Raw genomic sequence first — 70,337 nt, 5'->3', positions numbered from 1 at the left:
GGACAAAGAGGCCTTCAGAAGTGGCCACGCTGCTAGGCACCCAGGGAGGCCCCAGGAAGTCAGCTCTCGCTGGCCGCCCACCCAGCATCCTCCCAACGCCCCCCACTGCCGCATCATGGGGGCCAGCTGGGCCCCAGCCACCCGCAGCCTGGGCAGCTGGGCCGGGAGTTAATGAAAGCCAAGGGAAAGTCTTGCTCTGGGCAGGGGCCCTAGGAGACCCAGAGGAGCCCAGCCGAGGAGGGGGGAGGGGGAGGGGAATGATTACCTTCTCTGTCCCCAGGACAGCGGGAAGAGGTGTCTCTCAGGGCCAGGTTGAGAGAAGCCTCAGGCCTGGGTGAAGGGTGGTTCCGAAGTAGGACCCTCACCCTAGGGGCGTGGTAACGCAGAATGCACCCCAAATTGCCACACCTCCAGAGAGCCAGGGAGACTGGGTTCTGCAGCTCTGACTCTGTGACCTCAACCAGCTTCATGACCCCACGGAGAGCCGGGTGTGGTGGTGTACGTCTGTAATCCCAGCTACGCTAGAGGTGGAGATTGGGAGAATCAGGGTTGAAAGTCAGCCCGGGCAAAAAGTTAGCAAGACCCCCCCAACTCAACCAATAAGCCTGGCATGTAGCATGCCTAGCATCCCTGCTATATGGGAGGCATAAATAAGAGGACTGTGGTGCAGGCTGACTCAAGCAAAAAAAAAAAAAAAAAACCAGAAAGATCGTATTTGAAAAATAATGAAAACGTTATTAAAAATAATAACGGGGCGTGGCTCCCGTTGCACCTGCCTCATAAGTGTGAGGCTCTGAATTCAAACCCCAGCAGCGGAAAAACAAACAGAACCTCAGAACCCCATGTACTAAAGTTTTGTCATCTCTAAAGTGAGCCTGTAGAACCAAGGTGCCGTGGCACACACCTGTAGTCTCAGCTAGTCAGGAGGCTGAAGCTCAGGGCTTAAGGCCATCCCGGGAAACCCAACACCCCCTGTCGAGCATAATGAATTTGTGGGATGAGGCGTGTGTCAGGTGAGCGGGAGGACAGAGCTCCTGGCATATGCGATCCCCTCCTGAAGTGCCAACTATGTATCTTAGGCCCTGTTTGAATGTGGAATGATTTAATTCTAGCGGGTGCTCCACCTTTCATTTTAAATTAGTCGTGCCTGATGCCAGTGCCCACATCTGTAATCCCAGCTATGCAGGAGGCAGAGATCAGGAGGATCATGGTTCAAAGCCAGCCCAGGTAAATAGTTCTCTTTGAGACCCTATCTCAAAAAAACCCATCACAAAAAAGGGCTGGTGGAGTGGCTCAAGGTGTGGGCCTCGAGTTCAAATCCCAGTACTGCAAAAATAAATAAAATAAAATAAATAAATTAGTTGTGTCTGAAAGCAGCCTGAGCCCAAGGCTTCCAGTGATCTGCTAAAGAAACAAAGCAGCTGGGCTGGAGGAGTGGCTCAAATGGTAAGAGCACCTGCCTAGCAAGCATGAGGTTCTGAGTTCAAACCCCAGTGCTGCCAAAAAAGCCAAATGGAACAATAACAACTTGTTTTACAGTCTCTACCTGTTCTTTTATTTTGGGATAACTTTGCATTTATAGATAAGCTGCTGACCATACAGAGTTCCTATGTCCCCCTCACCCCGTCTCCCCACCTAACCTAGGTGCCTGACAGAACCACGGTTCATTTGTCATAACAAGAAGTTAACATCTGTACAATTCTATGAACTAAACTCCAGATTTGCTGTTTTGGCTTTGTTGTTTCAGATGGGGTCTCACTATGTTTGGATTCCTGGGCTTAAGTGATTCTCCTACCTCAGCCTCCTGAGTAGCAGGGACTATAGATGTGCATTGCCACACCTGTCAAGATGTCATTGGATTTTACCAGCTTTTCCATGAACATCTTTTGTTCTGGGAGCCAGTCCACAGTGTCACATGGCATTTAGCTCCCTGTTTTGTTTTGTTTTCCTTGTGAACTAATTTGCACAGGCGGACTGTGAATCTTGGTTCTCCCGAGTAGCTGGGATTACAGGCGTGAGCCACAGGTGCCTGGTCTTGTTTTTTTAATTAGCATGTATTAACTGTACAAGGGAGTTTCATTGTTATAGTTCCATGTGTGTATATAATGTACTTTTTCTTAACCCTTCTCCCCCTTTTAAAAACAATTGTAACAGGTTTCATTATCCCATTTTCACAGATGCAAAATTACCCCCCCCATCACCCTGTCTTTTTGTCCTCCTCCCCGTAGGTTCCCCACTCAAACAGTCACCATTTTACACATCATTCTTCTTTTTTTTTTTTTTTTGCAGTACTGGGACTTGAACTCAGGGCCTTCACCTTGAGCCATTCCACCAGCCCTATTTTTTGTGATGGTTTTTTGAGATAGTGTCTCAGGAACTGTTTGCCCAGATTGGCTTTAAACCTCAATCTTCCTGATCTCCACTTCCTGAGTAGCTGGGATTACAGAGGTGAGCCACTGCGCCTGGCTCTATTGTATACTGATGTACATTCCTTTGAATACATGCCCAGGGGTGGTATAGCAGGATCATATGGGAGTTTTATTTTCAATTTTTTGAGGCCCCTCCATACTGACTCCCATAGTGGATGAACTAACTTACATTCCCAGCAGCAATGTACAAGGGTCCCCTATCCTCGCCAGCCTTTGCTGCTTGTGTTCTTGATGACTGGGGCCACTGAGATGGAATCACAGTGTCATTTTGATTTGCACTTCCTTTACTGCCTCCTGTTTATTAGTGGGTGAAAGGACAGAAGCAGGGTTCTCAGCTTTATTTGCTCCCGGAAGCACTGGACAAAGCTTGTTTCCACAGGGGACCGGGACCTACACACCTTCCACCCTTCAGTGCCACCCTGCCCCACAGGACATGGTTTCCTAAGCTCACCTGTGCACTGGGAGCTCTGAACTCCACACATAGCTCTGGACTAATGAAGGATTTCTGTGACATCTTGCTAGCTTGGGGTTCTGCGGGACCACACAGATGGGAGCTGGGACCCCCAAAGCGTCAGAGAGACCCTGTGTCCCTGCTTCCTTGTACACAGGTGCATGGCGTGCGCGCACACACACGCTGCCCAGGCCGGGCTTTCCTGCAGCTCACACATGACTCTGAATCCTGGCCGTTCTTCCCCCCCACTCTCCCCAAAACCCTTGCGTGAGCATGAGGTGAGTCCACACCGCCTCTCTTCCCACACAATTGGGTCCTGGTGTCTGGCTGTGAGTCCCAGCCCACCCTGGAAGCAAGGAGTCAGCCAGGCCCCCCAAGATCCATTGGTCCCAGAGGGACAGGACAATACTCCCTTCTCTGGGCAGCTGGCAGAGCTGCCAGGCCCTGGGTGTCTGAAGGCCCCTGGAGCCAGACACTGCAGTCTGTGTCCAGGGCGCCTGTGCCAACACCCGCCCCAACCCAGGAGAAGGGTTCTTTCCTCCCTGCTGGCCAAAGCCAAGGCTCCCAAAAGAGCATCAGTGGGAATGGGGACAGACCCATGTTCAGGGAGCGGGATTTCCTGCCCACTCAGCCTGGGAATCCCAGAGCTGGGAGAGAAGTGTGTCCAGGGGCCTCCCTCTCCATTGTGAGCTGGGCCTGCTGCACCCGCCAGGCTCAGCGGGCGGGATGCCCACCCCACTCGTCCATGGTGCTGAACGCCAAAGGCCTTGGAAGGGGCTTCCTTTGAATTCTGCTTTGGGGTACGTGGGGAGGGATTCCAACTGGAGTCTGTGCCTACTTTGAAGGTAGCAGAATTGGGGTCCATCAGTGCCTGATGAGCCCAGGGGTTGGGTCTCCAGGTGCCATGTGGCTTGCAGGTCACTTGCAGTAGGATTCGTGACCCAGCTCTGTGTAAGGGCGTGGACCAAGAAGAGGCCTTGGTCACTGCCAGGCTATTTGCTATCTACACCCACCAGCCTGATTGATGAAGTGCAGGAAGACATGTTGGGGATGCTAGGTTTTGAGGTGTCTTTTCCTACCAGGCCAGCCCTGGGAAATCCCTGGCCTGCAAACTAGGGGCAGTGACCCCACCCCTGCACTCCCAGGCTGGACAGGGGGGACCGGGTGGAGACGGTCACTGTGTGCTCCCACACCCACTGTAGGCTTGTGCAGAAACGTGCAGACTCAAGCCCCCAGGCAAACAGGACAAGCACACAGCGATGGTAAGTGCTGCCACCCTTGTCATGGGTGCTGGGAGAGGTGCACACTCCTAATAGCTCATTTAGTGTTCATATAACATTACACGCAAGTTACACACGTGTTAGATAAATCCCTCACTGACTCCGACACAAAAACAGGACGAACCAACCCTGAACCCACAAAGATAAACAGGCCAGTGTTGTCCCAGAGGCCAGGAGGTAGGACAGAACTCACCTGGGGGTAAACATGGGTAAAACAATGATAAAAAGCTGGGTATAGTGGTGTATGTTTTTAATCCCAGAACTTGGGAGGGAGAGGCAGGAGGATCGAGAAATTCAAGGCTGCTCTGGGCTACACAGTGAGATCCTGTCTCAGAAATAATAATGGTAGTTGGGTTTGGTGGTGCTCACCTGTAATCCCAGTTACTCTAGAGGTGGAGATCTGGAAGATATTGGTTCAAGGCCAGTTGGGGCAAAAAGTTAGCAAGACCCTCATCTTAATAAGTTGAGAGTGATGGTAAGAGCCTATAGTCCCAGCTACACGGTGGTAGGGGGTGAAGGTAGGAGAATTTTGGTTCATTGCCAGCCCCAGGCAAAAACTCGGGACCCCATCTGAAAAACAGCTAAAGTGAGGAGGACTGGGGATATGGCTCAAATAGCTCTTGCGTGAGTTCCTGGGTTCAAACCACAGGACCACAAATAACAATAATAATAATAATAATAGCAAAACCCATCTTCAACTATTTCTTTCTCACCTTGCACTGGTTATTTTTTAACCATGTCAGTGAAAAGCTACTCCTCTTCCCTTCCCAAATTATTCTGTTAATTCTAACCTCCTGAGTTTTTCAGAACTTTTTATTGAGGTAAAATATGTATAACATAAAATTTACCATTCTAACCATTTTCCCTCTTACTGTGATATTTTAACTTGTGTGTGTGTGGCTTGGGGTTGGACTCAACCCCTGAGCTACACCCTAGCTCCTATTTTAACCATTTATTTTTATTTATTTACTAATTTTTTAGCGGTGTTGGGGTTTGAATTCAGGGCTTCACGCTTGCAATGCAGGCACTGCACCACTTGAGCCACTTCACCAGCCCTTTTTTAAAAGTGTTGAATATTTTTGAGATAGGGTCTCATGAACTATTTGCCTAAGCTGGCCTTGAACCACGATCCTCCTGATCTCTGCCTCCTGAGTAGCTGGGATTACAGACAGGAGCCACCAGCACCTGGCAGAACTTTGTTTTATGACCCCAGACAACACACTTCTTAAACACCTCTCTGTTGCCCCTCACCTAACCCTGGGTAGCCTGCTTTCTACATCTTTTGAGAGATACACATATGAATGTGTGTTCTTCTGTATCTTAACCTGTTCACTTTAATAATAAATGTGGAGGCTTCATGTAAGCATATGTTTTATTTTGTACCCTTTAATTGAGTGGAGTTAATTGCAAGATTGCAAGAACTCCCAGCTCAGCATTTGACCCCGTACAGGTCCTGATGGTTGGAACATATGGAGTCCTTTCAGATACAGCTGTATCTCAAGCCCAGCTCTGAATCAGTGACGCTGTAGAAACAAAACTTGCATCGCTTCATTTTATTTGCGATTATATTTTTAAATGGGGAGGAGCGCTGGAGGTGTGGCTCAGTGGTAGAGCACCTGCTTAGCAAGCCTGAGGCCCTGGGTTCAATCCCCAGCACCACATTAAAAAAATTAAAGTGGGGGCTGGAGATGTAGCTAGCGATAGAGTATATGAGAGACCCTGGTTTCAATCCCTGGCGCCCCAGAAAACTTAAGAGGGGATCAGAGAGTGAGTGGTGATGCGCTAATGGTTTTTGTTTGCAAAATGCAAATTTTAGATAATACAGGAAATATTTTACTGTATTTGAAGAATATGTTTGAAACAGCAGTTTATTTTCAAATTGTATTTTGTTCTTATTAAATTGCAGTGTAACTGGGCACCAGTGGTTCACGCCTGTTATCTTAGCTACTTGGGAGGCAGATATCCGGAGGATCACGGTTTGAGGCCAGCCCAGGAAAATAGTTCTTGACACTCCATCTCCCAAAGAACCAGACAACAGTGGAGTGGAGGTGTGGCTCGAGTGGTAGAACGCCGGCTTTGCAAGTGTAAGGCCCTGAGTTCAAACCCCAGCCTCCCCCCACCAACACACACAAAATGGAATGTCCTGTTGTTCAATACCGGGCCAAGCCGTGAATCCATGCTCCTCCCTCTTTAAATCGTAATCTGAAATACCGCGTTTTCCTTTTTTATACTAAAGCAAGCTAGGAAGTTAGTGTTTGAAATGGCATGAGCTTCTACACAAAGGCGGTGAGGACTGTCAGCTGCCACCGTTTGTAACTGTGACACTCATGATTATCCGTGTCAATAATTTTGCCTCCTGGAGGACTGGGGCAGGGTCACCTTGGACACCAAGTGCCCAGAGCCATGGCTGGGTCTCCCCAGAGGGCCGGCAGGCAAGGTGGGGTCTGAGGAGGATGGACAGGAGGAAGAGGACTGCCTGGGTGCTGGCCATGCGGACCAGGAGATGCCTGCAGCAGGTGGACCAGCCGGCGGTCACCCCGCCCCTCGCCCCACGGTCCCATCCCGGTGCACTTCCGAGGCCGACCGCGAGGTGTCGCTATGGCAAAGCGCTCCGGCCCGAGGGCCCTTTGGACAGGCCACGTGCCCAGTCCAGGTGTGGTCTCTGTCCCCAGCCCCGCACAGGCCCCCCGGGGTGACAACCTGGAGAACTGGACTCGGGGAGAGGCTATCAGGGAGCGGGGCCACAGAGCCTTCACACCCAGCCTGAAGACTGGGCCAGGAACCACACATAGGTCTAGCTGGATGCATGCTTAGGAAGTATGGTTTGGGCCAGGTGTGGTAGCACACATCTGTAATCCTAGCACTCAAGAGGCTGAGGCAGGAGGATCTCGAGTGAAAGTCCAGGCTGGGCCATGTCTCAACAAAAAAGCAAAGCAAACAAAACAAAACAAAAAAACCCCTCAGCTTAGGAGCTTTTCTGGGGCTACAAAATAAGGAATTTGAAAACCAAAGCATGAACTCTAATTTTTTTAAAGAAACCTGAAATGCTGGAGGCATGCCTCAAGCAGTAGAGCACCTTCCTAGCAAACCAAAGCCCTCAGTTCAAATCCCAGTACCACCAAAAAAGAATCTTCTTGGATTTCTCCATGCCTACACAATTTAGCCTGGACTCCTGACCTGTCACTGCCTACCTGACTGGCCTCACCTCCTACCAGTAATGCAAAAAAAAAAAAAAAAATAGAGTTTCTTTGGGCTGGGCATGATAACATGTGTTTGTATCCCAACTACTCAGAAGCAAAGGCAGTTCAAGGCCAGCCTGGGCAAAAGTTAGTAAGACTCTATCAAAAATATAAAAATAAATAAACAAACAAGGCAGCTGCTGGTGGCTCATGCCTGTACTTGGGAGGCTGAGATCAAGAGGATCAAGGTTTGAGGCTAGTGCAGGCAAATAGTACATGAGACTTCATCTCCAAAATAACTAGAGCAAAATGGCCTAGAGGTGTGGCTCAAAAGGTAGAGTTCAACTGGGAAGCCCTGAGTTCAAACTCCTGTCTCACTAAAAAACAAGGAAGGAAGGAGGAAGGAGGAAGGAAGGAAGGAAGGAAGGAAGGAAGGAAGGAAGGAAGGACGGACTTCAGTGGCTCTACTTGGCTTTACAGATGCCCTGAACTCCAGGGACCCCTCTGCCTTCCACAGACAGATCTGCCTCCTGAAACACTGTGGGTGAGATTTAGGTTGTCTAGGCCCAGGTCCTGGAAGAGCTGTGCCTCCTGGGGAAGGGAGATGAGGGAGGGGAGAGCAGGTCTTGGTTTGGCCCCTGGACATTTGCCAAGGCTCCAAGAATCCACCCACATCACAAGCCCTGAACTGGCCAGCCCACCCCACAGTTTCTTCCTTCACATCCACACGTGAGAACCTCCAGCTTGTCCAGCTCCACAATCCTGCTGGAGTATGGATTTTCATAAAAATTTTAAACTTACGTGAAGAAAAATAACAACCTTATATGAAGTTATGAAAAGTGATCTATGGAAGAAAATGTTTATGATATAAATAAAAGAGGAATTCCTATAATACATAAGACAGACTTCCTACAAGATGTCCTCCAAATAAGGAAAAGGATGAAGAGCCCCACAGGAGGGAAGGTACAGTAAGGGACTAGACGGAAAGGGCATTCATGTGGCCCAAGTGTCAGTGTCCTGGGAAAAGTTAGAGGAGGGGGCTTGTTTTCTCCTGGGACACAGAACCAGCCCACCCCAGCTCTGCCTCTGCTGGAGGCTGAGTGTGAAGGGACCCCCACCTCCCCCAGAGCTCTTTCAGGGTCAGCACGATGGGATCTACAGCCCCTGACCCCTCTCAGGGCCAGGACCACTTCTCGTTCGTACCCAGACTCCAGGCTGCTGCTGTGTGTGCAGTCATCAGAAAAAAGGACTTGAAAACTTACCCATGTCTTTAAGGGGCCAAGTCCAAGATGTACTATGAAATAAAAGAAAATTGAGTCAGGTGCTGGTGGCTCATGCCTGTAATCCTAGCTACTCTGCAGGCAGAGATCAGGAGGATCATAGTTCAAAGCCAGCCTGGACAAATAGTTCACGAGACCCTATCTCGAAAAACCCTTCACAGAAAAGGGCTGCTGGAGTGGTTCAAGGTGTAGGACCTGAGTTCAAGACCTAGTACCGCAAAAAAAAAAAAAGAAAGAAAGAAAGAAAAGAAAAAAGAAAATCGAGGAGGAAGGGGGTTAGGGGAGTGTAATAGAGAGGTGAGTCTGGTCAAAGTACATCTATAGGAATGTCACAACATAACCTTTGTGCAATTAATTATGTCAATAAAAAGTTGAAAGTGGAGCTGGGCTGTAGAGTCTTTGCTTGCCATATGTGAGGGCTTGGCTTTGATCCCCAGCACTGCAAAATAATATAATAATAATAAATAATAATAATAATAATGAGGAGGAGGAGAAGAGGAAAGGAGGAGGAAGAGGAGGAGAAAAACTTCATTTAAATAATTTTTGGTGACATTTGGGATTGAATCCAGGGCCTCACACAAGCTAGGCAATCAGTCTAGTGCTGCCATACACTCCAGCCTCTAAAGTTTTATCAAAACTTCACAAGACAGAATGTGCATAAGAAATTTAAACAATGCGATGAGCAAATGTCGTTTTCGTAAGCTCGTAGCACTTACGCTTCTGAAATTATTAAAGCTTAAAACTGCAAAAAAAAAAAATCAGGACACAGAACAGGGCAAACTGTGTCCTAACTTTGTTGTATAAATGGGAAAACTTGCACTTGGACCCCCCCAGACCATCTCTGGACAGATACAAAAGGAAATGAAGTTAACAGTTGGCTCCTGCAGGAGGAAACGAAGGGGCTGGAGGACCTGGGCAGGGAACTTGCCTTTCTGTTTGTCCTTTGTACAGTTGCAATATTTTATAGTGGAATTTTTTTTAGGTCAGGAAGAAGTTATGATATCTCGTTAATTGACATGATAAGTTCGGGTCATGATGTAACCCCTCTTTTTGTAGAGAAAGATATATGATACATCTTGATAGAGGGGAAACTGAGGCAAGAGGGCTATTTTAACTGTGTTTTCTTTAATCTTCTTCTAATAAAAACGCTAACAGTGGAAAGGGAGTAAAGGAAAAAGAACACATCCTCCTTCTTTGCCCCTTGTAGCCTAGGTTCAGTTACCACACTGGAAATGGTAACTTAAGTCATTATGGTTTGGTGGGGGGGGGGGAATAGACGGCTGCAGGAGATATTTTCTTTTTGTGCCTTTCTGAGATTTAACTAAGCATTTATTACAATGGAGAGACAAAAAACACATTTTAAAGTGCTCTGAATAGACAAAGGCTTTGAGCCTCCACCCCTCAGCTGGGAAGAAACAGGCCTGATGTGCCTCCCTTCCCCATTTCCATCCATACCATCCCCCCCGGACCCCTCTCGGTTTGGGAAGCAGCATTTTTGGTGGGTGGGGCAGGGCCTGAGCCCCAGGACCTCATACTCGGCTCTACCACTTGAGCCACCCCTCCAGCCCTCTTCCTTCTCATTTATTTTTCAGAGGGGATCGCACATTTTTCCCTGGGACTAGCCTCGGACCTCCATCCTCCTGCCTCTGCCTCTTGCCTAGTTGAGAATATAGGCATGCCCCAACACACTGGCTGTTTTTTTTGTTTGTTTTTTTGGAGGTTGAGTCTTGTTAACTGTCCTCAAATTCTCGATCCTCTTACCTCTGCCTCCTGAGTAATTGCTCCTACAGATGTGCACCACCATACCTAGTCCAGAAGCAACAACCTCTAAATTCCAGAAAAGGCCTCCAGTTCCATTTTGAACAAAATCCCCCTGTCCCAGCATCTGTTCTAGCCTCAGGGCCTTCATACTCCTTCTGAAGCCTCTGCCTCCCAGCCTCCTTTCAGAGTGCACAGAGAAACCTGTTGCCTTTCTGGTGCTCAGAGGTACCAAACCCAGGAATCCCCCGTCTCCTTCAGCAGGGACTGTCTGGAAATGGATCTGACATACGGTAAAAGGAGGAAAACTCCCTCCTTCACATGGCTCTTAGGTTAAAAACGACTGGCCTGGTTAAAACTGCACCTTAATGAAGCTCCTTTCTGGCCTAATTGTCACCATGGCAATGACCCCTGGTGGCCATCTTTAATTAACTTGGAATCAGAGTTGCCAAATGAGCTCCTCCAAGAAATTGCTCATGAGCCCAGGCAGTCACGCAGCCCCTCCTCTGTCCTCTGCCCTCTCTCATCTGCAGAATGGATGATAGGGCAGGAAATTCTCAACCCTGGCTTCCTCTCTTCCTGCTGGATTTGCCTGGCATGGCCCGGGAGGGGCTCCGAGCTGTCATGGTAATAATAATAATTAATAATCATAATAATAATGGCAGCTATGATGCCTAGTGCGTGGTAAGCATTACCTCATTTAGTTAGTTTTCACAGTAATTCTAGGAGGGGCGAACTCTTACAGCCCATCATCGTTGCAGATAAGGAAACTGAGGCTAAGGCTGATCACTAAGTGCAGAGCTGGGGTTTAATCCCAGGCAGTCAGAGACAGTGTCTCTGGACTCTTCTGGAGGGGAAGTGCACAGGGTCCTCTGCCCCTTTTAAGCACAGTGAAAACCTGGACTTCTTTTCTATATCTGCTGCTTTCCAGCTGTGTGACCTTGGGCCATTTTCTTCACATGTCTGTACCTATCTCTACAACTGGAACAGGGATGGTGACATGAGCCAGGGCGTGGGTAAGGGACCCGAGCAGTCACGTCAATTCTGTTTAATATGATCCTTAATCTAGGCACAGCGCTTCACACCTGTAATCCCAGCCATCCTAGGCTACATAGTGAGACCCTTCCTCAAAAACGAAACAAAAGATCCTTAAGTCCACAAGAATGTTCCCATTGTCTTCACCCTGGTACAGTTTAAGAAGCAAGATGACATGGACTGGAGGTGTGGCTCAAGCAGTAGAACACCTGTTTTGAGAGCATGAGGTCCTGAGTTCGAAGCCCAGTCCCACCAGAAATAAAATTAATTCGATTTTTAAAATTTAAATGTGATCACACATTCTTTCAGGAGCTCAAACCAAAACGCCAGTCATTCTGGCTCTACTCTTCCCACACTCTCCTTCAATTGCTCGGCAAATCTTAGCAACTCTGTCGTCAAAATATGTCAGAAACAGGCCAGTTCTCACCTGTTACTCTGTCCTGACAGGTGTTTATGGTGGGAGACGTAGACAACCACTAGATTATTGAGGGAGAGAGTGGGACTCTTGGTTGTAGCAAGAACTTTACGTTTTATTCTGGGTGACACAGGAAAATACAGGAAGACTTTAAGGATGGTCAAATTTACCTCCTGAAAAGACCACGCTAGGGCTGGGAGGCAGCTCAGTGGAAGAGCGCTTGCCTTGCATGCAGGAGGCCCTGGGATGGATCTCTAGTTCTGAGAAGAGCTGAAGACAGAAAGAAAAGAAAAAGTAAAGACTGCTCGAGTGCTGAGGGGAGCATGGGTGGAGGGACCCGACTGGAAAAGATGAGATGGTTTAGGCTGCTGTTGAGGTTTGAGGGCAGATAATAATGATCCCTTGGGCTATAGAAGTTGCCCGTCTCCCAGGCAGAAGGACCCAGGTCTGTGGCTGAGCCAGACAGCTCCCATCGGTGGCCCCCGACATCCGGGCCGCGTTTCAGCACCGCTGCATGGACAGCTCTCACTGGCCTCCGAGCACAAGCCCAGTGCCTCTGCAGCAAGGCCAGAGCCCAGTGGTTCCTCGGGGTTCAACCACTACCCAGCGCCCCACAGAGGCTGGCAGCTTGGGGAAGGAGCTGAACTCCTTGCTTTGGATGTACTATTGCTTTGAAAACCTTTTGCCACCCTCAAAAGGGGAGCTCAATGCTGGGCACAGCCTCAAAAGACCACTGTGAGCGCTGAGGAGACAGAAACCTCAGACACGGGGACATCCAGGTTCCTGTGGCACTGTGCCAAGCCCTCTGCTGGCAAAACTCAGGGCCAAGCTGCTTCCCTGGGGAGTTGAACGGTGTGACTCATGCCAGACCCTGGCCGATGTCCTCCACCTGATAGTGCTTCTCTGGGGTGGGGTGGGAGAGCCCTGCACTTGGTCTTAACCTTTGTCACTGTCCAGGTCCACATGGCTACTGTGGCACCTAGTGCCCTCCCTTTCCTTTCCCAGGAGCCTCCTGGCACTGGGCTGGGTCCTGGTCCCTAGGCTGGCTTTTTGCTTGAAATGTCCCTGAAATTCCCAACCCCTCCTCCTCCCCCACAGACACCCTATTAAGGGATGGGGGCGGGGGATACACAAGGGAGGGAGTGCCTGGGACGAGGTTTCTTGGTGTGACAGCAAGGCAAGACCTCCACTCAAACCTCAGCTTTCTTTCTTTCCTCATTTACTTGGTGACCTGTGTAAGTCACGTGCACTTCGATGCTCTCTACCTCAGTTTCTCCACCTGTGTAATGGAAGAAAAGGTGGTTCCTCCCCAGGACCTGTTGGCAGGAGTTGCTGAAACTAAAAAAATGGACCTCTGATCAGAGCCCTAGAGAAGCTGTTAGTGGGAAGAGAGATACCTGAGGATCCATCCCAGAATTAAAGAACACTTCCCAGCCCCAACCAACCAGCCCATTTCCTGGTATCGCTCTAAACCCCTGCAACCTCCATTGAAGACTGATCAAATGTTTTCCCATCTGTAAATGGGCAAACCAGGCAGGCGCCAGTGGCTCACGCCTATAATCCTAGATATTCAGGAGGCAGAGATCAGGATTGCAGTTCAAAGCCAGCCTAGGCAAATAGTTCGTGGGACCCTAACTTGGAAAAACCCTTCACAAAGAAGGACTGGTGGAGTGGCTCAAGGTGTAGACCCTGAGTTCAAACCCCAGTACTGAAAAAAAAGGCAAGCCCATTTTTTTTTTGTCAATACTGGAGACTAAACTCAGGTCTTTGACCATGCTAGGCAAATGCTCTACCACTTGAGCCATGCTCCAGCCTGCAAACCCATTTGCAGATGGGAAAGTGAGGCCTGGAAGTCACTCTGCGCTGCCTGTGCTCCCACTTGAGTTCCTCAGACCAAGACCCCAGATGAAGGGGACCTCGGCCCTCAGCCAGTTAGGGTAGGTGCCTCTCCTCCCTCCCAGGGCTCTAGTACTCTGTTTCAGGAACTTCTAAAGGGACCTGGGGAACAACAGATGGCTTCCATCCAGCTGCCCCAGAAACAAGAGCGCACATCTCCCTTCATCAAGACTCTGGCCTCTTCATCTTTAAAGCAAGGAGAAGGAGAGTCCAGAGTAGTGAGAGAATTAAATGAGACAAAAATCCAGCAATGCCTGCATCACCCGGTCCAGGCAATCTTCTCCCAGGGGAGGCATCCTGCTGAGGAGCAGGTATTTGGGCTGCAGTGAGTCAGAAAACAGGCTCCTGAGCCTTCTGGGGCAAAGGTGGGGAGCAGGCAGGGCCTGGTGGGGGAAACCACACCGTGCCTGGAGCAGTTGGCTCCAGTCCTACTCTTTGCACCCCTCAGGCACATAGGGAACCAAGCAGAGGAGACCCTGGCTGAGTCCATCCCGTCTAGATCCTGCTGCCTGGCCCTCAACCGTGGAGTAAACGCGACAGCTCTGGGGGGAGGGGGGAGGGGGGAGGGGAATGTCCGGATCTGCTCTTCATTTTGGCATTTTTAAAACCCAGAGAGTTTGGGCTTTTTTGTTGTTGTTGTTCTGGGGCTTGAACTCAGGGTCTACCCCTTGAACCATTCCGCCAGCCCTTTTTTGTGATGAGGTTTTTTGAGAGAGGTTCTCACAAACTATTTGCCCAAGCCGACTTGGAACCGCGATCCTCCTGATCTCCGCCTCCGAGTAGCTAGGATTACAGGCGTGAGGCACCGATGCCCGGTGCAACTGAATTTTAATTAGCCACAATGACGGACTGCTGGGAGCTCTGATGGTTAAAAATATCTGTGAAAACAACTCACCCACATACCTAGTGCACGTATGCACACATATGTACAAACCACGCCTCCAGACAGAGCTGCCCACCTGCCACCACCGGGTAGATAGAGGTCAACAAGGCCCAACAAGGCTGGAATCAGGAACGCCAGTCACGGTCACTTCCCACGTGACCCTGCTCCGTGCCTCGGTGGGGTTGGGACTTCACCGATGCCTTGTGTGCAGGGTCAGGTGAGGGTCATGAATGGGCCCCTTGTGCTCACCCCCTGCGGGGACAGCTTTACTTCACTGGGTGACCAGCAGACACTGGGTGACCAGCAGACACTGGGTGACCAGCAGACGACACTGGGTGTCTGCTCCGAGCCTTGAGCTGAGGTGCAGCTGGAAAGCAGAGCTCTGGGCGGTCCTCCTCCGGAGCAGGTCCCCACCGTAGCCTGGGACAGTCCTCCCTCTGAACTTCCAGCTGCCCAGGAAGTCTGGCTTCCACGTCTGCATCCCTCCCCAGGGTGCCTCACTGCACCTCCCAGCCACCTGGCAATGCGGCGCCTCAGCTACCTGGTGGGTGCACTGCACACAGTAGGGTCTCTCTGGGGTCTGGGCTTTCCCTCTCTGCCTGGTCCCCCGTCTTCCATCATGTGGGCTCCCCCTGCTGGCGCCCCGCAGTAGCGACCTGAGCCTGCATCTGCTCAGAAAGTTTATTTTATGTATTTATTTTTTGCGGTCCTTGGGAGTCCAACAGAGAGCCTTGCACATGCCAGGCAAATTACACCGCATCCCAGAAAACATACTTTTTCAAACTTTTTCAAGGGAATCCTCACTTGGGCCTCCCAGCCTATCCCCTGTATCCAGCCAAAGTAACCCACAAATTCATCCTGAATGCAAACAAAACAAAACAAAAAATGCTTTCATTTACCCAACAAAGCTTAATGAGCCCTCTTAATATTAATATACTGTTAATACTGACTGACCACTTGCTGTATGCAAGCATGGGGCTCTTTTATAGGTCTGAGTGTATTTAACCCTCACTATAATCCCTGCAGGGTGGTACTGTGAACTATCCCCACTATATAGCTGAAGCCACCCAAGTCCAAAGAGTTGTGCCCAAGGTCGCAGAAAACTGGAAAGAAATCAGTTGTGGTGGCTTACACCTATAATCCCAGCTACAAGTAGGAGAATTTCAGAGACTGACAAAAACTTGAGACTCTATCTCAAAAATAATCTAAACCAAAAAGGGCTGGGGATGTGGTTGAGGTAGCAGAGCACTTGCACAGGGAAAAACCCTGAGCTCAAACCCCAGAACCAGGGGGAAAAAACCTGGGCGCTGGCAGAGTGGCTCAATTGGTAGAGTGCCTGTCTAGCAAGCTTGAGGTCCTGAGTTCAAGCTCCAGTACCACCAAAAAAAAAACAAACACCCAAAAAACAAAAAACACCAACAAAAAAATCTGGGAAAAGGCTTTGCACTAAGGAAAATGATGATAAAAACAAAAACAAACTGAAAACATGACGTGGGCAGTGACTTCAAAGAATCCCTTGTTCTCTGATTAACCTTGGGTACTTACTTTCTAGAAAAAGAAACAGATAAGTGTTTCACTTAGAGAGAGAGGCGGGAGATGTCAGGTTTTCTTTCCTGGGTGCCAGTGATTACAAGTGTAAGATGACTCCCCACATTTCCAAGGGAAGCATGCAAGCCCCTTCAAAGTTGTACCTCCTGGCTGGCAGCGGGGCTTGGTGGAGGCACCGGCCAAGCGTGGTCCAGGCCCTGGGTTAGATTTGCAGCTCTGCCAATGACAATAATAAAATTATAAAGCACTTCCAGAAGAAGAGCAAATGAATGAGGAGTAAGAGATTCACTGGACTGCTCTGCACCCCAAGAAGTCAAGGCCCACCTCTCTCACACCCTCTCCTTTGCTCCTAGGGATCTGAATGGACCCCAGCCACTGCCCTCCCCATGGGCCTGGGCAAAGCTCTGGTGTGGGCCATAAGTGCCGTGGCAAATGTCCTTTGTGCAATGTGAGTTAGGCAAGGGTGTCACCCCATGGAGACAGCCAAGGACACACATCGGGAGTCCAAGCATCTTAGAATGCAGAGGGCTTAGGGACCCATTCATCCATCACTTATCTATTACAGGGACTTCCAAGGTCCTGTGCCTTGGGCACGGGATGTTGAATGGCATACTCTAGTCTCTGGTGCAGATTTCCAGCATGGAAAGCAGAGGCCGATTGTGTGACCTTCCTCCCAGCCCAGCCTCAGCCCTGGACTTGGCACCAGGCCTGTACGTGAAGATCCTTTCAAGGTAGGCTTGTATGCTACACTGTGTTCTATGCCTGAACACAGGGTCTGACACAGAGCAGGAGCAGAACTAACTAAATCAGTCCTCCCAGCATCCCTGACTGGGGACATCCTGCCCTTGGTAGAATCCTCAAAGACTGCTCCCTGGGCTGCTTCCTCTGGGGTCAGTTAGGAGGCTGGGCCTTCCTTTCGTGGACTCTTGGAAGGAGTAGAACCCTCTGAGCCTCCCTGAGTCCTGGAGAAAGGTATGGACATACCAGATGCCTGTCTTCTGTCCTTGGAGCCCAGACCAAGTGGGAAATCTAGAAAAGGTAGATTTTGTCTTCCAGAAGCACCTGGGAGCTCCAACTGAGGCCCAGAGCAGGATCCACCCACTGGCACCCTGTGAGATGTGCACAATGTGTAGCTGGTTTGGGGCCATAGCTTTTTTATTATGATTTTGGAGACAGGGGCTCACTATGCAGCGCATGCTAACCTAGAACTCTTGATCCTGCTGCCTCAGCCTCTCAAGTGCTGGGATTACAGGTGTGCATCGCAACACCCAGCTTTTTTTTTTTTTCCTTTTCAGGTGCTGAGAATTGAATTCAGCGCGTCACACATGCTAGGCAAGTGCTTTACCACTGAGCTACATTCTCAGTCCACAAGGGGCTTATTCGAAGGTATTCTGCCCTGGAAATGTACAGGCATGTCAGTCCCTTACTATTTTTCTGAGATTTTCTTTTTGGCAGTACTGGGGTTTGAACTCAGGGCTTCACACTTGCTAGGCAGAAGCTCTACCACTTGAGCCACTCTGCCAGTCCCTTTAGTACTCTTCTGAGTTTCTACATGTCAGTGTGAGTCAGCGGGTGTGCAGAGTCCCGTGTGTACACATCAATGTCTGAATTTGAACACAGGTTAAGTGTGAACCCAGGAATGAGGCCAGAAGCAAATCTGTATTCTATCCTGGAGGAGGAGGGGTAGATCGCCACAGTGCACACAAACTGGTGGATGGCCTGCAGCCACAGAACAGACCTATAGAACCCTACCGGTGTGTGCACACATCCAAGCGTGTGTGTTTGAAAGCTAACCCCAGTCTGGGTGGTCTGTGTGTGTGTTGTGTGAGTGTGTGTTTACAAACATTTCCCAATCTGGTCCTGTGATCCTGTGGCTGAGTATGTATGTGTGCAAGTGTGCATTTCACAATGTAATTCCAGCCTGTATGTGAGTGAATGTGTGATGCGTGTGCTTGTGTGCTTAGATGCTAATTCGCTTCTTTATCTTTTGTAAATTCATTTCTAAGTGTGGGCCTGGGTGACCATGTCCCCAGCCCCATGGGTGTATGCAGGTCCTCTGTCCTCAACAGCTGAGCGCAGGAAGGTTGGGAGGCTGGTCTAGTATCTGGGGAAGTAGGCATAGGTGACTGGTGTTTGCTGGCAACCTGACTAGCTTTTGTCTGGTGCCCATTCCCCATGACCTCTAAATTCCTCACCCTGGCTGGACCTCAGTCATCCTTGGTCACAGACTGCATTCCCTGAGGTGTCCTTTTAACTCACAGCCCCTTTTCTGCCCAGGGGGCTGAGAGTTGGGGGATAGTCGCCTCGGAGAGTTTTTGTTCCACTTCATGAAAGGCATTGGTGGCTGGGCCCACCATTCTGATTACAGGGAAGCCCAGCTTATGTGGGTGACACAAAGGGCTGTGGTCTCATAGCAGCTCCTTCCATTCGTCAAATAAGGCTGTCTAATGACGGAGTGAGAGCTGTGAATGCCTAAAACAAACTCAAAAAGGAGGGAAAATAAAGCCGCCGGGGGCTTAAAATATATTAAATTACCCTGATTAGGAGTGGTGGCTTTGCAGGCACTGGCTGGAGTGGCTGGCGAGGCTGTGAGTCCCGCTATTCACATGGAGGGGAGAGGGGTCAGTAGGTTGGGGGTGGGGGTTCACAGAGCCCAGGACCATTCTCATGCTAACACCAGGGACACACTGCAGGCTTAGTGGGCTGGAAAATAGAAATGAATTTGCCATAATCCTCCTCCTTCCTCTGCAGCTCTGAAGCTTTGCCTAATCGTAGTTCTCAGAGCTTGCTTGGGCTTTGGGGCCCAGCCACACCCTGGACCTGCACCCCTTGGCCTTCCCACCCTCTCCCTTCTCCTTTCTGAGGAGCCTAGGAATGAGTGGGCTCCAGGGTTCATCTGAAAGATCAGTGGAAGTAGGTTGTGGGGTTTCAGTGGGGGAAGGTGCCAGGGTGCATGAGTGTGCACACACACCCGTTTGAAGATAGACTTATCCACAGTTCACAGTGACCCCTCTCCCCACAGGCACACCATCCACAGGCACAAATGTCCTTCACTCTTCCACATGAGCCTCCTGGGCTGGTGAAGTGGTTCAAGTGGTAGAGCGCCTGCCTACGAAGCATAAGGCCTTGAGTTCAAATACCAGTGCCACCAAAAACAACAAATCTTCATGCATTTGCATGTGCCCCCTTTCATGGGCAAATAAACAGAGCACCCCCACACTGTCACAGGCACCCACAGAGCCTTTACAGGCACCTACGCGTGGAGACATATCCCTTCCCAGGTGGCCCTATGCTGTCTCCCAGACATGAACACACATGTGTCCCTTCAGAAGTGACCTTGTCCAATTTCACTGTTTCACAGCAGAGGAAAGTGAAGTTAGCTAAGGCATGGGTCCCTTCCCAGCTTTGGTGGAGTCAGCCCCCTTTCTAAGGGCTGAAGGTCCCTTTGCTTGGTGGGAATGCGCTTTGAACTCAGGCTTTCTCAGCTTGCAAAGCGGGCACCCTGCTGCTTGAGCCACAGCCCCGATCCAGTTTTCTACTATTAAAAGCTAGGAAAAGCCTTCCCCAGGCTCTCCCCCTGCGTCTGCACACTCAGGGGTGTACACATGCACGCACGCTGTGCCACACACCTCCGGTGTGCAGCCCCCAGGTCCCTCCCACCCATCTGCAGCTGCGCCTCTGTGGCTCCATCCGTGCGCCTGTGCTCGTTAGGGACACAGGACACAGTAGTGTCAGATGTGGAGCCCACAGTGTGGCGCCAGGGACCCAGGATGGCTTTCCCACGCGCTGCTCCCGGGTCCAGGGCGCCCTCTGCCGGCGGACCGGGAATGGACTGGCCGGGCGGAGGCCGTGCGAGCGCACGTGACCGTCGGACCTGACCCGGGAGAGACAGCCTGGTTCTCAGCTCCGCGGCGGGAGGCGCCAGCGAACCGCACGCCAGGCTGGAACCGAGACCACGAAAGTCAGCTCCACCGAGGGAGCGTGGGAAGCGCAAGGCCAGGCCCGGAGGCCCTTTCCTTTCCCTTAGCGGCCTGGCAGGAACTCCCTGCCCTGTCCAGCACGCCGAGAGCCCACGAGTGCGGGTGTATGAAGGGCGCCAGGGCTGGGGGACACACGGGGGTGGGCCACCTGCTGCTGGCTAACTGAGCCGCTTGGCCTCAGCGTTGACATTCGTGACAACCAAAGAAAGCCAGGGAAAAGCCCCCAAAAGAGCGGATACCGTTGGCTCACGCCTGTAATCCTGGCTACTCAGGAGGCAGCGATCAAGAGGATCACAGTTCGAGGCCAGCCCCAGCAACAAAAGCAAGACCCTATCTCAAAAAATACCCAACACACACAAAAAGGCCTGGTGGAGTGACTCAAGTGGTAGGTACCTGCCTTGCAAGCGTGAGGCTCCCAGCTCCAACCCCAGTACAGCCAAACAGAAAAAGAAAAACCTACCCAACTCCAAGCAAAGAAGGAGAGGACCAGCGAGCTCCCAGAAGTCCACCCTCGGGAGCTCGGGGGCAGCGAGGGGGGGTTGCCACCTCTTTCTCTTGGCAAGGCTGAGCGATCTGGTTACCAAGAATCAGTGCACACCTGCTCTGCCAGTGAAAGGGTGCCACCGAAATCCTCCCGGCCTAGGCACCCAGTTACTCTAATTGGGGCAGAGTAGGGGGCCTGGGCCACCAAAGGCGAGTGACTTTGATGGAGGCACAGCCTGTAGACTGGGTTGTTCTCAACGGAAGAAGTTCCAGTAGGGAGATGGGACAAGGACCACAGATCCCTTCCTACCCCTCACAGAGGTCCAAACCCGGTGTAAGGTCACACATCCAGGGGCCACAGGGAGCTGCCAGCGCTCCACTGCTGGCTCTGCATGAACCCGGCTTCCTCCCAGTTCCGACCATCGAGGTCTCCTGGAGCTTTTTTGCGGATTTATGTAGGCTGAACCCGCATTGGCCTTCTTCTGTCCATTTCCCAGCTCTTGTACAGGACCCCTCCTGTCATAGGGCCAGGGAAACTCCTCTGCATTCCTCCCAAGAGTGGAGATGAAGTGGGAGGGAGGTTTGGGGTGTGTGGGCTGCGGTGGGGAGATTTGGGGAGGGTGGGGGAGTTGAGCTCAAGCCCCAGCATGTGGAGAGGGCCAGTCCTATGCCCTCCCCTAAGGCTGGGTCCAGCCTCAGGGCCTCCATAGGGCCCCAGCCTTTCCAAAAGGGCTGCACCACGCAAGTGCACCAAGGAACCTGCTGGGAGCTGCCCCTTGCTCTGCTCCCACCCCATCCAGTTCCTCCATGGCCTTGGGGGGAGTCGGATTGGGGCCCCAAGGGACACCATGTTGGAGAAGACTGAAAATGAGAGCGCAGAAGGAGAGGGGTCTGCTTGAAGTCCTTATGGCTCCTACAACTCCCCAGCTTACCTTAGTGGTCAGTGCCGCTGCTGCTCCAGGGAGGCCATGCAGGACCCTCTCTTCCCTGTCCCCCACCCCTTCCCGGAATCAGCCAGCTGCTCCAAATCCACACCCCACACCCACGCCATTAAGGCATTCAAGGCAAACATACAAGAGCTACGAATTCTAATTCCAAAATTTTCTCCTTATAAAATAAACAAACCTTCACGTGGGGCAGCTTAGCCTCTGGACCCCTGAGCTGGGGAGGTGGCGCAGGCGGAGGCAGGGCTGGAGGGACCCCCCACGGCCTGGACCTTACTCCCTTGTTCAGGGGCCCCAAGACTACTGGGACAAAAACCGAGCCAGGGTGGGCTGGAGACGGCCTAGAAGCCTTAAGGCAGAAATGCCTGGGTTCTCCCAACCAGGAGCTGCAAGGGCTGATTTGTCGTAGGAAAGGCGGGGGACACAGAAATGAACCATTCCTATTTTTGTGCCCATCTCCACACAAGCCACAGTCACCATTTCCGGGCTATCTACCACCTACCGCTAATCATAAAGAGAAATAAGATCATGTTTTTTTCTTAGAATATTCCCCAAATAAGAGGTTGTGTTTGGACGACTTTCACCGGGGCTGACCTTATTTTCTTGGCACGATGGCGCTGCCCGGGCTCGGGAGTGGGCCTGGCGCCTGCACGGTAATGGAGCTGGGGGCAGTTGGGGCGAACCGCAACCCGGAGTTCCCGCAGTAATTTCGAGTTCTCATGCCTTGTGAAATGAACCAAATCCAGTTGCAGGTCCCCATTCCCCAAACCTGGCCTGGCACAGCCGCCGCGCTACCCGACCGCAGGGCCCCAGGGTCCTCCCCAGCGTGGGAGGCTGGGTGTGCGGAGGCCGCCTGCGCTCGGTGGAGGGGGATCGAGCTAGGAAACCCCGACCGGCAGCGATTTTTCCGAACATCCCAAATCGTGATCCCCGCGTGGCCACCTTCAGGAGCCACGCAAGGGCTGGCTGGACAACAGCCAGAGCAGGCTGCCGGCAGTGGCTCTGGGCTTGTTTGCAAAACGCAGAACGAAATCTGGAGAGCCGAATGAAGACAAAACCATTTTTAATCGTTCAGATTGGCGAAATCGCCAACACTTAGCAAACACTTTAATTTTCGGGGCCGCCTGTGACTGCACGTGGAAATTCGGGGGTGAATCCCACTGTTGGAAGTCTCGGGAACACGCTCCCGTGTCCACAGAAAGCGCCTATGTTGGAAGGGATGTGTGAATGGAAAAGTGGGGCCTCGGAACGCAAACGCGTTTCTAGGGGTGCCTTTGTAGGGATCTACACATGCATACCTGTTTACCTCGTATTTATGCCGGGTGTGGGGCGGAGGGAAACCTCAGTTCCCTTTGAACAGAAGGAACCTCACCTGCGTCAGCCAGAAGCTGCTATTCGGCCCAGCCGGGTTGCTGGAAGAACCAGTTTCCCTTGTTCCGGCCTGAGTATTTGCAAACTGAGTTCTCTGGATTCTTCCCAAATGCCCACTACTTAGGGACTAAAGGGCTTAAGACTTAAGATATGGTGCCCGTTTGGAGAAAGAGGGGAGACGACAGACAGTGCTGTTGAGGCACCAAGGTTGACAGGCAGCACGTACACCTCGGAATACTGTTTTCAATATTTTGCCCAATGTTCGGAAGACCCACGGGACAGCATGTCCTCACATTTGGGCAAGTGTGGCCAGATCACAAGACAAGGCTTTCCAAAGGCCCTGCGTCGCCTGCGCTGACTTTTCCTATCAATGGAAAAGACGCGAGCTATTGACCCAGCGGCCTTCTCCTCTCCGCCTATTGTCGCGGCTCAATCACGCACTTACCGGAAGAAAAGCGAGTTTATCTTAGCCTGGAGGAGGCTCGCAGGGCGTGTGTGTGTGCGTGTGTGTTTTCAAGGGTGGGAAAATTCTGCAACCAGGGCTGTGCAGATGGGTGGATAGACACTTTCAGAAAAGGACCAATTTCCCCTTCACAATGAGCGCTAAGTACCTGATAAATGGGGCTGGTGTTTATTCATAAGCAGGTACTTTGGAGATGGCGATTATAACAGCCGCCCGCGCTGCCAAGCCAAGGTACTTAAAGCCGGGCAGGTGCAGCTCGGCGCGCGGCCCCCGCGCACAAAGCCCGCGGCCGCTGCGGCGCGAGGAGGGGGCGCGAGTGCAGGGCGCGCCCGCCCGAGGGCGCGCAGCGCGCGGGCACCTTTGTTCCTCTTTCTGAAGCCAAGGCCACTTCACCGAGGGGCGCTCCGGGAAAACCTCCCCTGTAATTACCCGGACATTGCCCTTCGATCTTCCACTGGGAGCCCAGTCGGGCAGCTCTCGATCAGGCGGATGCAGACCAGGCTCTGCATTTCCGTAACTGTTGCCTGTTGAGTTCGCTATTGGCTAACCAGCCGAGTAACTAACTAACTCGGCAACTAGGGAAGAAGCTGAACCCAGGCCTGGGAACCGGGCGGGCTCGCGGCTCTGGCTGCCCCCGCCGCCGAGGCGCCACCTCTGGCGGTGCCGACAACCTCGGGCTTTCAGTTTTTGTTTCAGCTCCAAGGGGAGAAAATTGGGGTCTGTCTCCTTCTACAGTTTCCTGGCGCCGAGGTCGTGGGACAAACCCGATCTAGCCCTCTAAGTGGCTCCGTGATCCCTAAGAATTCCCAGCTTTTGCTCAAGAGCTGCGGCCTCGCCTTGGCGCAGAGGAGAGAGCTTAGCGGGCGCCGGGCCTGGGATCTCCTGCGCTCGCGGAGCTCCAGCAGCCATGGGGAGCCCTGAAGCCTCACTTGAAGTCTGACACACCCCAGGTAGCCCAGGTGCTTGGTGTACAGAGCGTCATCTGGAGGGCTGAGGTGCCGGGATGCGCGCACTCCTGGACCCTGCCTGGATTGCTTTTGTTGTTGTTTTAAGTCATTTCAAAAAGCGATCCAAAATCATTTATCTCCAGCTTACAGAATCAGAGAGGAGAGATGTGTTTCCAACAAGTTGGGCTCCCCTGGGCGAGAAAATTCTTTGTGAATGATAGGAGAGAAGGGGTAGAGACCCGATGTCTGTCACCCACCAGGAGGCAGTTTTTCCACCACCAAGAACCCGACGCTCTTCCTTCTGGTGCGGATTGACCAGGAGACTGTAGATATTGACGTCCGTATAGATTTTCTTGGAACCTTGGGGTTAGAATAAGTTATAGATATATGATCATGCGGACTGGGGGATCTGGGGGGTAGAAATCCGACATTCTGGACCTAAGCGCAGCTGAAAAAGTGGTGCCCAGAGGCACAGCAGAGGCTGGCGGTGTGTTCAAGTCCGGGACTCCACCAACACCAGGCAGCATTCTGCTGGGCAGGGCTGGCAGAGGAGCTAGTGACTGCCATTAGGAAAGCAGGACCCCAAGAAATGCTAGGCTTCTCCTCGTGTTTCCTTCCAAGGCCTGAAGAATTCCAGGGTGAAACATTCTCTGGTTACGTCCTGTGCCAAGAGACGCTAGGGCAGGGAGTTGCTGGACTGCCGGCAAGCCAGGAAGGGTGGACACTGGATACGCAGCTGGCTCTAGCCGGCCTGGCGAGCACATAGCAAACCCCTTTTGAATAGCCTCCTGGCACCGAGTGCAGGGACAGGGTGGCTCAGGTCCCTATCCCCAAACGCTGCTGGCCCAACAAGGGGCTCCAAATTGGAAGTGGAAAAATATTTTAAGGGGGGAACGAGGTACACTAAAGATGAAAATCACAAAGCACTCCTAAAAGAGGTATGAGCAATCAGAAGGAATCCCACCAATACTAAAGCCCACGACCAATTTCCTTTTGCATTATGGATCTAGAATACATCATAAAAATATAATGAATGAGATTTTTAGGGGAATAGATATGCCCGGATGTACTCTTCACTCTCCCCTGGCCCTGCTCCTCTACTTGGCTCCCCACACATCTACCCTGTTCTGTTTTTCTAAGAAAGTCATTTGGGCAAATGCATTTTGGGGTATCTGGTTCTGGTGAGGCCCCACTGAGCTGGGGTCTTGAAGGATCTCCTCAGGCAGTCTAGTAAGATAAGGCCATGAGACCTGTCAGGTAGGAGCAGTGGGCGAGAATGGCCCCATGATCAAACCTAATGCACACATTTCCTATCTAGGATCCACCAGGGGTAGAACCCTCTCAACCATGAAGAGTTGGATCTGGTTTTGGAGTGGGTTAGTTTGGAAATGGCAAAACATTTTTCTTACTCCAGCTATTCTGTGACCAAAATGTGATGTATTTCAGTTACTTGATGATAGAACCTCACTCTCCACCAGGGAAAGTCAGTGTTATTGCTGTCAAATTCTAACCAGAAGGCCCCCAGCCCAGTTCACTCCTCACTGCACCCCCCTTCTCCTTGGGGCAGGAGGCAGCCCTGAGACAGTCGAGCCTGTATGGGGGAACTCTCCCCTGATCCTCTACCCTCTCTCTGGGTTTGTGGTTAAAGGGCAGGGTAGGAGTACTACAGTGAAGTGGGAGAGTGAGATCTCCTACCCACCTCGCCCTCTGCCAAGTGACTTCACATGTCACATCTCCTATATCACCCCCATCCGCCTCGCTTCCCAGGAAGGCACTGTCCACTTCCTTCCACCAACTGGAAACAGAAGCTAAAAGAATGGATTGCCATTGCTTGAAGATCCCTTAGCAGGGGGAGGCAGGGCCAGGATTCCTCTTGGGTTTCTGATTCTAAGTCCAAGGTAGTGTATGATATCTCCTCCCCGCCAAAATTCCAAAAAGAATGGGGTCATCTTTCAGGGGGGCCCTGTGGGTAAATATAGGGACCTGGCTTGCCACTCCTAGGGGAAGATGTTCAGTTGAATGCCACTGTCACCCCCATACAGGGCACACACCAGGAGTAAGGAGAGGCAACAAAGATGACCTCCATGACCTCGGACTCTGGGGTAATGGTTTTTTAGAGAAAAGGCTCCAAAAAGCTGTTAGGAAATCATTTTTCCCCTGAGGGCATACCCAAAAACCAGGCAGGGCTCTGGAGAGCAGGACCAGTTCTCTGGGCAGGACAGGCACGCAGCTCTCTAGGTGCTCAGTGCTACAAGTCCTCTGAGCCTTTAGAGACCACCTGACACCTCTGCAGAGGAGGAGGAGGGTGGTTTGCTTTGCTAATGCCAGGCTCCCCCCAAGGGTCTCTGGTCAGGAAGTCAGCTCTTGACCTGTGGCCCCAGAGTAGCAGTGAGTGAGGTCCGTGAGAGACCAGGATTTAGTTCTGGCATCCGTTTTGAAATGACCTTGGGTAAGTCCCTTCCCCATCTCCAGTTTCCTGGTCTGCCAAGTGATGGGGAGCTGTAAAAAGGAAGTTGCTAGCATCTCTAAGCTGGGGTTTCAAGAAGTGTGACAGAGTGGCCACAAGAAAACACTGGCAGTTTTCTAAGGACAGCAGAGAAATGGGTTTCATCCCAGGGAAGTGGACTTTTCTTTTTGAAACTCAGTCTCTAGGTAAGCAGTGAGATCCTGGAATTAGGCACATGCACCCTGAAACCATCCTGCCTGGGTTCACGCTCACCCAGATTTGCCACCTACTAGTATGTGACATGGACCACTTTATTCAGCCTCTGTCCCTCAATCTCTTTATCTCTAAAAAATTAATAACGGTGATGCCTCTCTCACAGGGCCCTGGGGAGGATGAACAGAACAGATACATTTAAAATACTTTAAAACATGCTGGCACAGGTTAGCTGCTAATATAATTTGCCTGGAGCTCTGGATGCAGTCTCAACTCTTCCCAATCCTCTTGGTTTCCAACACAGAAGATCACCCTTTCTGTCCTTGTCCACTGCCAGGATTTCAGCCTTCCACCCCTTTCTAGCATTCCATCAGGACAGGGGTGGGGAGAGCAGAATACCTGCCTGCTGACTGCTAGATGGATACTTCACTTCAAGAGTCTCTGCCTCGGTCCTTTTTTTGTGTGTGACTTTGAAAGGGATTGAACCTAGGACCTCATGCATGCTCGGCAAGTGCTGTACCCCTGAGCTATGCTCTCAGCCACCACCACTTCTTTTCTGATGGGGAAAGGAGTTGAGTCAGTCTCTCTGTGTCCTTAATAACACCCACAGGTGGAGACAGCAGTGTGTCCTTGGCTTTCAGGGGTGAGAGAGGAAGGCTGACTGACTTCTTGCTAGGAGGCAGGTAGGTCTGTACAGCGCAGAACTATTGTGTTCTCTATCCTGCCAAATGGTGCCCGTGTGGGCACACGCCAGCTCCCTGAGGGCATGTTTTTTTTTTTTTCAGTTTTTTCTCTGCTGCATCCCCAATGGCTAAAACAATGTCTGACACAGAACAAGCACTGAATAAATATTAATTCAACGAAGGAAGCAGAGGCATTCCTCTGACCTGATCTGCTTCAGTAGCAAGGTCTAGTCCTAATTATTTCCTATCAAGAGGTGATGGTCAGAGGCTACAACTAAGAAAGGAAACAAGAACTTGCGGAAGATTTCTCTCTGTAGGGGTCTTCCTTGGTCTCTAATTCCCACACTTGTCCACAGGGCTTTTCTCTCAACCTCTCCTCCCCCCACAAAATACTTAGAGCCCAGGTGAAACCAGAGTTCTAATGTCTGTATTTAAGGTATTAGGGATTCATGTGACCTCTGAGGTTTTGGGTTATCCCCCTGCCAGACAGAGCACCTGTCATTCCATAATCCCGGCTCCATCCTGCTCCCCACTGCTCGCTTTAAGTATGTAAAGACCTATTTGGGTCAGAATTTTCTTTTTTTCTGAAGGGGGAGGGGCATTTTTTAAAATGCAGAGCAACAATAATATTGCCATTAAAAGGGCTGGTGGAGTGGCTCAATTGGCAGAGCGCCTGCCTAGCAAGTGTGAGGCCCTGAGTTCAAACCCCAGTACCACACACACACACACACACACACACACACACACACAAATTGCCATTAAAGGTGATTGCTATTAACAATAACATCTGTGCTTCATGGCTAGATTTACTATGTCTTGTTTCACCTTCACAGTCCTTGGGATCCACTGGCAAGCCCATTTTATGGATGAGGAAATAGTGATTTGGCAAAAGTGACAGGGTTCATAAGGAAAAGAGCCAGAATGAAATATGATTTGGGTAAAGGGGCATTCATGACCAGCATAGGAACAAAGTTAGAACGTCTGTAATATAGTCAGACACAGAATCGAAAACAGACTACCTAAGATTCCACCTGGACCTATTTCCTAGCTGTGAGGCTGAAGACAAGTTGCATAACCTCTTTGTACCTCAATTTAAAGGGGCTAATAACAAGATCCACCTTCTTTAATTGGGAGGACTTAATATATAAATAATAGCACTATTGTACCTGTCTATTGCCAGGTAGTATTAATACCAGCCTTTGCAAACAGTGGCCGACTTAAATGCCCTCATTTCACCCATCCATGTGTTGGGGGTCCTTGGAGAAAAAACAGTGGGTTGTCCAAGGAGTCATAACCATCCAGGGAGAATCGGGGAGAGCTCAGGTCTGAAGAGAAAGAGTCTGGAGCCATCTCTGCAGATGGTTTTACCAAAAAAAAAAAAGTTTTGGTTCCCTTTTTTAAAAATGTAAACATCTTCCCAGGCTCCTTTGCCATCTGTATGTCAGCGACTTGACACACTGTCAAAATTCTAAAGATGGGTAGGTAGGTCAGTCTCCATTTTCGGACAACCTGTAAGGTCCCTTGCAATTCATGACACCTCAGCTCCTACAAGTCTTTGGGGGACCGAGTCAGGTGGAAAGGAGAGCTCTTTGGAGGCAAAAGCCTCCCTTCTGCCACTTCTTTAAAAAATATATTAAAACAATCTGCATAGAATGTTCTCCTTTCTTTCAAACAGAGCACATGGAACTGTCCTTTTCTTGCTGATCCCTGCTGGTGAATGAGACCTCAAAAATGATGGCACCAAGAACTCACGGGTCCCCAGGAATCCCTGGGGACTGCTCTCTTATGTTGAAGTCAATAATAAAAGCAAAACAAATGTAATCCTCAATGCTTTTCAAATTTGTGTGTGTCTGCTTTTTAAAATTCACCCATAAATAAATTATTTCTTTTACTGAATATCTACTAAGCACTTGGCAGTGCTGCTGACCCTCTCTGTGCTCAAGGTGCCAAAGAGAGGGAAAGAGGTGGTGGGAATCTGAGCAGGCTTCCTTAAGGAGGAGGCACTGGCCAAAGTTTGACTGAGAGGAGTGTACTCTTGTGGGCAAGAACTTCTGTGTGGATAAAATCCCAGAAGTGAGAAATTGGGGAAGAACCAGACAAGAGGGGAAGCAATACAGATGTGGAGCAGTGCAGCTGTGGGGGGAGGGGGGACGCTTCTAATTTGCTATTTCTGACTTGCTATGACTTTAGAAACCAAGGATCATGGGTGTTGGATGCTTCGAGCATCGCGCATAAAGGACCTCAAATCAAGCACTGAGTGAAAGGCAGCAGGGGGCCAATTTTGGGTCACCCAGAAGCAGCCCTCGGTGCCCTTTCAGCTTGGCAGTGAGCGCCGCCCCTCATAGAATCTGCAGAACCAGGTACCAGGAATAGCTTGAGGTCCTACAAGCAGAATAAAGCCCCCCCCCAACACACACAGTGCCACTAGATCATGATCCATCTTGCACCCACCCCAGCCACCACCATTTAGCCCGGGATTTAGGTGCTAGGGGTGAGGAGATGGGCGGTGTGGGCACAGCTGATTCCCTAATTGCTGAGCCGGGAGCGCTCGCTTGCACACACACACACACACACACACACACACACACACACACACAATTCTTCACCTCTCCCCGACAGGCATCAGGGCCTGGGGGGCTAGCCTCTAGTTGGGGTACCCTCCTGCCAAAATCTAAGAAAAGGCAAGGAAAGTGCCAGAGCCAGAGAGACACAGAAGTGGAGGCCAGGAGTCTAGCTGAGGAAAGGTGGGTGAGCCTGATGCTCTTGGGGGAGGCGGGCACCCCTCTCCCCTGTGTCCACCCCCTCAAGCCTGGTTACTCCCCCCGCCCCAGCCCTGGAGATGCAGCCGCCCCCCGCAGGTCCAGCCTCCCCGCCGCTCTGCAGCGGCTCTGCGCTCCTCCAGGTGGCACCGTCCCGGGCGCGGGGCGGGGCGCAGGGGTGCGGGGCGAACCCCGCCAAGGGTTCTTACCTCCGCGCGGGCGTCCGTCCGACCAAGTGCAGTTTGCCGCTGGGATTGAGGGATTGGGGAGGCTCCCACGGGCTCGGATCGCGCTTCCCGCCACCCCCCTCCGCCTCACCCTGAGCCCCCCAGACCCTTCGGTGGCCCTGAGCGGGGTCGCGGGGACCAGGGGACAGGCGCCGCGCCGGCGGGAGGAGGCGTCTCCTGTGGGGCGCGGTGGGGCGGGGCGGGGGTATCTGCGGCGCCCCGCCCGGGAGGGGGGGCGAGGGAGCGATTATCCCCGAGAACAAAGGCGGCTGGGGAAGCCCCCACCCCCCAACCCCCGCTCCAACCCAAGGCCTGGTCCTGAACTTGAACTTGTACTTGACACTTTGTCCGGAAGGTGGCGAGGAAACGCGTCTGGGCTGGGACCGGGCTCGTGCGCTCAGCTTCCATCCGTGGAGGGGCGAGCCCGCCCTCCTCCGCGCACGAAAGGGAGCTCGGCATCCCCAGGGCCCCAGAGCGCCCCAAACTGCCTTGGGGTTCGAGGGGGTCCCCGTGTCCCCTTGGAAAGTCCCCTCCGACAAGGTCTCCGGGGCCTGCAGGAGTAGCTGGCCGTGCGCCCGTCTCCTCCGCTCCACCCCCGATCCGAGCCCGAGCTGCGCGGGGCAGGCCGGATTCTCAGCACGTCGCGTCGCCAGCCACTATTCAGCGGCTAATTGAACGTTAATGGCAGGTGCGGATGAGGTCACCGGAGCTGGCTTTTCTCACACATTTTTCATGCAAATTCGCCAAACTCTAAACAAATTTGAATAAAAAGCTCTTTGTGCCGCGCGCCCCCGACTCTTCTCCCTCCTGCCTGGGGTCCTGGCTCCTCCCGGTGCCCCGAGGCTCCAGCCTGCCGCCCTGCGGGGGGGAGAGCCGGGCGCCCCAGGCAGCGCAGCCTGCCAGCCAGTGGTTTGGGCTCCGGTTAAACTTCGGTCTGGGCGGCTGTAAGGACTTTTCTTTTGGGTAGCAGGGCAGGACCAGGCTGATGGGTCACTAGCCCTTTAAGGAAGCAAGCATGGTGAGCCTGGCATTTGGACGTTGTACCTGTGCTGGCATCCTGGCTACACCCACACCCACAACCGCCACCTTGGAGAGCTTACCGGACCTCACTTCTCCCTTCTTTAGCTAGGAATAAGGACAGTGACCAGTTATGCACCCCAGTGTCTGAGAATTAGACCATGATTGCAAACATGGACAAGCACTAGATCAGGATTTTGGCACAGAAGAGTTAATTGTCTGAGTGTTCAAAGGCCTTGTGAGAAAGGGTTTTGTGCTGAAGGATTCCTCCTGTAAGTCCATTCTAGTCCGTAAAATGGGTTTGTCTTATGGGATCCTTGTGAGAATTAAAGGAAAAGACACCAGTGGAGACTTAGCTGGAAGGCTGGTTCCTAATCCAGAGCCTCCAGGACTCCTCTTTCCAGGGCAGGGCACCTATAATTAGCACCCTCAAAGCAAGGTAGGCCTTGCCTGGTCATAGCCCTCCTCTCTTTACCCAGATGACCCTAGCCCAGGTCAAAGGCGCAGACTTTCCAAGGCCTTGTGAAGCTTCTGGCTCCATTCTCCCCATCTGTACCAGAGTTCCTCCCATGCCTCAGGACACCAGGTGTTGCTGTCTTTGCTAGTGGCTGAGTCTTACTTTGTTCACTCACATCCACCCAGAAAAACTGACCAGAAACAGGGAAAGTTTAGCAAGGAATCTTTATTTGCTGTGGGCTGGGGCAAGAAAGACAGAAGGAACACAAGGACAGGAAGAGACAGACTTGCCCTAGTCTTCCCTCTGGACCGTCCATAGGGAGGGACAGAATGGCCTGGAAGAGTCCTACTGATTCAAGCTTCCTGGGTGCCATCTCTGCTTCCTGTACCTCCATCAGGCCAGCCTCTGGGGAGCACAGAGACAGGCCAGGAGCATCCTGACTTTCCCATTAGGTTCATTCAGGCAAGGACCCCAAGGAAGAAGTGAGGGCCCAGTGCATTAATCAGCAGAAGGCAGGAGCTCTCACCTGTACCACTTAACAGCAATGCTAACCAAAGCCCCGATCCACCCCGCCACACCTGTATGAGGAATCTGTACCTTCCCCCTCTCGCCCCAGTGCTCAGTGTCCAAGGCTGGACACATCCCAGTAAACAGCATTAGGTAGAACTGGGAGAAGACCCCAGGCAAGGGACTACCAGAGGTGACTTGGCAGGGAGGTGTTAATGTTGAGGCTGCCTAGCTCTGGGGGCTTCCTTTAAGTGACCCAGTCAGAAAGGATTTCTTTGGGGTTAGGAGTACAGGCCATAGCCATCAATGACACTTGGTTTTGAGTCTCAGTTCTGGTACTGTTAGCTGTGTGACTTGGGACCTTTAACGTAACTTTTCTGAGCCTCAATGTCCTCATCTGTATGAGGACTGTGCCAGTGGCACCCACAGCTCACAAAATTATGAAGAATCACTGAACACAGCACCAAAGCTCAACCTGGCACCAGGCAGCCTTGCCCTAACTGTAGCTCTTAACCTTTCCTCCCCAATCCCCCAGGCAGACAACTTGGGGTGACCTTAGCTGCTGCCCAGGTCCCAGGAGACCCCCGGGGTTTCCCAGATCCCTCTAGGCAGCTCAACTGCTCCACTTTTGCTTCCCCATCCCAGGCCATCCGGTGTCCAATGGAGGACTCTGCAGGCTTCTGTGCGATGGGGACCCCTGCTCTGCCGCTCCGTGTTGCCCTCACACTTTCCAGGCAATTTACTCTTTCAGGGGTAAGACAGAGGCGGTGCTGGCACATGGCCCGGCTTTGCCTCGGTGATGTCTTTCTCTCTGGACTCATGCTGCTTATGCAAATAGAGCTTTTCACAGCGCAGTCCACTCTTCCACCCCCTGCACAATGACACCTCCATTGGGCTGAAGCAGGTGGGGCATCTTTACATTTACAGCCCACCGTGTGGCAAACCTTGGTCTACAAGGGCCTCCACCCCAAAACGGGAAGCTCCTGGGGAGGTGCTGAGGTGTGAGAAAGGAGAGCTGACCTTCCCTAACCCCTCCAGGCCTCTGACTCTGCCCCTCACCAAGGAGCCTGTCCAACGAACCAATCTCTATCGCACAGGTGAAACTGGAAGAACCCAAAACAAAACCCAAAAATAAATCTGGCACTTGGTAGGCATTAACAGCATCCATGGTGATGGTATGAGATTATTAGACAAGAAAAAAAAAAAAAGCCATGGCAGAGGTCACCATTGATTCTGGGATGCTTTTTCCTGCAATGTCACCACCATCTTCTTGGAGGTCTTCCCCGAGCTGGCTGACAGAAGTGAAGCTCGTTACACAGGAGCTATAAAAGTATTCAATAAGAGCATTTCACAGACACAGAAAGAAAACACAATGGTTTAGGTGAGTCCCTCCATCCCCACTTCCCAGAGGAAACCCTCCAGAACATACTTTCTGAACTCAACCATACATAACCATACTTCTTAAGGCCGGCATGTCCCACCCCACCCTGCATCAGGAGATCAAACCCAGGTCCTCTTGTATTAAGCACATGTTCTACCTCTGAGCTGCGCTCCAGCCCCTATGGCTGACTTTTAAATAAGATCATTCTCTCTTACTGGTCTGCAGTTTATTACATTTGCCCAAGAATATGTACTGGCCAGTCTTCTGTATCAGCTCATAAGTAGAACCTACCACTCTGACTTGTACAGCTGCACAGGATTCCACAGTATAACACCTGCTGGCTCATTTCTGTTTTTACACTCTGGTTGGGAAGCCAGTTGCTCACACCTGTAATCCTCGCTACTTGGGAGGCGGAGATCAGGAGGACAGAGGTTCGAGGACAGTCTGGGCAAACAGTTTGTGAGACCCCCATCTCCAAAATAACCCAAGCAAGACAGACCAGCGGTGTGGCTCAAGTGGTAGAGTGTCTGCTTTGCAAGCACGAGGCCCTGAGTTCAAACTCTAGAATCACCTCTCCCAGAAAAAGAAACAATCCCAGGAGATCCTGGGAACTTTTACAACTATTCTTACAGAGTAAATTGCCAGTAGTGTAATTTGTTTGGGACCAAGTTTATATGCCTTTTACATTTTGACATTACCACATTTCAGAAAACGTTATACAATTTACACTTTCCAACCAACAGTATTTCAGAGTGTATTAAAATAGCCACATGTGGTACAGAAGTGAATAAAACAGCCAGTGAGATAGAAGCAACAAAGAGTCTGAGGATGGTACTGCCCTGGTCTGTTGTCCTTAGGACAGTGCCCAGTGCTTTCCTCCTATCCAGGCCTGGGCAAGCTGGTGGCCCAAAGGTGTCCTGAATCACAGGAGAGTGGGGCCTACAGAGGGTGGGGGAGCAGGGCAGGCCAGTGTGGCTGGGGTCCCGCCTGAGTGGTTTCCTGAAGCCATTGTCCTGCCTGGTCTCCTTGAGGGCAGTTTATTCAGAGGCATGTGTGGAGGGGGGTTGGGCAGGAGAAGGGTGTACAGTCCTCACCAGAGGCACCCAGGAATGTGTCACAAGAGGGAGAGAAAAAGGAATGGGGGGAACCCATCCCTGGGAGAGACAGGGCATCAAGAACCCCTGAGTAACGAATAGCGAGTTTGCCCTTGAATCTCACTGGGCTTCGCCATTCTCAGGCACAGAACAAGAGCCGAGACACGTCTGCGCCCAGCTGCACAGGGACGGCGGCGGTTCATCTCAGACACTTTGACAGGCTGGGCCTTTTCCCTGCATAGCTCAGATCTGCCTCCCAGCTCCCCTAGCAACAGCACAGCAGCATGGCTCCCAGGTCCAGGCCCTGCCTGCTGTGAGCAAGAGGAGGGAGGAAGAGGAGCACCAAGGGGAGGACAGCTGGGGAGAGGGAGTCATTAACTCCTAGAAGGCTGGAGCCCCTTCCTTTGGCAACTTCCCAGTGTCTCGTTCTTCCAGGCGTGGAACAGCTTCTCTTCGCCAGAGGCCAGGCCAGGACATTCCATAGCACGTCAGCCCAGGACAGGCTGGAGGGTGTGGCAAGGGCAGAAATGATGGCTGAGATGCTGCACCAACAAGTCAAAGGCAAAGTCCTGTGGGAAGGGTTGAAGCACATTGTCCCAGATCTCCTTCCAAGTCCCAGGTGACAGTCTCCTTCTTTGTCCACTGTAGCCTCAGGACAGCAGTTACTGCATCTTCCTCTGTAACCCTTCCATGACGTTCCATGGCTCCTTATTTCAATCCCGTGACCTTGGCGAGAGTCACCACTCCTCTTGTCTGTTTCCATAAGCTGAAAAGAGGCTAGCCCATCACTTCCCAGGACAATCTAAAGATAAGAAATAATATGTAAGAAGCTAGGTACTCTGGGGAGGAAGGTGTCCTGTAAATCTCATTCAGGTATTATTAGGGCTGAAACTAGGTATTTGTGTCCCCTGGAGAAGAAGGGACACGGGCAAGGGAGGAGCTCTTCCAGTTCTGAAACTGGAAGGCAAGAGGTCAGAAAAGTCAAGGGCTTCTGTCGATCTGTGGCCTCTGGGTTCAGCTGGGTTTAAGAGATGGAGAACAATCGTGCCATTTCAAAGAATTCTCTGTATTATTTCTGTGTTTCACTGCAACTTTCTGAGAAAAGTGTGGTTATTCTCATTTTAGAACTAAGGAAACAGAGGCTCAGAGAGTAAGCACTGGCCTAGACTCACTCCAGTCATACAAGTACCATGAACCCATGCCCACCTCACTGTATGCCCCGCCCCCGCCCCCGTCTCAGCTGTACCAGTAGCAGAGTCACCTGACTGGGGGTGCTGGACACTAAGAAGTAGGGCAGCAACAGATCACTTAGGGTTTGGCGCTTTTAAGTCTAAAGGCCCTGGGCCCAGGAAAAGTCCCAAAGATCCTGCAAACCCATCCTGAGGCCACCAGGACAGACACTGATCACAGCAGATGGAACTAGAGAAGAAGATGAAGCCATCCAGATTGCAGGCCAGTACACACCCAGCTGAGACTTATGCTCTCTGGCCCAAGCTTTGCTCCAGGGCAGGTCACTTCTCAGTCCCATGTCACTTGCTAACAGTGAGGTGGCTTTTCATTTTTCTAGCTCTGGGAGGCATCTCCTGCTTTCCAGAGCAGCTTGAACAAGACAAGGCTGGCTGAGTCCCTGGGAGTTAGGGAGCTGAGGGTAGGTATATTGGCAGATAACAAAGAAGAAAAAACAGGAAGAACTCCAAAATTATAAAATGTTAGGGCTGAGAGGATTTGGGTACCATCTTACCTACTGTTCCTTTTCCAGATCCAGAAAGGGAGATGGCTTGCTCAAGACCACTCTCTAGGAAGGTGGGCTGGAATCCAAGCCTCTGACTTCCAGCTAAGTGAGGCTATCTATGTCTTCTTATGCTTTTGTTTCTTTACCAGGCTTCCTTGGGCCTTCAAAGGCAGAGATTTCGCCCAATAAGGGCAAAGAGAAAGGTCAGGTATACAAAACCACTGTTGTCAAAGTACACATGTCCAGAGGTGGCCTCCAAAAGCCTGGGGCTAGATGCAGATGCTACCTTGAGGCTGGAAAGAACTGGCTCCACATTACTCCAGCATCAAATCTCTCCTCCACGGGCAAATAGCAGGAACTCACAACTGCCCCTGGAGGGAGAAACAGACACAGGAAGGTAGACTGGAGTGCACAAACCCCCTAATCCTGGCCCACAGTACCACTGAGAAGGGGCCTGAGGACGGACACAGCTCTAGGAGAAGCTGCCCACAGAGTCCAAGGGCAAGTTTGCAGCCAGCACAGAGCCTGACCTCTCCCAGGTCAGACAGAGTGCCCCATGCCAGGCAGACCTGACCCACTGAGAACAGAAAGAAGATCCAGGGATCCTCATCCCGTGACCTTGTCAGAAGCTGCCCTGGAGGGCTATCTGTGCCTTTACCGATGAACAGACACATGCGTGATGGAGCAGCGAGACACAAAGATAAATGACCGTATTTCAGCCCAGTTGTACCCTCCTCCCTGGGCTGATGGTTAGTGCCCAGGATGTAGTGGTTCAATATTCTGAATATCCCCACTGCCCCATGCCCCCCAAATCACAGCCTTGAGAAATTCAACTCCTCATATCTGCCCCACACCTAAGGGGGAAGGAAATCACCTCCATTCCTGTGTGCCTGGCCCTCCTCAAAGTAACTCCATAGGGAGGAGTGTTCCAAGACACTTAGAAATCAACCACCCAGTGATCCCGGGCTGGGCCTGTGTCCACAGCATCTCTTCCACTCTCCCTCCTCTCCAGCCAAGCTTCTGCCCCATCCTGCTGAGCCAGGAGCCTTAGAGGCACTTGGACTTGGTTGCATTCAGCATCCCGGCCTCAATTCCCTAACTCCCTGGCTTCTCTCCCAGCTGCTTAGTTCTAAAACAAAGCTCCACCCCCATCAGCTCTGACAGCAGTCTCCTGGCTGATGGTGGGGAGTGACTACCTGTGACACAGATTCTTCTAACTGGGACTGTCAGCCAGAAGATTTGGGGACTTGGTTAAAGTCGGGGTAGTGACTGGACAAAAAACCCTAGTTGTGCAGAAAAGGCTGGAATATCCCTTAATCTTGGGAACTTTCCTTCTGAGGAAGAAAGAGCAAGGTGCCTGCCGAACATGTGTAGAGCCTGTGCCTCAGCACTCCACTGGGTACCCACCACTCTTGTGGGGTCCAGCCCAGCAGGGGCTGCTGCCTCCAGAGGGGAAGCTGCGCTTGGAATGTGATTCCCCGGCTTGGAGACGCTCTGTTAGCAGAGTGAGACTCTGAAGATCCCCTGTCACCTCCTAAAGCCTCTGCCAGCCCACCCCCAGCACCACACTGATCACCAGATTAAGGAGCTCAGAGCTCAGAGCTGAGGTGGCAGCTGAAGCAGCAAAGAGTAGGGAGGAGTAGGGAGGGCAGTGGTCACTCCCCCAAGACCCTGCTGCTGTCTCTTCTCCACCCGTACTGTGGGCCCTTTGCTCATGTTCCTAACCTCTGTACTCTTCCTCACTGAGCTGACTTCACTGCCAGACATCTAGCTTGAGTGGGGAGCAGCCCAGGGAGGTAAGGGAAAGGGTAGGAAAAGGGGAACAAAAGTAGAAAGATGAGAGAGGTGGCCAGAGGAAGGCAGCCGGTCTGGGTGGAGCAAAGGCTCTGGTGTGAGGACCTGGCTGAAACAGTGTAATAAGGAGTAGAGGGTGCATGATGGAGGGCTGGCCCAGGCCCACTGCTGCTAGCTCAGTGGCCACCAGAAGCAGCACACCCTGTGGGTCCCTCTGGCCAACTGCCTATTCCAGAACAAGATATATCTATCCTACCACACCTCAGGAAAGAGAGGAAGGGAGCATCAGAGATGGGGGAGGCTGGCAAAGAAGGGACAAGAGGGGGAACCTGGGCATTGGAAGCTTTTCCCTAAGACCTCAGAATTTCCAGAACCAAAGGCATCCAACTCATTTAAAACCCACACGCAGTCAGGGAAGTTCCCCTGTCAGGACTGCAAGGAATAGGATGGGCTTGCTCCATCCAAGATAAAGGGCAGAAAGAAACTGGAAGTTCTACCATACAACGTGGACTGTGAGCAGTTCACAGCTTAGACTTTCAATTAACCCAGAGGCTGTGTGAAAAGAGGGCAAAGCCAGTGAAGCTGAGTACAAGGGAAAACCCAGAACAGTCAGGTCCCCTGGCCACTGAATCTTGATACCCGTGTAGTGACCAAGAAATGCACCATTCCATGCCTGCTCCTCACCTCCTGAAGCTCTGGGAGGGTTATGGACTACAGACATAGAAACTCTGAAAGCATGACCCACGAAAAAACTGTTAAGAAACCTGCTCTGCCTGGCAGGCATGCAGCCGTCTCAGTCCTGTACCCCATTCCAGGGCCTGGAGGAGACAACTGGGCCACACCCAGGGCCCCAGCAAGTAGCTGAGCTCCTTCCAGAAGCTGCACAGAAGCCATGGCCAAGCCCTCCTGCTGGGCCAGGGTCTGCTTCCCACCACTGCAGCGTGAGGGCCAGAGAAGCTCTCAGGCTATGGACTGGGGGCTCTGGGGACCTGGAAAGAAGAAAGGTTCTGCCCACTCCTGATCTGAAAACACAGGTGCACATTTGAGTGTCTACAGAGATGAGAATGAGCTCTTCCTGCAGCACCTCCATCTCTTGCCAGAATTCACGGCTCCATTCCTGTCACTGTGCACAGGTTTCAAATGGTTTCTACTGTAGCCGCCATCACAGACTTTCTGAGCTAGAACGAAAGTTCAGCTCATGCATCTTGCCAGTGTAAAGGGGGCGATTCAGGGTTAGGGGGTCTTTGGTCCATCTCATCCCAGGTCCCAAGGTGAGCCAGTGGCAAGGCTGTGCCTTGTGCCCTGGTTACCAGACCACTTTCCTTTTAGGCCAGGCCTCTGCATGGGCTGAAAAGGCAGCTTCTCTACCATATCCCAAACAAGATCATAGCCCACCATGGGCAGCAAGGGTCTGGGGACAGGGGAGGCCATAATGAGATAAGCAGACTGGCCATCTGGCTCAGGGACAGAGGACAGCCCAGACTGGCCGCTTCTGCTGCCCGGTCCCGAGGGGCCCTGTGTTGCGCGAGACAGACTGCCAGATGGACAGGCACTGGCCTGGGTCTGGGTGGAAGCCAGTGAGTTCCCTGTAGTCAGAGCTGACCAATTTTCAGATGTGTAGGAGTATGGGCGGAAAGCAAGGCCAGACTCTCCAAAGGGCAAAGGGACAGAACAACAGTCTGTGGGTGCCCAGACTTCCCACCAAGACCTAGATCCTGGTTCCCCAGTCCCCCTCGCAGCTCCACAGCCCCCAGACCAAGCTGGCCAGCCACAAACAGGGCCCCCTCTAGGGGGGAAAGGCAAACACATCTCCCCTGGCACCTTCTCAGACATGCACGCAAAACTAATTAACATAAGGAGACATGCAAGCAGCCGGCCAGCTCCACACCCTCCAGTCCACGCAAACAAGGCGAGCCCTTGTCCAGGGGACCTGCACAAAGCTTTGTTGCTAATTTAGGCATCTGTCTCTGTCTGGTCTGGTCCTCCTGCCTGCGCTGGGGTCTTTCCCAGCCCCTTGGACAATGCTGGGAACAGGCCTGCAGATCCCTTATTCAAATCACACCGGGGACAATGAGCTCATTGTGCAGTCCGCAGAAGGGGGATGCTGGCGTGGGGGGGAGTGTTTAAGGGGCATTGGGGAGTGGAGAAGGGTGGGGGGGCCCATGAAGAAAATGGGAACCCAGGAAAGTGTTTACTAATACAGTCGCTGCAGCTGCCTTGGGCCCCTCTCCTCTGCCCTCCTGGCTGGGCACTGGGGAGAGGTCTTGGGACTCAGGGATGGGAGGGCCCCAGAGTGGATGAGGGGAACTTGAATCTCTTGGTCCAGCAGATACAAACTCTGGCTCCAACCTCCATCAATGTGCCACTACCTCTGGTAGAGAGTGGTTTGGGGGTTCTTTTCTTTCTCACCTCAGGCTTAGCAGAGTAAAGCGCAGACCCGACTGTGGAGGAGACAGGGCTGGGGGGAGAGGTGTTGGCGGCTGTGCAGGGTGGGACCTGCTGTCTGGGCCATTGTCTTCAGGCAACATTTCATTTTCTCCTCCTTCCCAGCTAATAAATTAGAGAGAAGACGGTGGGCTGCTAAGGGACAGGCTCCCCATGGACGGATGGATGGCGGGCGGGAGGGAAGGCAAGTCTGTGAGCTCGCAGCAGATGGGGCTCCCCCCGGCCAGACAGCTGCTCATGCCACACCTGGCCAGACACTTGGCTACAGCCCCCACATAACGAGCAGCATGGAGAAAACCCTATAAACGTGCATCTATACCCATTTCCTGATGTCCCCAAGGGGGAGAGCTGGAAGCTTTGAAATACCTCCCTCTTCCCAACACCCCCCCCCCCCCCCCCCCCGCCGCCAGCTCCCTGTCGCTGAGCTCGCCTAGACAGGCCGACATAAATAGACACAAACAGCCTGACACTGACACGCAGACACAAAAAGAAACACACACACCCAGAGGCAGCCGCAGACACACGCACTGACAATGGTGTAATGAATGCCGGGTGGCGAGCGCATTCAGACAGAAGCTCAGGCCGCTGGCCGCTCAGCACTGGGGTGGCCAAAAGGTTATGGAGTGGCTTTGAGTCAGCACACTAGCAATGTCCTCCCTGTCCTCCCTGCACTGCACAGTCTCCAGGGATGGCCGTCAGAGACTCAGAAAGCCAACTAAAATACCATTTTGGGCATCCAGATAGAAGCAAATGCCTCAGAGACGGGCAAGTTTGCAACGGGTCTCAGCTCTTGGTCAGGTTTGGATGAGCTAGCCAGAGGCTTTAAAGAAGACAAAAAAGAGTGTTCAAAAGTCATCTTAATTGTCCTGTATCGTGAGATGACATGTCCTGGGATTGGGGCAAAGTAGAAACATGCTAGGGTAGTTTTGCTTTTTAGTGCAATCGGTAGGCTGCAGTGAAGTCTCCCTGCTGTTAAAATAACTCTGAGAAGGGCACTATAGGATGGAGAAGAACACAAATGGTTAACTGAGCTCTGGGGGCATTCCTTTCCACCTGCTCAGAGTAATGCAAAAGCATTAGCTCGAACCTATAAACAAACAATATTTGATTGTTTACTTGACTAAAGAAATTTTAAATGGGTCAACCTAACAGACAACTGGTTCCAAGAAGGAGAGTAACATCCTTTTTCTACTTTAAATTTTTTATTTTATTATTTGTCATTTGAGATGGGGCCTTGCTATGCTGCCCAGGTTGACCTAGAACTCCTGGGCTCAAGCAATCCTCCTGCCTCCATCTCTTGAGTAGCTAGGACTAGAAGTGCAAGATACCACACTTGACTTCCCCCTTTTTTTAATGTCCTCCCATCATGGAAAAAAATAAGCCAGGCACTGGTGGCTCACGCCTGTAATCCTAGCTATTCAGGAGGTAGAGATCAGGAGGATCATGGTTCAACGCCAGCCCAGGCAAATAGTTTTGGAGACCCTATCCTGAAAATACCCAATGCAAAAAAAGGCTGGCAGAATTGGCTCAAGTGGTAGAGTGCCTGCCTGGTAAGCGTGAGGCCCTGCGTTCAAACCCCAGTACTGCAAAAAAAAAAAGGAAAAAAATAACAGTAACTAAGACTTAGCTGTACCTTGGGCCTTCCATCTACAGCTACAGCCACAGCCACATCAATACATCACACAAAGGGGTGGAACAGCCGCTGGAAAGAATTGAATGCATGTGTGTGGCTGGAGATCTGTGCAGGAGGGACTCACCTCTGGACTCTTGCTTCTCTTTCCTCTGTCTTCTGACTCTTGAGCCTGTCCTGGAATAAAAACAAGGGACATGAGAAGAAGCCAAACATCAAACAGGACAACCATGCATCTGGCTTCCCAGAACAGAGTCGGTGCACCGCTCTGCCCTAGAAGAAACATCTCCCAATGGCCTTGTGACTAAAACACGTGCTGCCAACTGGCTGCCATGTTTAAATCCAAGGCTCATTTCTGTGCATGGGACGTTCATTCCCTAAACCACCTCCAGGAGATCTAAGCAAGGGAAGTGAGGAGGGAGCCGAGGTTACCTGCTCACTGGATATCCACTGGACCCAATGCTCCCTGTCACAGAACCCAGATCATGTTGTGTCTTCCTGTGAAACCACCCTGACCTCTCTGGTCTTTCTACAGAAGGAAAGGCTGAAGGTTTCAGAAGCAGAGTCCACTATCTGCTTCTCATCTGCTCATAGCAGAAAGCCGGTCCCATGCACTCTGTCCACCGGCAACACTGGGCCAGCCCATTAACGGAGCTGGGGACAGGAACTTCCCCTCTGAGGTTTTTGATGGCCAATAACCTGGAGTTCCATTCAAAGATCTAGAACCACCTTCCATGCAGCCAAAAGTGGCACGCTCCCTCCTACATCCTGCACAATCACTATGCAATATCTAAGAGTTTGCCTTGCTAACACACACACACTCAACCCCAACAACAAAACTGTCAAAGGAGCAGGAACAGTAAGAAACCTATCTGCCCTTTCTTTTCCTAGGATGCAAGTGACAGGGCTTTACAACTGATGGATTCATTTGATGGGCTGTGCCCCAATCCACAGTGTGAAGAGAAAGTGGCTGGGTGCCCACCCCTGCCAACCTATATGCAGGCCTGCCTGCTGGGATCTACAGACAGGAGCCAGCCTGAGCAGTACCAGGCTAGACGTGGTGCTCTGAACGGGACCTGCTTTCCTCTAAAGAAGAGAAACTGGTACATGAATTCATCCAGGTGTGACTTATCATTTGATTGCATTCAAGGTGTTTCCAACTGGTCTTGCACGTAAATCTCAACAGGTTACTGATATTCTGATTCTTAAGATCAAAGTTGTTTTTAAATGAAGAGAAGACACTATAGAAACCAACTGGAGTACAGACAATTAAAGTTCTAGCTGAAGTTAAATGACAGCTTAAGGTCACCAAAGGCAAAGCACAGAATGGCCTCTGACCTTGTTCTCCCCCAGGTTTGGGGGGCAGGAGGAGGGGCAGGGAAGACAGGAAGTCACGAACTGATGATAACTGTCACGCACCCCCTGCCAGCTAACTCAGCACTCCCTACTTTCAGTCTGGCCTTCCCGATCTGGATGGATATCTGAAATTCCACACTACACACACTAAGGAGCTGGGCCAGGGACTGTGGTTTCCTCTTCTGTGTCCCCAAGGCCTTGCTTCACACATAATATGCGGTCAACAAACATTGAGTGAATAAAATGAGTGCAGTGGAAAAAAGACAGTGTGTGGGAAGACTTCCAACTCCTGAGCTCCACAGTTCTGCTGCAAACTCAGAAATGGCTCCAGGAGCTCCTGGGGTCCAGGCCAGGCACCATGAGGTGACAGGCACAGGGTGGATGTGCCCACTCAGATCCAGCTGGTTTGGGTGGCGCAGGGCCACCCATCTTGCACATGGTGACCAGACCAGTTCCCTTAGCTGACTCCCCACCTTGTCATTCTCAGCCTCTACCATCTGACCTGATGTTTTGTACCCAAATCTTGAGCCCAGTCCAGTAGAACTCCTCTCTGTCCTCCCACCCCCACCTCTGAGTTTCTCTGGTCGGGAAGTTCTCCGCCCTGGCAGGGACGCCCTGTTTCTGGCTTCTTGATAGTCGAGAAAACTTGTTTAGATACAGTGAGGCTTCTCTGGTGCTTCCGCTCCAAACAAATTCCTTTTCTCTTAACTCCCAGGCTCTGAGTCAAACTAGCCCTCAATGTGTGCCCCTTAGGTTGTTCACAGCTGGTTTCTCAGCTCCTAGAGGTCAGGGAGCAGATCGGGGGTTCTCCCTGTGCTTTGGAAATTATGAATGGCAGCAAACACCAAGACTTGTGTAGAGTGACTGACAGAGCTGAGCTGGGTCCCTCACTCAGCCCCTTTCAGGGATTTCATTCATGACAAACATGTGACACGTCAGTGAGATGGTGATACACACTGATACTGCTTTTTCTTTCTTTCTTTTTTTGGTGGTTCTGGGAGGTGAACTCAGGGACTCATGCTTGCAAGTAAGGCACTCAACCGCTTGAGTCACTCCACTAGCCCTTTTCTCATTGGTTATTTCTGAGATAGAGTTTCACTTTATACCTGGGGCCAGCCTGCACCTCCATCCTACTGTTTCTGCTCTCCTGGATAGCTGGGCTGACAGGTGCACACCCACCACATCCAGCCATAGATGGAGATGGAGTCTCACAAACTTTCGCCTACAACTGAAATTCTTCCAATATTCACCTTCCAGATACCTAGGATTACAAGCTTGAGCTACTGTGCTTTTTCCTTATTTTGCAATACTGTGGGGAGGGGGGCGTTGAACCCGGGGCCTTGCACATGCTAGGCAACTGCTGTGCCACTAAGCTACATCCCCAGCCCCAAGTGATGTTCCTTGAGTGCCACTAGGCACGTATTACTATCTCCAAATTTGCAGATGGGAATGCTGACAGAGGGGAAACCGTGTGCCCATGGTGTCTGAAATAGGTCAAAGAGATTCCAGAGCCTGGCTCCCACTGAGCCACACTCCCTCTGCCTCACCACTGTGATCTCAAAGCCTGTGATCCAACAACAGAAGGAAGTATGGACTGAAACGGGGTACAGGAAGCTCCAGACTCACAGGGAAGGGGTGGCAGCAAACTTGAGATCTTCCTCTCGTTACTCTCCCTCTCTGTAGCACTTGCCAAGGAAATGACACTACCGGAAGCATTATCGGCCACCCCTCCTGTCCTAGGAAGCTGGCAGGTACTATGCTGTTCACCTGGGCAGACAGGAGGGGAGCCTGACATTCTCTGCTTAAGGACAAGACAGAAGCCATGCACCCCTCTGTCCTCCAGAAAGCAAAGGCCTACCCTCACCCTGAGCAGTCACAGTCCTGTGGCACTGTGTGAAGGCTGGTAGACCTAAGCCACACTGATTTTACCGACTGAGGCACAGTAAGGTCGTGGTTCACCTGGACAATGGAAGCAAGGCTCCCAGGGGCCCAGCATCAACCTCTCCCAGCTGATGCAGGAGACTACAGAGCACCCTCTGGCAATCCAGACAAACTTATGCTGCCTCCCAAAGCCCGGACTGGTTCTTTGATACACAGGGGCTCACTGGGGACTCAGACGCCCTCCTACCTCAGAACTAGCTTCTGAGACTCGCCCCATGCAATACCCACACGGCATTTGGCTTAGATAAGAAGGGCAGACTCTAGACTACACTGACCACTCTTGCTTCTCCCCCAAGAGCCAGGCCTCCAAGGAGACAGGGCAGGCTGTGTTAGCACAGCCTGGCAGGTGCTCAGGGATGGTTCCTGTCTCCTTTATCTGGGTTTGTTATGATTTCCTGACTGCCCATCCTCACCTTCCAAGCTCATGGGAGGAGTTGCTTTTCATAAACTCATGGCTTAGTGGAGCTGGAAGACCCTTCGCCCACTCCTGGGTTTCCTAGGCAGGAAACTGGGGTTTCTGAGAGGGGCAGGGGCCTAAAGCAAGACTGGCTCCACAGCCTGAGGTCCTCTAAGGTGAGAAGGCTGAGCGAGGCCCCTCTGCCTTCTGACAGCAGGATGAGCCCTGTCCTCCCCAGGAAACCTCTCTGAAGACAGAAGGCCTGGCAGGGAGCCAGGCCAGGAGTCCTCTCCAAGAAGACGCTGGCTGTGAGCCAAGGCGCGTCCAGAAGCTCCAGCTCCCACAGCAGCAGAAGCTGCGGGGAGGAGGGGCGGCCAGGAGAGGGGCAGTGGAGCCCTCCAGCCAAAGGAAACTTTCCCAAAGGGGCTTCTGCAGAGCCTGGGACACATGGCTGACTGCCCCTGCCCAGTGTTTCCCACACGTCAGAGTGACACTGCTGGGGGAGCAGGTCCCACCACTGGGACATTGAAAACCTGCATCCAAAGACTCTTCTGGGGGCAGGGGGTTACTCATTGGTCCTCTTGCACCCACCCTAAATGCTGAAAAACACAATGGTAGCCTGTAGATTCAGGCCACAGCTTCTGCCTCCGAGGATTGAGGCAGACTACCTATTGAAAGGGTTCTCCTAAAAGTCCCCCAGGCCTAGCTCCATCACCTGGCTTTTCCATGACCTAGCAGACCTGTCTGCGGCCAGAGGCGCCCCTGATGTGGGAGAGCAAATCAGTTGCTGAGCACTGGGGTGGAAGTCTTGGTTTTCTAGCTGGACATCAGAGATGTCCAACAGAAATACAAGGTGAGCTCCATGCATAATCTTAAATGTTCTGGAAGCCTCATTAAAAAGTAAGAAGAAACAGGTCATTTCAGCGATCTATTTTATTTAGTAAGATATCATCATTTCAATGTGCCACACTGACCACATTTCCTGAGATTAACGGCACATGTCTGGTGGACAGGACACACAGGTCTCCACTGTAGCAACTTCTCCCCATTTTTGGGTGAGGGTATGGCTCAAGTATTTCTGGGAGGGGCAGCAGAGTAGAAAGGGAGGCTCCAGACTCTGCCCCTAGCTGGGCCCAAAAGCCTTACCTCTCAGCCTCCAAACGTACAGCCATGGCCTATGAGATAGGTAATTTTATGATCAAACTCAAGGAGGCCACATCTGACATCTATTTGAGTAGAAATGGACCCTACTTGACATGACAAGGCCGAGGAACAAAGACAACAGAAAGGAACCAGAGGGAGGCGTGGGAGACCTCTGCATCAGAACCAAGTCTTGTAGAAGCCTCTGTGCCATCCTGCTCACAGCCACCTGGCTCCCATGACGTGTAAATACCCACACTCCAGCACCGAGTCTGGTGAATTTTCCACCACGTCTCCCTGGAAGAACTACCCACAAAAGCGCCTCTCTGCTTTAGAAGGCAGGAACAAGTCGTGCATTTACCCAGCGCTTCTAGTCTTCTTACTCTGAGTCGCCATGCCAACACACAGTCATAATTACTGAGGAACACGTCAATAGTGCCTGCACTGACAAAGACACTCTATCAGGGCTGTGAGCTAAGCAAGGTCAGGCTCCTTGCAGCCCCCCCAGCTTCCTGCCCAATTCCTTTATTCCACTCTGACCCATCCCTTCCCCTTCATGCTTTCCCTCCCACCCAGATGGTCTGGCGCTTACATTTTCTCTGCAGAGAAAGAAACTACAGCTCAGCATATAAAACACTTTTATAGCGATTGGGAGACTGGTTCTCCTTTGATTCCTGATTTTTAACTTGTGGGAAAAGTCACTTTAACATCCCAGTCTGTTTTTGTTTTTTTTTTTGCTGGGAATGGGGGAGAGCATTCAAGACATTGCCTATTCAGCAAGTGGGCGCCTGCATTTAATTTGCCTTCTGAATTCAGGGGCCCATAAGTATCTAGTCATCTCTGAGACCCTCTTTAAGATGCACCCGAAGTACCAGAAGCTCAGGGAAAACAAAAGAAGGTTCAGATCAGAGAGGGAGTTGGTTCTATCACCCAGGAACAGCAGGACTGTGTCTCCTTCCCACCCCCTCCCTACTCCCTCCCCACCCCCCCTAAGGAAGGGTGAAAATCTCAGAAAAGGAGCCAGGAGCAGCTGAATGGTGGGCTCTATCAGTTTATGAAAAGAGGAGTGGGAGGGATGAGAACTAGCAAGCTAAGTGGCAAGCATCCTGAGGCCCCCAGTGAGAAACAGGACATGCACCCATTTAAAATGAGAGGCCAAAAAGAGAAGGCAGACAGCCATCACTGGAGCCCTACCCAAGAGCGCCCCAATTTCCGAACACCCAGTGCACCAACATGTGAACTTACAAAGGAGATAAATCGGAGGCCGGTGATTAGCATCACAAAATGATTATTCCCTTTGTAAAAGGCTTCACTGCAGGACTGCTTTAAATAGTGCATTTAAACCATGATCTGATTTGCTAAATTCGATTTATACACATCTACTGCCTAAGCTGGCGTGCGGCTGTATTTACATGTCTTCCCTTGGCACAGAGGAGGAGAGAAGCCAGCCATTATTTGGGGCCTTTAATCCTTGTAGACAGTAACTAATCTGGGGAGCTGAACCCTGTTTTTCTTCCACAGCTGGGCTTTCACTGCAAGCTGCCCACCCCCACACCCCCATTCTCCATTCTGCTCAAAAGCAAGTTAGGATTTGGACAGGATCTACTGGACCCTTTCTGGCATTAGGGGCTCCCCACCAAAAAGCACACCCCACCTCACACCCAGGGATGACACCTTTGTGGTACAAATTTCCAGAGAATTATGTCAGTAGCAGGGTCACTAAGTTTATTTTGCACCTGAGGTCATCACACCAGGGGTTCAAAGCCTACCTTCCAGGGAAGCCATGAAAATTTACTAAACTGGGCCACATTCTTACGCCATGGGAAGCAAACCTGGCAGGTACAGAAAGGAGGCTAGCTCTCCACCGAGGACAAAAGAATGGGTTTGCCAGGTGTCATGGCAACTGTGCACCTAAAGGGTTCACCTAAAGGGATTTACAGGTGTCACTGACAACATGGTCCCCCAAGGGACAAATGACCCTTTCCTATGAGGTCCAATAATGCAACAGGGTAGTTAGGAGTCAGACCACAGCCTAAAGGAGAAATATACTACCCAGTTCACATCATTTGCAGAGAGAGAGAGAGAGAGAGAGAGAGAGAGAGAGAGAGAGAGAGAGGTGTTGAGAGAGGGGGGTATTGAGAGATCAAGGGAACTGATAGACTCAGGAACTCAACATTCAAAACCAAAATCTCCCCAAAACAATGAAGTCAGGACCTCCACTGCCACCTGCACTCTTATCTCAGTAGAGGTTTCACTCACTCACTTAGCAAATACTTACACATACCCACTCTGATAACCCAGCCCAGCACTAAGGACTGGGGGGCAAAGAAAAGAACAAGACAGCATCCACGTCTAAGCGCTTTGCAGTGGGGATATGGTCCCTGTTGAGAAGCGAGGAAAGGCTGGTCATGACAGAATGGGGACTGGCTAGGATCACTGGTCCCCATCCTTGCTCTAATAACTAAGTTTATGTCCTTGGGGAAAGTCGTTTAACTGTTCTGGGCCCAGATCCCCACCTGTAACACACACAGGCGACCTACATGATCACCAAGCTTTATAGATGTACTTTTCTGGTGCTGGGCATTGAACACAGACCTTTGCACACTAGTAGGAGGCAAATACTCTACCACTGAGCTACATTCCCACACGGAGCTTTAAATTTTATAAGCCTTAGGCAGAAAAAATGTTCGCCTGTGTGAACTCTTGTGGTAGCTTCTTTTTTGAGCAGGGTTATAAACCATCATGCTTTCTTTGTCTTGGCTGCCAGGAAGCTCAGAACAACGACAATATTCTATCAAAAAATCTACTTTAGGCAGGGGCATCAGGCTAAGAGGTGGAAGAGTGGGGACTTGGATTCAGGGCAGGCACGGTAACTGAGCGAGAAGACCCCATGGGGGATGAAACCCTGTGCTGGGCAGGGCCTGGACGTGAGTCCACATTCCCAGCAGTGGCAGAACTCACAAAAAAAGAGAATCATCAGACGAGGTTCGAATTCGTGGGAACTAGCGCCAAGGCTGGCACAAGTTTTTTGGTCACGCTGCCCATGAACGCACAAGTGCGGACCTGCTTTGGGGCATTCGTGGGTCAAGTGGATTTACTGGAACAAGACCGATTGCTCACTCGCCGGGGGGGGGGGCGGGGGGGGGGGATGCGGACACAGGAGGCAGAACTCTGACCCCTGGGCCAAGGTCTCTGGGAAAAAGAGGGAGAGCTCAAAGACACTGTCCAGGCGCCAGCTCCAGGCCACCTTCATCCCCAGGTGACTGCATGTGACCGTGAGGGCCCTCAGCTGTTCTTGCCTCGGGACCACACCACGCTCTCCTGGAGGGCAGCCCGGGCCTGCTGGTCACCTCTGGTCTCGCGGTTTCAAGAAAACGCCGCACACCTCTGGAACAACTCCGATCGCTCGCGGTTGCAAGCCTCCAGAGCACCGCCATTGTTCCGCACGGGCCGGGCGGAGCGCCCCGCACCGGCGGCCGGCGAGGCGGGCTTGCGCCCCGCGCGGTCTTCTCCGCAGCAGCCACGACGAGCGCCGCGGCGCGGGGACCCGGCTGGGCGGGCGGGAAGCCGGAAGGAGGTCGGCGCCGTGCGCCCTGGAGGCCTCCCGCGTAAGGCGCACCTGGCGCGTCCGCCGGGCCGCGCTCCACGTGGGCCGCGCGATCAGGGCGAGTGCGATCGGAGCTCTGCGGGCCAGGCGACGCCGCCACCTACCTCGTGCCCACGCAGCCATCTTGCAGCCGCTCCTCGCTCTCAAAATGGCCTCCCGGGTCCGCGGCGCGTCCCAAACGGACCGCGGTGCAGAGTTAGGGGGACGCCGCGGACCCGCCGGCGCCGCGCTCCTACGTCGGTCTGTCTATCCATGCGCCTGTCCGCTAGTTTTGCGGCCGGCACTCTAGGGCCTTCTGCAGTCAGAGCATGTTGACCAGGTTCGCCCCTTGCCTGAACCCGGCTGAGGACACTTCTGGTTCCGAAGGCCCAGGGCGTACGCGGGTGTAGACGGGATGTGAATGCTTAGAAAGGATTCTTTGCTCAGGCTCACTCCCCACTGCGATTTCACCGTCTGGGCTGGTCACTGCCTTTCCCGTAGCCCGGAGAGTGGGAGGCGCGCAGGCTTCAGATCCTCAAGCCATTTCTGGGTCAGCCTGACCTCGGGCTGGCGGGAACGGGTCACTCCATACCCAGCCGAGGCTCTGGCCACTGTGCGCCTCCGACTTGGGTCGGGGAGAAGTCCGAGGGATCCGAGTAGCTACCTCGGAGCCGGAATCATCAGAGCGCATTTGGTGCTACACGCGCTGCAGAATTATATGGCAAAGCGCAAAAGCCAGCAGTGTATATCAAAGCCATGGCACTGGTGGAGGTGGGAATGACCTCGGATCGGGCCTAGCGAGGGAGGGGGAGGTCACCTTTCAGGTGACCATGGTGAAAGCACAGTCGTCCTACTAACCCGATCCTGGAATCTTTCAATGTCCAACACGCGGGCGGGCCCTGAGACACCGCAAGACGGAGTGGGGTGTGGGATCCCGGCTTCTCCTCCCCCCCGCGCCGACTGTGGCCACTCACCTCTCCCATGAGCCATGCTCACCGCGAGTTTGTGTACAGACTGGGATCGGGAATCTCTCATGGAGGCTGGAGACACCTGGAGGGGAGGGGCCGTAAAACAGAGCAGAGACGTCAGTTGTCCCCCCCACGTCGGTCCGGAAGCGCGCACCAGGTCATTCGAAGGAGCGGGTGGTAGTGGCCTGAAGGTGGGGACACACGTGCCTTTCAGGTCACGACCACAGTATAGAGGGACTACTGGATGCTCTCTCCCGCCCTAGGCTCGGGAGAGAAAACGGGTGAGGTATCCGCGCACCACCCTCTGTCCCTCCAAGCTAGAGCGCGGGAATGGAGGACCTGGAAGGCAGGACATTTCGATTAGCCTGAGACCCAGCTTAACGGGAGAGCCTAACGCCGTCACACCAGGGACAATCTTGCTTTCCCTGAACAACGCTAACAGCGAGTCCTGGAACTTGGACCCCAGGCCGCTTTCCTTAAGGGACAACTGTTAGAAATCCCATACCTGGTAAGCAGAGCTAACATGGCCCTCTTTGCTGGGCGAGTCAGTCCAGATCCTGTCCCTTCAAAATCTCTGAAGACACTTCTGTGTCCCCCTTACTGGTCAGGCACACTCAGAACTTTACACTGGTTTACTGCCACGCGCCTCCCCCTCCACACACACACTGGGTGCTCCTGAAATCCCGGTCCTCCTGGATCCAGCAGGTATGGCATTTGTAGGGGAGAGGGGCAGCAGGTGGGCCCTTCCGTGAAGCTTTGAGCATCTATGCTACTCAGTCTTCTACCCATGGAGTTTTGAACTTCAGACCTGGATGTTATGTGCACCTGCCATTTGAGCTACCTTTGCCCACTGCCCACAGTGTGTCAGGCACCTTATTTGTATATTTTACTAATTCTCATATGAAGTCCTGGAGGTACTATTGTCCCCATTTCACCCAGAGAGATGAGGGTGACACGTCCAGAGTTCACTGAGTTGCAAACGACAAAACTTGTGAAGGAACCTTCCCCACAGGCAGGCATTTCTCCCCTCCCCCAGCCCCACCCCCTGCCCTTTCTGAAATTTGCAGTGTGAGTTTATTAACTCAGTTCTGGATGGTCCTGGGTCTTCCACCCTAGTGCCTCAAACAGGAACTGTTAGTCCAGGGGGGGCGGAAAAAGCCACACAGGTGAACCAGTCCTCCTGTCCTCCTTATGATGGGGGAATTTCTGCAGCCCTTGTGGGCTCCACCCTTGAAGGAACCTGGAGAAGTCTTGCACTGGCCAACAATCCACTCCTGGCTTTTAAATCCCAGTCTACACAGTCAAAGAAATGGGTGACCTGTGTTATTACCAGGATGATTCCAGCAAGAGAGGAGGAGGAGGAGCATTGGTTGGAAGTGCTGGATATATTTAGACAAGAACCTTAAGGGAGACCCGAGGGGATTTAGGAGGTAAAAGGAGCAGGGGAGGGAAGCTCTCTCTGCTTCCCCGTATATTCAGGCAAGAAGCTGTACTCTCCCAAGCTCCACGCTGAGAGGTGCTTTTTCTTTAAATGACGTTAACGGGGTGTGTGTGTGTGTGTGTGTGTGTGTGTGTGTTTTAATGATATACCTCTATAAGAGACGACCTCCTTTTTAAAAAACATACATATCCATTGGTCCTTCGGTGAAACAAGCAAAAGAGAAAAAAACAGGCTTTTTCAGAAGAGGGCCAGCAACACAGCCGCCACGCCCAGACAGCAAAGATGGTAGCTGTAGGGTGAGCTGGAGTGCATACAAGCAGACCTGAGAAAGGATAAGGGTCTGAAAGCATACTCTCCAGCAGACAGAGCAGAGAGGTCTTTTACAAAGCAAGCACAAGTTGATGGTAAAAGACCAGCCTACTGCCATGGTGTCCAAACTTCCAACTTTCAGTCCAACTCCAGCCCCAACAAGAGAGAACACTGAAATACCACCAGTGTATTTCTGCAACACACGAAGAACAGAAGACCTGGGATCTGGTTAGACACAGAGGAGAGCAGCTCTGCTCACAGCTTTCCCTATTTCAAGGTGGTAGTTGTGGGGGGGGGGTGCTGCAGAAACTAGGTTGCAAGCTGGGGTGGGGGCGGTGAGGCTGACCAGTGAGGGGCTGCAGTGCCTGCACAGATGGAAGCTGAAAGAAAGTTCTAATTAGCACAAAGCCGGCACCTTCCATTAATAGCTCACCACCAGCTCCTGGATGCTGCTGAAGGCAGCCAAGTTGGAATGTGTGAGGCTCACCTGTCCCCAGCTCATTAACAGAACTAGGGTGAGAACTGGGCTTTCCTGCAGGACTAGCCCAAACTGGCTCCCCTCCCCCCAACACATCCAGATCTAATTATGGGTTTAACTTCTGGACCTATCCTGGGGGGGACAGTGTTTAATCCAAGACCAGAACTCACAGACACTTGCTCAGCCAGGCCTCGGAGGACAGAACTCCCTCCAGACCTGAAATAAATTCTTTAAAAGTGCTGGCACACATTCCATTCATGTGAGAAGAGATCCCCAGAAGGGGGGCAGGCAGGGATTGGCTGGGAAGAAGAGGCAGGAGAGAAGTTTCTGGAGAGAGAGCTGTGCTATCTTGGGTATTGGTTCCATAGATGTAAAACCCATAGAACTGTACACCTATGATCTATTTCTACATAAAAATTTCACCTCTAGGCATGCTGCATGTATATCCAGCTATACATATGTCTGTACATCACACACTTACGTGACAAAGGTCTTGTTCCTTAACTCATTGCTCCAGAGCCTGTGGTCTTCTCCACGCAAAGGTTCACACCCTTCCCAAGGGTCACAGTGGAGAAAGGGGCCAGAGCAGATGGGGAAATAGGGCTGTAAGCATCTCCAAACACAGAGCCTTGGCTGGGGAGGAGGAATGTCTGAATTGAATCAATTAGCTGCAGAAAACTTCAGAAAAGAAGTAAGGCCCTTCATAAAAACAAAGCCCACTTCTTAATCCCCAAAGGCAATCCTCATTCCCAGGGCGATTCCTCAGTAAACAAAGAAATCCCTCCTTCCACATCCACACCTCAATATTCATTATGAGCTGACGTCTGAGGCTGCATTCCAGCCTCCCAGAGTGCCCTAATGACTGGACGCCCAAGGGCAGATGACTGAAGGGCTTTCCCCTCTCTCTCCTTTCTACATCTCCTCTGCCCTTCCCACGGCAGTCTGTTCTTTCTTTCCTCCTTTTCTCTTTCTTCTTTTCTTTAAATTAGTGAATAAGCAAACCCACAGCAAGCAAATCAAAGCAAAGACATCACTAACTCTACTTCGTTCATTTATTTTGACAAGTGCAGTTTAATTTTAATTATTTATGATAATACTTCATAGTAGACGAGTAAATGTGCCAGGATATACTTGGTGACATTAATGAAGTCTGCCTAATAGGAACCTTCACTCCAGCACCCCGCCTGGAGAGCTGCCTGCTGGAGGAGTGGGGTGAGACCAGTGGTCTGTGGTAGGGTTTGTCATTTTTGTGGGGGCGGGGAGGGGGAAATTTAATGGGTTTGAGGATTAGCCAGGGGAAAATTAACCCGATTCTACAGAAGAGGCAAATACGTAAGCCCGTAGTCGTGTGTCGATGTGGATTGTATTTAAACAGAGAGAGAGAGAGAGACAGCGAGCACACTTGGTGATAAGGAGGCCCAGGCATGCACACAGGTCACATGCATATTTACACATGAATCTCAAATGTGCAAATCAGCAGAGGTCCAAAGAAATTAGGCTCTGGGCAATTAAAAATTGAAGTAAAGATAGAAAATGGGATACACAGACTTCTGTATCTCCTCAAAGTACCTCTCTCCTACTTATATGGCTCAAGTAGGCAAACACAGGGAAAAATCTGGAAGATAATAAAAAAGGTAGGCAGTTTCTTCAGCTGGTAATTACATAGGCATGCTCCCTTCAACACACAATAGTCCGTGAAGCACAGGTCTCAGTCAATGCCATGTCACTTTAAATCGCACTGGGCTGGGACGTAGCTCAGTGGTAGAGCACTTGCCTAGAAGGCCCTGGGTTTGATCCCTGTCGCGCAAAAATAAATAAATAGGGCTGACTTTTATAGCCACCTCCCACAATGACTATTAATATAAAAGTGTAGGATTCTGTATAGAGACTATATGTATATATGAACACACACACACACACACACATATACATATGTATATACATGCACACACACACGGGTATATTACACACAGGACTGTGCAATCATTTGGTCTAAACAGATAGGTACACTGCAAAATACATTTGGGAAGCATTTCCAGTTAAAATAGATTTAAGTCATAGCACAATTAATGTTTGATTTTTGAGACTGTTAAGGAATATGTGACCCTGTTATTTTTTTCTTATGTATTTGTCCTGTGCATTGTGTCCTAGAAGAGGCAAGAGCAGACATCCTTGTACATTTGGATCTTAATTTTAAAAAAAAGTACCAGGGCTTCCTGCTTCTTATCTCTGATGTCTGCCAGTGCCCAGGGGGGATTTAAGGACATTTCAAGAAACAGAGATGGATTTAAAACAAATTTTTTTTTGAGACAAACTGCACTACTTGGTCCAGGACAGAGCCAAGGATTCTCTCAGAGTCCAACAGCCTGAGTTTGGACTAGCTTTTGGGGAAAGAACTATTAACACTGTCATTTCTGGTTTCTTTCACTGGATGACCCCTGCAGGGAGGGCAGGAACTCTCCAGAACTAAGGTGTGCCAAAGGGTAAGAGGAGGGGTTCTTTTTTTTTTTGTGACAGCCATGTGGGTGAAGTTAGTCACAGTCTGCAGAATCCGCCTGCCCTGAACACAGGTGCTCCACAAATCCCTACTCTCCAAGCAGAAGAATTACATAGGATTTGGCCAACAGAGCAGTGTCATAGCTGGGAACAACTGTCTCCCAGCCCTCTCCCCTGGTCCCAAGCTCTTCCAAACCTTCTCCTTAAAGCCATGGCCTGGCTCTGGCGTGGGAAAGGCCGTTTGGAGCTTTTCACAAATCCACTATCCCCTTGAACCAAAACCAATTAGCCTGGCCCAAGGTCCTGTCATTGAGGGCCTGGCCCTCTTTTCAAACCCCTGCGGCTCAATTGCGGTGAGGGGCTGGCCAGTGAATGCCCGGACCACTTAAAGTGGTGCTTAAGCCGGACCGGGCTGGAAGGAAGGAGCCAGCCCTATGGGATCTGCAGTGGCCCATTCTCAGAGCCACTGACCAAGGTTTTGTTCTACCCACAGCCCTCACCCTGCTTCTGTTTTTAACGACCCTCCCCAGCTGTCTGGAGGAGAAAGAAAAAGCTGCATCTGGGAAGCTGTGAGATACCAAACTTGGCAGCCCTGGAGAGAAAGGAAGGACATCCCAGGTTTTGAGCCCTGCTCCTTCTGCTAAGTGAGAAAGAGCTCTAACAATTAATTACCCACTGTATACTCTCCTTGGATGAGTCTCCCCAGCAGCCCATCTTCTAGATAAGAAAACCAAGACTCAGAGGGGAAGTGACTTGTCCAAAATCACAGGCTCTAACAGCAATGCAGTTTGGGTACAGACCCTGGGGAGCTCCTGAACACCATGTTCCCAGGAAGAGAGAAATGGAAGATGACAGATAGACCAAGATGGACCTCTGGACAAAGATGAGAAAGACAAAGGGAAGTCATGCTTAGGAGATGGAAAACTCATGAAAAATGGGCTTCAAGACAAAACACATCCCTACCAAGGCCCTGGCCACACCAGTCATTTCCTCACTTGACCCAGCTGAATTGACCCTAAGCAGAATGAGATGTTAGTGAAGGTGAGGTACCACTGTTTCCCTTACTCCGCACTTGTCCCCACCTTTTCTTCACACCCTTCCAGGTGGAGTAAAGATGTGATGGGTAGCACTACCAGGGCGCCCTGGCCGTCGCCATGGTGACACGCATCCCACCCTAGGCCAGAGCTGATTGGTCACTCTATCCAGGCTGGAGGGAGGGGGAGCTCAAGTCAGGTGGGATGGGGACAGAGACACCCCGCTACACAAACGCGCAGTGGGGGAAAACAAGGCTATGAAAATGGCGCCGCGGCCTCCAAAGGGCCGCTCCTGCGGGTGCGCACACCCGGGTTGGAGAAATCCTGGCGGCTTTCTGGACAGCGCCGCCTGGCCTGGGCCCTGGAGGGCGCAGAAATCCCGCCAGCGCCGTCCCAGGGCTGGTGGCTGCGCACTCCTCGCCCGTCCCCAGAGCAGCGCGCCCATGCCGAGCCTGGCGCACCCCAGCTGGCCGGGCCCACCCCGCGGCGCGATCGGGCCAGGGCGCGCGGCGCAACGGCTTAGCCCGGAGTCCGCAGCCCCGAGGGCGCGGGGCGGGAGCGGGGTGGGCGCCGCCGGGGTGCGAGGGCGGGGCGGGGCGGCGGCCGCGCCTCTAATCCCCGCGCTGCGTGTGGGAGCGGCGGGATCAGGGAATTAGCGCTGTAACTTCGGATTAGTAACGCTCGCTAAATGAGCGCCTAATTCCAACCCTGCATGCTTTTCAGCGTCGCGGTTGGGTCCTCTGGGGCCTCCTGGCCTGGCTCCCTCCGCGCTCCCGTCCCATTTTCCCGGAGGGAGATCGAACTGGCGGAGGAGAAGTCCCGGGCCTACTGACATCAGCTTTTTTTTTTTTTTTTGGTCCGGCATTGGCTCTCCTGGTTCTACGGCGTTCAAGGTCGGGACTTCGTGGACCAGGGAAAAAGAAGCTTCGCACACCGCGGTGGCTGCCCTGATCCCTGCCCTGCCCGTGGCCTGCTGTGCCACTTTTGGCGAGCCATTGGCCTTATCACCCGCCATATTTCTCAATGTGAAATGAAAAGGGATGAATGACGAGCATCTTTGAGATCGCAACCAATCCTAGCTTCCAAGTTGCGGTGCGTTCTCAGGATCCCCAAAGCCTGGTTTGATGGAGAGATGCACCAACTGCAAGTAACAGTAAAGCCCACATTTGGGGAGCCACAGGCCAGAGGAGGTTTGGGGAAGGCACGGGCATGGAGAGGAAAGGCTGAGGAGGTCCCAAGGCCCTTCAAGTTCCTCCAGGCCCAGGCAAGCCAGAGAGGCTGAAGAGGAAGGAAGATGGCAATTTTGAACCTCTGCAATGGGCCTCAAGTGTCCAGAAGGGCTATGAACATCGCTCTATTAGAACTAAGCCTATTATCCTGAAGCTGGTGGGTTGGTCTGTCTGAAGGCCTCTTCTGGTGGGTGTGGGATCCCTGTGCTCATCCCACCGCCACCACCATCCACCTTGCCATCCCTGCCCTTTCCCTAACCCAAGAAGTTCGCATCAGGAGATTTTCGCAGAAAGCGGAAAAAAATATCGAATTCTCCTAGGCTCGGATTTTTCCTCCACTGCACCCCCCCCCCAACCGGGGTTCAGGCCTACCCAGATGGCCTGGCCATCTGGAGAACCTGGCCATTTTAAAGTAATACTCAGTTGAACTGTGCAGTCACATCTGTAAAGTTGCAAATCCACCCCGGCTTCTGAAAGATTGGTTCTTGCAAAACAGCAAAAGAGTGGGAGTAGTGAAAAGGAAAACTCTTAAGTCCCCAGGTGGAAAGCCTGCCTACCTAAACCCCAGCCTGCCAAGGGAGAGGTGGAGATAGGGCATGCAGGGCAAACAGGCAGGAAGTGCTGCTCTGGTTTCCACCAAAATGAGGTCACCATCAGCACACAGGCTCCCAGGTAGCTGAGAGGGGAGGGCAGGCCCAAGGGATGCTGCTCAGGGTCTCCCCAAACGTGACCCTCTGCCAGCCTCTAGCAGAGAATGAGACTGGCCTTTCAAGATAGAAGGGGACTACACCAGGATTCATGAAAACCTTCCACCCAGTGGATACTTTACCTAGGAGGAGGGTATGCAACAGAGGTAGGAAAGCAGCTGATTTGTGCTGCCCAATCTTTTGTTTTTATTTTGATTTTATTGTCATTAGCTACACATTCCTAGGGTTCAAAATTCAAAAGGTAACAGCACAGAAATACCCTTACACCATCTACCTCAGCCATAGAGTTCTTCCCCAGAGCCAGTGGGATTCCTTCTTGTACCATTTGGATTTTTGCCTTTTACACATGTAACATGTTTTTTTTTTTTTCAAAATAATTTTGCTCAGCAAAGACGAAAAAGGGCTTGGAGGAGCAAAGACAGGGAAAAAATTCTATTATTACAAGGGGACTAAGCAGGTTCTGGGTAGAGGCTGGGAGGAGACCAACCTTCTAAGTAAGGATGCAGTGGCTCTGGGGAATGAAGGGTGCAAGATGGAAGTACGATGACCTAGGCTCCAGCTCTGCCCTTCTGAGCTGTTTGACCCTGGAGGAGTCACTTCCAACCCTCAGCTATGTCCTCAGAGGTATGGGAGAAAAGGAGAGGGGTAGCTCAAGTCCTTCCCGGCCTGTGTGTCAGAGCACTTACACACCCACACACTCAAAAGCCATCTGGGAGTGCGATGAACCTCCTTTGGTTCCTTTCTTCCCTGCATCCTAGCAAGGTTCCTAGCTGGGTCTACAGCCACTTGGGCAGGAGCGCAAGGGGTTTTCCCAAGCTGCAGGAGCCCCAAACTTCAGGACAAGCCAAGGGAGGACAGTGTCAGGAAGGAGAGTGACCTGATGGCAGATAAAACCTCAAAAAGGACCTTAGCCAGGACCCCCATGCATTGAGCAGTGGCACGTCCCACTCCCTGCACCCAGCTAAGAGGGACCAGGAGCCTGCGTGGCCGGTGTGCAGCATTGGGTTGCCATGGGAACGGAATTCAGATTTCCCCCAATTGCTTTTTATTTGCTAGACATTGTAATACATCTTATGTTGCCACTTCTTGGGGTGGGGAGGAGGGGCGCTCCAGAGAGCCTTGCCTGCTTCGGGAAGTTGGGGAGGCCCGGCAGACCGGCCCAGCCTAGGCTGGCAAAGAGGTAACCGGGGGCTGGGCTTGATCCCTCCCGCCCACCCGCAGGCGCTTGGTTTGTATGCAGGGCAGGGCCGGACGGTCTGGGAGGGAGGCCCCCGCCTCGGCCCCTTGCCATTGAGCGCACTCCCCGCCAGTTCTGCTCCGCTTCACGGTGCACACAGACCCCCCAACTGCACACAAAGGCAGCTGCCAGAGCCGGTGAAAAGTGATCAAATTATCAAGAACTTGACCTCACCGAGGGGCGAAGCTACAGCAACCCCCCAGCCGTATGCTAATGGCGCTCAGGGGCCGACTCGTCGAATAATTCGATAAAGGCCGCATTGTTAGCGGCAGGGCAGCCCCCTGTCCACCCCTTCACTACCCCCACCCCACCCCCACCCCCTGCTCTCTCTCTCTCTCTCTCTCTCTTCTTTCCTCTTCTCTCTCTCTCCTCTCTCCCTCTCTCTCCTCTCATCGCATTTGCATCCCAAAATATTCCCGTCTGCAGCTCTGGGCGCGGATTGTTCCAGCCTGATTTATGGGGTGAAGGCGAAGGCCGGCGCCTTCCCCGCCAGCGACTCCTTCGCAACCCCAGACCCCTCCCTTCCCCTACTCCGCTCCACTTTGGGGTTCCAGCTCTCACGCTGGAGGATGGCGATGGGGGGACGCGGAAAGAGGAGGAGTAGGGGGAAAGCTGGCAAGTTCCTCCTGGGCACCGAAAGTGTCTCCGGAGCACCGAGGTCGGTACCTGGTCCGGGCGCGGCCGCTCCGTCGGGCTGGGGTCCTCTGGTTCCTCTGGCTCTGGAGGGCCGGGTCGGGCGGCCGGCGGGCGATCGCACGCAGAAGTTGTGAGAGTCATTTCTACTTTCGGTTATCTAGCTTTATGACGGCTCTGTGGCACTCATACAGCTAGATAACCAAAGAGAGAAACGGGCCTCCCTTCGCCACCGCAGCTGCCGCGCTGTGGGCCCCTCGTGCCGCCGCCGGCCCGGCGCGGGGGCCTGAGCGGGCGCAGCTCCCGGAGTCCGGGGCGCACGCGGAGAGCCAGAGGGGACAGACGGACACACAGACACGCTGACTCCCACAACCGAAGCCGGCAGCCCCCGCCCAGTTCCCTCCTTCCCTCGCCCTCCCGGCTCGTTCGTCTCCGCCTCCCCGTTCCGTGCGCCCGCGGCCCGCTCCGACGGCCTCCCGGGGCGCCCTGAGGGCACCCGCGCCGTGCGCTTAGGCAACCTCGGGCGCCCGGGCCGCCCCCGGCGCACTGGACCGCCAGCCCTCCTCTCGCAGGCTAATCGCCCCGCGGGGAAGTGACGTCAGTCCAGGGATCGGCCAATCGCAGGATTCCATTCAAATCCCAGCCCCCTTCCCGCGCTCGGCACCACCCTGCCTTACAATGGCCTCGGCGTTCATGGCTTCCCCGCCCCGAGGGCAGGGGAGCGCCGGCTCCGCGCTCTGAAGCGTTAGGACTGCGCGTCTCGGATGCACACTGTCCGGCCTTTCTCCCAAACTCCTCTGACTCCCCCCCCCAAGTACTAGGATGCCCGGCAACCACCGCGGACCATCAGAGTTAGGGAACCAAGGGTGCTCGGATGAAGAGGTTTGGGTACACGAGTCGTGGGGCGTGGTGAAGGTCTCTACAGAGCAAACCAAATGCGCGCTTGGGAGGTGAGAACCGGAGCTACTGCATCTTCAAACTTCTTTCTCGATCCCTGCCCAGCACTTTGCAGTCCACGCGGTGGAAAATGAGGTAGGAGAGAGATTAAGTGTCCTGGTCGTGTAGGGTTCAGTGTCCCACACAGATCAGGCTTACAGATTCCTAAGCCATGCTACACTCGGACCAGGCCCTGGCCCTGGCCCTCGGTACCACTCCTCTGGGTCTCTTTTCTCTGGGCTGTTCCTAGACACCACTAACAGTGTGTAATCAATTGTGCCCTGCGCCTTCAAGATATTTCCCGGAGAAATGGACACACAAGACATGCCGGTGCCATCCTTCTGCTCTCAGAACACACCTGACCCACTCACTCCAAGTGGCTGCAGTAGGACAAAAGGATTGCTCCCTTGGATTCCCCAGAGCTATCTCAGAACTGAGCCTGGCCGCAGAACTGGCAACCTTCAGATGTGAGTAGCCCCTGGGTGCCCCTTCGTGCTCACTCTAGCCACCACTCCCTTTCTCCTGGCTGCTGTGGCTACCCTCCCACTTTGGGCCCCTCTGATTGCCAGTCAGCCCGGAGAGGCAAAAGATTAAATGTGAAGAATGCAATATATTTGCTCCTAGAGCCCCCGAAAAATCTTAAATCAAAGAGCTTGGGAAGAGATTCAGGCATGGAATAAGCTGGTAGATTCTTGGATTCCAGCAGTCAATATCAGGGAGCCCCAGAGAGTCCTGCTGCTACCCTATTACCCAGAGCACCACAGGCTTGGGCGCAGGTACTCATTCTGATGTATTTTTGCAGGTACCTGGGGTGCTCGACCATTCTCAGCCAAGCAAACCCCTGCAGGATGGTTTTGAAAGAAGCAGCTGAGAGGTGGTGGTGTGGAAAGGATTTCACAATTTTTCTAAATAACCCTTTTTCCTGTATTCTCCCCTCAAAATGACACATATCTGGATTTTGTCAAGCGCGAGGTTTTGACAAGCACCTCTTCCCCCACACTGCCACTGGCTTCAGATTTGTTCTATTTTTGTCCTGACCCTAAATCCAAGGTGGGCTGCCTTCTGCTACCATCCTTACCAGCCTGTGACCAACCCGGCCTATGTTAATACGCCTGCCCCTAAACCCACCTCTCCAGAGGGTGAACAAGGGCCAGATAGAGCAGAAACAGCCGAGAAACACAAGACTCGGGAAGGAACCTCCCGAATTTGGACCTGAGACAGTTAATTCCAAAGGATTTCCATAACTGGGAGCGCCCCTTGCTTCCCCTCCTCCTACAGCTCCAGGAACCCACACCCTCTTCCCTTCTAGATGTGTGTCTGTACATGTGGGCGGCCTCCTGAGCCCCAGTCCTTCTGGGCCACCCTGGGGTGGGAAGGGTGGGGCTGCAGAGGCAGGGAGAGGTGTCAAAGCAGGGTTCACCGGATAGAGAGGGAGGGAAGAAGGGGAGCAAGGGGAAAGAGAGAACGAGGATCAAGCCCCCTCCGAGTGTAAGTTAAGCAGACTGCTGCACAAAATGGCTCCTCAGCGAGCCTCACAGTAACAGCGCGCGCGGGAGGCCGGGCCTGCAAGTCTAGGGCTGGTTGAGGCTCTGGGAGAAAAATTAAAAGCTCGATTTGGATTCAATTCATATGTGGGAGGCCATCGTCACCAGCATCACATCTGTGTTGCCTTTTTGGGAAACCAAGTCTCTTGGTGGGTAGCAGGTGAGGGCAGCCAGGGAGAGGCTCCCACGCCCTGCTCCAGACCGGTCCTAGAATCAGCGACCTCTTTGCTCTACCTTCCAGTGCCTGGGTGCACCCAGGAGGCATTGTAGGCTCACTCTCAGGAAGGAGACCACAGTGAGACTGGGCCTTAAGGTTCAAGGCTGATCTGGTGGGGCAGGACAGCTGTACTGTCCATGGTCACTATCCACATTCTCCTTAAGAGGACCTGGAAAAGCCATCCAGGTCAACAGCAGGCAGAGGCATTTTGTGTGGGGCTGGCACTGCCTGGTAAGGGCAGCAGGCTGCTGGGCGGGCCAATTCCAAGCGTGAGCAGGAAGAACCCAACCAACCTTGGTCCTGATTGCCCCTTCACCTGCATTTCGGACTGGGTCTGGGTTTCCTGTACTTCTTCCCATGCCAAACCCTTGGCCTTGGCTACAGCCCCAGCAGTGACTAAGTCCCAAAGAACAGCCAGTGGGTGCTCAGGCCAGCACACTGGTAGTTGCTAGGCCCTGGCCATGGTCTGAGAACCACCCATCAGGTCTCTTTCTCTGCAGTTTCACTTGCTGGAACTTCCAAGGTCTCCTTGCTGTGGTCCCCAACCTGCGCTCCAGAGGCACCTCTGGATAGTAGCAGAAGCAAACAGCCAGAGAGAGAGCCCAGAGATGAGGCACCAAGGCACCACCACTGAAGGCCAGAGACTCCATCTTTCATAATCAAACCTCCACCGAGGAACAGGGAACTCCTTGGCTGTAAATTCCCATACCCAGATCTACAGAAACACCCAGAAACCTGCACAACACTCCCTCTCACACGTGGCCCATACAGCCAGCCTAAGGCAGGTGACTGGTACCTTGCTTGTGCATGCATGTGTGTACACAAGTACCCTTGTGTACACGTTGGCCCTATCAGCTACATGAACCCCCAGCTGGCTTTGGCCCAAGTTTCCACACAGCTCAGTGCAGGGGCCCTGCCAACCCACAGGAGTGTGCCTTCTATTTCAGGATGCAGCAAGTTAAAAGGTTAAAGGGAAGGAAAGGAGGCAGTTCAAACCTTAGCCAATATCCTATGCAGAAAGACACATTGTCTTGTAACCAGTCTTGCCCAAATCCAGAAGCTTGGGAGGCTGAGGCACAGCAGCTGAACAGCTTCAGCCCAGAACTGGTGGCTCCTTTCTTAATTAAGACACTGTATCTCCAGCCACAATCCAAGCTAAGTCTAGGTACCCTTTCCCCACTGCTCCCTCCCTCTCTCAATGCTTCATCAAGCCCAAGCTTTCATTAAGCTGATCTGCCTATTGTCTGGAGGCTGGAAGGGCTGCTAGCTGAGAGACCCAGGTTAGGGCAGCTCAGATGAAGTCCGCTCCCTGCACCCAGAGGGGCTGGCTGGGCCTCCACCTTCGTGTACATGTGGCCAATTGGGCTGCAGTGCCCTCTCTGGCTTCCACATCCAGCCCCTCTCCTCAGCAGCCTAGGGGTAGGAAGGCAGGGTGTGGGCTCCAGGGAGGTCTGGGCTGAGCAGCAACCTGCCTCTTGAAAAAAAGGCCTAGGCAAAGCAACACCCTTTTTAGGGGTCTCCAGCAGCCAACATCAGTAATGCAGGCTCCTGAGGTGCAACTTTCATGACACCCCCCATCTCCCCACCTCGGTACCCACTTAGCCTACCTCTGGCCTCCGTCCAGAAGGAGGACAGAGGTCTGAAAGCCAGACCCTCAAATCCCATCCTCTTCTTTTCCATGACTTAAGAATTCCCCTCCTCCACAAAAAGGGTCTCCCCTTCAGGCTGCTTAGCACCTCCACTTCCCCCCCTGCCACAAAGGCTCAGTGTCTTTTTTTTTTTTTTTTAAATCCATGTTCTGCTCCTTGGATCTGATCTCCTGGTCCCTCCCAGCTCTGCCAGGGCCAGCCTTGACCAGACTTCTTTCTCCTCAGAAGCTTCTCACCCCAGTCTCATTCTCCCCAGCTCAGAGGAGCCTAGGCTGGAAAGGGCTGCAAAGGTGCCCACAGTCAGATCCAAAGGCCCGTTCTAGAGCACAGAGTGGGGAGTGGAACAGAAAGGGTTTCCAAACTTCTCATTTCAGAAGGGGAAAAAGCACGCCATAAATCTTGTCTAGAGTGGGTGCTGTGTGTTGCATTTTTCTCAAAATATTTTTTTCAGGAAGCCACTTTCTTGGTTATTATTTTTGTGGGGGAAGGGATGAGAAGGCAGAGGGAAGTCTGAAATAGGAGTGAGAGAGGGGGAACTTCTCATTCCCCATTCCCTGGAATTTCACTCCGAAAACATTCTTCTACCCCAAACCTGTCTTCAGTCCCACAACTTCCATCGGACCCCTTTCTGCACACCCAAAGTCCTCACCTCGGATGCTTCCCACTGTCCCAAGACCCTTGACCTTGGTCTTGACAGGTTTGCCAGGGATGAATGAGTCCCGTCTCTCATCCGCACCCAGAGCTCACCCCTCAGCAAACGGAAGCCCCAACCACGCGAGCTGCCCAAGGGTGCCGGGCAGCGATGCCCCAGCCCGCTCTCCCAGTCCAGCCCAGCTCCCTGCCGCTGCTTTAGCCGAGGCCACCGCCCTGGCGCCCTAGTCCTCTCTCCCCAGCCTAGCCGAGACCCAGCGGGCAGTGGCACTTACGGACCCGGAAGGGGGCCGGGGCCCCAAGAGGCGACGGCGGGGGTGGGGCGGCTGCCGTGACGGTGGCTTCACCGCCCCTGATCAGGCGAGTCCCCAGGCTCAGGCCCAGATCGGGCCGCCCTCCAGGCTCCCCTGCCCGCACCGGCGCATGGCCGAAGCTGCGGGAAGCAGGCATGGGCAGCGGTGGCGCCGGGGGCTCCTGGCTGCGCGCCGCTTCTCCGGGCTCTGAGCGGCTCCCAGCGCCGCCTTCTCGAGCGGGCACGGCCCGCAGTGACGTCAGCGCGGCTCCCCCCGCCCCCCTCCCGCTCCGTTCACCCCACCAGTGCGGAATGGAGGGGGCGGAGGCAGACGGTGAGGGGCCCCAACCCTGCGCCCCGGCCTTTCCTCCCCCAACCCAGCTCGCGTCCTGGCTTTTCCCGGGTAGGCGCGCGGCGCCATTCAGCCCTCCCCGCCCCCCACGGCCCGCACCGCCGGGCTCACCCATAGGACCTGGGAGGTGGTGGCGAGCTGCGGGTTGGAAGCCTCGCTGGCAGCTCCAGGCTTAGGGATCCCAAAGAATGGATGGAGAGCCGAGGAGACGAGGGGCGTCTACGCGCTGGGCGGAAAGGGGGCGTTTTATGTTTTCCCACTTCTAAGTGGGGGCTGAGGGTATCCACGAGGGATTGGTCGCTCCCGGGGTCCCCCCCACCCACCCCCCATGTGAGCGCGGAAGGGATCTTTTAGCTCGAGGAAATGAGTCTCATTCGGAGCTAGGGATGCCTTTCAGGCTGGGTCGTGCTTGTTCAAGACCCAGCGCCATCCTCCCACCCCCACCCCCGGGCTGTGCACCTGCGAACTCGCTGGGCCGCAGACGGCCCCGGGTCGCTGTCCAAATGCTGAACCTGGGCTCCCCAGGCGGACTCCCGGCGCCCGGCTACTCCCCGCCCAGCAGGCTCCGCTGGGGCGGGCTAGGGTACTGTCTGGGACGTCCAGCGCGGAGCCTCTGCAAACTTTACTGCTCCAAGATGATATTGGGAAGCGACAGCAAAGGGGGGCGAGAGGTCAAGAGGAGGCGCGAGCAGACAGCGCCTGCCACGCTGAACCATTCCCTTCCTCGCACGCCCCTGTGGCTCTCCCCGGTCCCCTCCTGCCTGTGTATGTTTCTCTGAACCACCACAGCAGGGGAGGTCCCTCCGGCTGAACTTGTCAGCGGGTCTCACATCTATCACGAGCCAGACAGACAGGCCAAGTTCACGAGCAACGCTGTTAACCCCTTGCAAACTGATTGCCTCCCAAAGAAGGGAGCTGCCTGGCCAGAGAGCGCTCAGCCGGGTTCCAGAAGCACCGCCTCCCAGGAGCTGTGGCTACCACCGCACTTTTCTTCTTCCCGGTTTCTCTCCTAATCTTTTATACTCGTTATTTTACGGTTTTGGTTTTTTTTTTTTTTTGGTCTCCACAATCTCTCCACTTTTCTCCTCTTTTAAGTTATTTTGATATCAGTATGATTGCTTTTCTAGATGTCTTCTCTCCCCCTTCCCATTTTATGATTGTGGTCATTGTGGAAAAATTAGAAAGTTCAGAAAAACACGAGATAAAATAATAATGCGTCTTAATTTCTACACCTGGAGGCCTGACTTGAAAAGGGAAAAAAAATGAATATTGTCATTGGAAGAATATAGATTTCTGGCTGCCTGGAGTGGGGTGAGAGGAGAGGAAAGGAGAGGCGAGAGAAAGAGAGAGAATGTGATGATGAATTGATGAATTCAAGGTTTCTCATTCTCAATTGAAAGGGGAAAGAAAGAAAACCAAAAAGAAACGCTGGGAACAGAAAGGGTGAATGGTCCAGAGTCCCGCTAGAGGGTCCACTAGTAAGATGCAAGGATAGACAGGGGGATCCAGGGGGGAGACTGCACTTAGACTCTCTGGTTGGAGAACCAGGGCAGGGCCCAGACACACCCCTCCAACCCCCATGCTCCATCCCTTGGTCCTGGTCTAGCCTCCAAAGGCAAGAGAAGCGTCTCCTGGCCTTTTCAGTCAGGTCAGCTTAGGGGTTGACCTATAGTGTGTATTGGAGGGACGGAGGTGTCCTTGCCCGAGACCGAATCTCTCACATGCTTTGGAATCCCCTCCATCTACCCAAGAACTTTCTCGGCCTCTCCCTGCGGTCGGTCAGCCTGGGCCACTCTTCCCCTCCCCCATTTCCTATTGAATTCCTGGCGTCTGGTAGCTGGCGGCAGTGAGGGCGACCTACCAACTTTTCCCCTGGGCATTTTCTCACCCCCTTCACCCCCCAGTGCTTTCTTTTCTTCTCCCAGAGCTCCTTTTGAAAGGAGGCACCCAGGCCCAGAACGTGTTCTGCAGTTTAACTACTTCCAAATTCTTTGTTCTGGTCACTCCGGGACTCCATTGTCCGCTATTGAGAGCGCGGGCAGGCCGGCGGGTGCGCCTCTGAGACGCAGGCCTGAATCCATTAGGCCGCCGCTCGGGCCCCTGTGGCCCATTGACGCGCCCGCCTCACCCGGGAGCCTGGCGGCCCCCCTCCTGTCCCCTCCGCTCCCGCCCTCAGCTGCCTTTTTTGGTCGCAGTGGTGGAGTCATAGGACACAGCAGGTCAGCGCGGGTTTGATCTGGGCCTCACCCTGTCTGGAGGGAGTGGGCGCAGCTCAATTTAGTAGAATCTTGTCCACTCAATGCTAGACTGCACGGCCTCATCGGGGTCCTGCCCAGACTCTGTTGCTTGCTGCTGGGTGCTCGGTTCTTCTGGGAAGCTTAGGAGGCAGCCACAGGAATGGAGGTGGGGAGAGCAGCCTACTGCCTCCAACCTCTCCAGCTCTCCAGCCGTGCTCCTATGCTAGCATGTCCCCTTTTCGTCCCTCCAGGGCCCACACCCAGCTTCCAGTATCTCAAAGCCTTTCCTGAATTGAAGAAGTGAAAGAAGTCTAATTTCAGGGGGAAGCATAGCAGGGCAAGGCCATTCAGCCCTGTGCCCAATCTGTGCTGTCACACTCAGGCCTGTCTCCCGAGCACGGTGATTCTAACACTGCTCACTGCAGAAGGGGCCAGACAGTCTCCAGTGATGCCTTCCAGGCTCTTTGGGTAGGACCGCTCTGCAGCCTCATCCTCTCCTCCCTCAGGATCCAGGGAGGGACAGAGGTATGAATCCAGCTGGGAACTCAGCTCAGAGATGTGTGTCTGGGAACCGGTTCCCAGGCTCTGTGCCCTAGGAACACTCCAGCAAGCATCTTCTAGGCCAGCGGGGAGATAAATGCTCTTTCTCTCCCAGCCAGAGGAAGACCTAGGAGAAACCTAGGTCTGAAAGAGTGTTGGGGCTGAATCCACAAAAGAAAGGTGGAGGCTCAGGAGGACAGCGGCCCATAGCCAAGTGCCCATGAAAGTGCTGGGCTCTTC

At 52.7% G+C, this 70,337-nt stretch overlaps 1 protein-coding gene and 1 long non-coding RNA gene across 2 annotated transcripts; one reads left to right on the top strand and one right to left on the bottom strand.

The window, feature by feature from the left end:
• Window positions 1-32,354: 32,354 nt before the first annotated feature.
• On the bottom strand, window positions 32,355-67,435 carry LOC141419214 (uncharacterized). The gene is made up of 6 exons (XM_074061683.1): window positions 66,952-67,435; window positions 52,122-52,197; window positions 42,855-42,904; window positions 37,145-37,229; window positions 36,868-37,019; window positions 32,355-35,928 (listed from the first exon to the last, which is right to left on the bottom strand). Exons 1-5 carry the CDS (start codon window positions 67,433-67,435, stop codon window positions 37,001-37,003), a joined length of 714 nt encoding a protein of 237 aa, XP_073917784.1. The 3' UTR covers window positions 32,355-35,928; window positions 36,868-37,000.
• Window positions 62,350-65,672, top strand: LOC141419291 (uncharacterized). The gene is made up of 3 exons (XR_012444075.1): window positions 62,350-62,711; window positions 62,910-63,082; window positions 63,418-65,672. It is a non-coding gene; the product is annotated as an uncharacterized lncRNA (long non-coding RNA).
• Window positions 67,436-70,337: the final 2,902 nt, after the last annotated feature.

The sequence above is a fragment of the Castor canadensis genome, chromosome 19 (genome assembly GCF_047511655.1).
Source record: "Castor canadensis chromosome 19, mCasCan1.hap1v2, whole genome shotgun sequence".
NCBI classification, from domain to species: Eukaryota; Metazoa; Chordata; class Mammalia; order Rodentia; family Castoridae; genus Castor; species Castor canadensis.
The sequence above is the reverse complement of the archived record's forward strand: the minus strand, read 5'-3'. Positions and strand labels throughout refer to the sequence as shown.

Bases quoted from the DNA above. Each gene is read 5' to 3' on its own strand.
- LOC141419214 (XM_074061683.1), bottom strand. From the start codon at position 67,435: ATGGGTGAGCCCGGCGGTGCGGGCCGTGGGGGGCGGGGAGGGCTGAAT. The intron at 52,198-66,951 runs GTAAGTGCCACT...CCTCCCCTCCAG, and splicing joins CCCGGCCCCCTTCCGGGTCC to GTGTCTCCAGCCTCCATGAG. The intron at 37,230-42,854 runs GTGAGTCCCTCC...TTCTCCCTCCAG, and splicing joins AGAGAAGCAAGAGTCCAGAG to GGGCAGTTGTGAGTTCCTGC.